Raw genomic sequence first — 67214 nt, 5'->3', positions numbered from 1 at the left:
TTGTGTAAATTTTGATACATTTTGCATGTGATTATTATGCTGAACGAATTGATTTTTCGGGGTCACGTAATTTGACAGTCAACAATATTATGTAATCACTAAGTTGATTTTTAAGGACGTGCGGACACGTACGTACTTACTACTAGTAAATAATTCAAACACTCGGCAAAAATAATTCAGACTTAGCTGTTTGATGACTAGCAAGAATCGTGTTTTGTTGCTGTTTATCTCCTTGTCGTTTTAGGACAAGGTCCCCTGATAGGCTCAGGTTTTTGTTCCGAAATAAGCATTCAACTTTGGATCTCATCGAAATAAATACGTCCCAATAATAACACCCTCCATCATCATGCCCAATAAGTATGCCCTTGTCATTTTAGGATGAGGTCTCATGATAGGCTTAGATTTTTGGTCCGAAATAAGCCTTCAACTTTGGATCTTGTCGAAATAAACATGTCCCAATAATAACACCCTCCATCATCATGCCAACTAAGTGTGCCTCTTTCCTACAGGTTGTATTTTTACTTTACTTGCCTTTTGCATGCAAGTTATGCTCTAAATCTAATCCCCTGGACGGGCGGAGGACCCGGTAGGGCAAGGTAGGGCGGCCGCCCTACCTTGATTTTTGACTCAGTTACGAATTGGGTAAGATTATGACCGGGAACTAAAGGATTCGTGCCCTCGTGGGGTGATGGGAGGTCGGGACCGAGAGAATCGAATGGGAGATAGATACCTACGGTGGAGGAGACGAGGCAGGGGTCTGCGGCGCCCGGCAGCGGGATGGGGAGGGAGGGGCGGCGGCGCTCGCATGAGGAGGAAGATGAGGGACGGAGCGAGCCAGCGAGGGGGGGGCGTGGCGCTTGGCACCTGGATGGGCCAAAATATAGGTGGCCAACGGCCCAGCAAGGCCCGTCAGGTCTAAGGTAGAAAAAAAAAGTTAGATTTGGGCCAAAACTAGTTGAGTTCACGGGCGAAATGTAAAGATGAGTTGGGTTGTGGCAGAATTAAGAAGGTTAATGGCCAAATGTATTAATCCAAAAAAGAAAAATAAATAAACGGTTCGTGCCTGAGGGCCTGAGGTTGAAGCCTAGACACGGCACAGGTGGGGCCTCGGGCCGGCCCGACCCAATTATTTTATACACAATACATTTATTATTTTATATTTTTTATAATATTGTTAATGTAACAATATCTTTGCTGAGAATAGTCTCGTTTGCTATGTCGCATATCTATTTGATCTTTTTTGTGTGTAAGTATCGAGATGTTTCTAGAATAAAACATATAACTACAGATTAACAGTTATAAAAACCTGAGTTGACAATCCATATCTATTTGTTATAGCGTTGTATGAAACATCACATTACCAAATATACGTAGCACAAATATCATCACAAACACGCATTCATATTTTGGTGAGGTATTCACAAAAAATATAACTATATGTTTGCTAGTGATCTGTATTTCTATGAGACTTATTGTAGCCGTCTTGTTATGAGCACTCATAAATATTAAATTAATTTCCAAAATCAATACAAATTCACCTATTCAAATATTAAATGTTAAAAAATACAATGACATACAAATTAGTAAAAAACTAAAAAATACATTGTTACAACCATAAATAAATATTAAATGTTATGTGTATGGATATTAGTTCGCTCTACCTCAAAAAAAATTTGTACTTCGCCAATGTGTATATGCTATTATGCTAGAAAAATAATAGGATACAAGAGACGGTGATATCTTACGCACTCATCTCTGATTTTCTTCGGCATACAGTTTGGATGCACAAGCTCATTGTGTTCTTGTTAGCAGTTTTTTTTCACAAATTCAATCACTATACATGCTGGCAACAAGGTACATGACTCTTGAGTATAATCCGTCGCTCCGAGAAATTTACACGTCCATGCCACCGCGAAACTAACACACCGCAACCCTCCACCCTCCTCGCGTCTCTCTACCCCAACCGAAAGAAAAACAAATCTGCCCGATCCAATCCCCTTCGCCTACCCGAGCCGGCGGCGGCACAGTCTGCTCGCGCCCCCGCCCTCCTCCTCAACGAGCCGCCACCCCTTCCTCACCATCCAGCTGCCGAGCACCCCACCCCCCTCGCTCTGTCTTCGTCTTCCTCCTCGCGCGACCGCCTCCACTGCTGGTATCTATCTCCCCTTCGATACTCTCGCTCCTGGCCGTTTCTCCAACCATCAATCCACCAACGGATTCACCAATTTGTAACTGAGGCAAAACTCATGGTACGGCGGGGCCTTGCGATTCTGGGTTCTCCGCCCGTGTCCAAGACCCTACCTGACGCCGAATTTCTCTTCTGCTAGGCTCCATGGAGGACCAATACGAGATAGTAGAGTTCGAATTGGGACGTCTAAGGGAACGTAGGCACATGGTGTGCAACGGTCCTGAGGGACCTTCTATCTTCACGACCATGATGAAATATATATATATATATGTTCCATACATATATATCTGTGAATAGTATGGTGTTGGATGTGTTTGTTGTAGCAATGACCACGAAATCTAGTCTTGATGCAAGAAAAAGAATGGCGTGGGCAAACTGGTGAAAGATTTGGGGCCTGAGAGCAGAGTTACTCCAATTCTAAGCAGGTGCAAAGAATTTACCTTGTCCTTTAATATGGTTTGCATGTTATGTGTGTGTGCTTCAACTGTTATGATTTTTATGGTTCTTCATGTTCATATGGTACTTCATGTTTATTGTACACATGTTCAGTGCAAAGAATTTACCATGTCCTTTAATATGGTTTGCATATTATGTGTCTGTGCTTATGACTTATATGGTACTTCCTCCGTTCCATAATTCTTGTCGAAATATTACATGTATCTGGACGCTTTTTAGAAATATATACATTCATTTTTTGCAAATTTGAGACAAGAATTATGGAACGGAGGGAGTACTTCATGTTCATTGTAGACATGTTCCGTGCAAAGATTTGGCCATGTCCTTTAATATGTTTTGCATGGTATGTCTATGTGCTTCAACTGTTACGATTTATATGGTACTTCATGTTGTTAATTGTAGGAATGTTGATTTTGAACCATCACACGAATTAAGTCTTTCTGACTTTTTCGAACACATGAGAGGATACCATTGCTCCACTGCTGGGTGATACATCCTGATGATGAAATGCTTGGACCAAATATCCAGAACTAGTCATATGACACACTTCAGAAGTACAGCCAAACCTTGGAAAAGTTGAGGGAAATTTTACCAGATGAGGAATATGCTCATAAACGTGAGACTATTATAAACGTGATACTCTAAATTTTTTTCTTGGAACTACATTGGCTACACTTGAATTATATTAATTTGTTTGCAGGTAGGGTAATTCAAAATTTGCTTGAGGCTCATAATAAACAATTGACAAGCCATGGGTATGCTTCTTTGTGTCAATTTATGGATGAAGACAAACTTGCTGTTTTATACTGGGACAACAGATTCCATGTCCTGCACAAGGTATAAACTGAACATTCCTTACTCTTACTATGAGGATTTTCTCGTTATAAATTGTAATATAATGTTTTAATGATACTGGTTATTGCAGCGACATGGAGACTTACTCTTGCTGGAAACGAGCTCAAGTATTCTAAAGGAATATCCTGAAGCAAGGTGGAGAGTATTTGAGGAGGTACGAGCTCCAAAACACCAATACTTCACTCTGTGTGCGTACCGGTGTCCGATACATATCTGATACACTTCGATACATATCCCTGTATCCCTAGAGTATCGGTAGAACATATGATAATAAATAAATAAAGATTTTAAAGATGGAAACTCGGTGGATACATCTGGGAGTTTCTAAGGATAATTTAGAAACCCTACCTCTAATTTAGTGATATGTTGTATAAGGATGTAAGTAGTTAAGTCTTAAGTAGATCTGCTGTTTGTGTTTGCTAGTTTGCTATGTTCTGCTTGAGTTCATTTGATCATTTCACAATTTCATATTTCATGTTCATATTGATTTTTTTATTCTTTTAAATTACTCAAACGTAACCATGTATCATCATTTTGGAAAAATGACTTATCATCTATATCCATCCGATACAAGTATTGTATCGGTGCCGGCTAGGGTACGACGGCATACCCTTTCTCCCCTCTATGTTCATTACTTCCTGTTTCAATTTATCTATGTTCAGGTGGATACACACACCATCTACTTGATTGATCAGTATTTTCCGGCCAATTCGCAACCAAACTATGAAAGGGTAAGTTGCACCAAAACGTCACTTTCAAGCTTTGAAAATTGACGTGTTGGGAAGAAGCTTTAAAAATTGACGTGTTGGGTTTATTATTTTGACAGGCCATGTCATGGCACCAATCAAAAGCTTGTGAAACAAAGCCTGAAGAACCTGAGGGATCTGGTGCTGAAATATTTTTGTCGAAGGGACAAAAAAGGCGGCTGAAAAAGCGCCTGAAAAAGGAATTAGATAAAATGGAGGAAGACGCCTTAAATAGGCATGATTTAGGTGAAGGCCAACAAGAGGATTCCACGAAAGCACCATCGGCACGTTCAGATGACGGCTATGACCCTCAAGTAGCAATAGTTGGACACAGCCACAAACAAGGTTTCAGTGCAGAGGCAGAAGCCTAGGATCTAACTGGTTTATATTTCGCCATCTAAGCTAATTCATGCGCAGTTGTGTTCATCTCACGGTAACAGTGGGAAATATCAAATTGGATCATATCTTCCAGAATGTTGAAAAAATCTTCGTATATAGCAGCCGTTGCATCCAAAGGACAAGTAGCGGCAGAAAGGGCCTGAATCACCTCGAAAGAGTCTGAATACCTCCCTCTGATCTCTAATCATGAAGGGGTTCTCATATAATGTGTTAAGTGATTAGAGATTCCACCTTTAGTTCGATTGGTTTATTTGAGATCTAATGGCTAGAATTAAAAGTTCTGAGTTTTCACGAGATGAAGATTGTCACTTAATACGATGTTAAGTTGTCATCCACACAGAACTAAAATTGCCTATGTCTTGGAAGTTGCCACATGACACATGGCACGATCGCACCCATGCTCTCCCCGTCCCGATGATTAGGGAAGCGTTCGCTCAAAACTAAGGAGCGATGCTCCTCATGAATTCCGTTACAAAAAGAACTAACGTATACAACTCTAAATGTATTAAATCCATTGTGATATATATCTTTCTAGCATATTTTTTTCAAATCATAGAATATAGTAACTTTTAAAGTTGGTACTAAACTTTAAATCTTATGAAAAGAGACGGACGTAGTACATTTCAAGGCAACTAATTGAGCCTATTATACAGTACTCTTATATTTGGGAACAGAGACAGTATGATTATACTTATGTCGTCCCTCCAAACTAAACTAATTAACTTGTTAAAGCCATTTACACAGCAATTTATAATCCACCTTGCATATATGGTGCAAGATTAGTCCTAAGATTCTCTTTTTTTAAGCAACAAGTGGATTTTGGGAGTCCAGACGGTATTCACGCTAAGGTCCAACCGCATGCCAAACGCCGAGGCCGGTCCACAGGTTACAACACAAGATACAAAAGGACTCGCTCAGACGACCCACTATCTTCCACTTTCATCCCAAATTAACTGATGTGGATTTGCATAGATTCTTATACAAATCCACATCAGTTAATTCAGGACAGAGGGAGTATAACTCTAAGACCTAAGGCTGTAGAAATTCTCGGCCTCTCAACGTTCCACATGCGCGTACTATTGTCGGTGTAGAAATTATCGGCCTCTCAACATTCCACACTCGCACCTGCACCTACTATTGTCTGTCTGAGTGGTTGTTGTCCGGGGTCGGTCTCAGTGTTTATTTGCAACTAAAAAAGACATCTTGACAAATGACATATCTGGTCTTCTACGCATCATGTATTAACACTGGTATAAGGAATATAAGTTCTAAATTCGCTGTCGACATTCCGGGTCTCCTCACGAAAGCTACGACTCAATTAACACTCAACTAATCTTTCCATCGAGAAAATTCTCTATGGATCCCACACCCCACAAACGAACAGCATCATGAGAGAGAGCGAGCGCGTTATAGACTCCTCTAGAGAGAGAGAGAGTTAGACTCCTCTAACTAATGCGTGAACAAACCAATCAGCCAATTAATCAGGTGATCAGGGTCAAAAATTTAACTATAGATATGTGTTCCATTCACAGCCACAAACAATTAAAGGAGAAATTAAAGAAAAAATATATCAAAAGATTAGTTAATTATTAGTAAGGGATTTGTCATCATCCATGCAAGCTTGCATGATCGAGTTGGAACCAAGGATAGAGATCATGCATGCACCATAAACCTCAGGTGATGTTAACCTCCAAGCACATTAGTTGATGATTTACAGCACTAGCTGGGGAACTAGCTATCAGCAGCTGGTTGATCATCCTTTCTTGCTAATTAAGTATTCTTCCTTCACAGGGGTAATGCATGCACGGAAGATGGTTATGTTATATGTTAATGTCCTTGCTTTAGTTAGTGGATCACATAATTAGGGTTAGGCGTGTATGGACCATTTACACTTAGTGCATGGGGGGCATGCCCTGCCCCACTAATGATTCTACTAGGTTTCCATTTTCGACTAGAGATTTCTACTAAGTGGCTTAGGCTTTTTGGCCATCCTATGGGAATGTTGGGAAAAAAAGATAGAAACAAGCATGCAGTTCTCCAGTTTTATCTCTCTCCCATCGTTACTACTCCTTCCGGCCGGAATTAATTACTTGTCGAAATATTACATATATCTAGACGCATTTTACACATAGATACATCCGTATTTGGATAAATTTGAGACAAGTAATACCGATCGGTGGGAGTCCATGATTAGTGCATATCATATCATCACCAATATCCTGAGGTAAAAGGGTATCAAATTAGAAGGCTGGATTTGTCTTCTCTACATCAGTGATTGAGACTCGAGGTTCTATGCATGCATTTCTCAGACTTAGAAGTGTTTTACCTTTTCGTTTCCATCTGTATCTCCCGAGTTAAGAAAAAGACTGCTACTCGTTCTAGTAAACAGTTTTTTTCTCGTTTTTTAGGCCTTCTTAGATTTGCAAGACTCGTAAAATTCGGAAACAGGAAACATGCATAGAGGAATTGAATGACATAGCATTGTGTAATTTCTACAAGAATTTGAAACACCCGAATAAGTTAGCTGCAACACATGATAAAAGCGCAAGTTTTCTACAATGACTAGGTGTGTGTCATGGTTGTCATAGACTCGAAGGAAAATTTCAAAGGGTTCAGCTCGATCAGTGAAATTTTCCTTCTGAACTGAGTGCAAAGTGGACCGTAGAAAACATTCTGAACTACTTCAATTGTACAAATCAAATAAGCTTCCGAGGAAAAGAGTAAATTACAGAAATACACCCCTTCAAGAGATGTGATTATATAAAACTACAACTCCAAGGGGTTTTAACAAACAAAAAAATGACTCCAACACTGATGAGTAACAAAACAAACTTACACTTATTAGCCATTTACTCTCTGACCCCACATATCATTGGAACACCGCCTATATATAATTTCTAGACAAAACTTTTCATAGAAAATAAAAAATGCTTTCTGGCCTCAGTTTAATTTTAAAATATTAACCCATTTTGCCCAATCATTTTATAAACAATCCCAAATTCATGATTCGGCTAAATTTGTACCGCAAAATTCACAGTTTCCATAAATAGTTGTCATGTTTTAGGAAAATCGTAAATTCCTTCCTTAGTTTAATGTTAATATTCAGCACATTTTGCCCCAAAATTCAAGTTTAGGCCAAATTTGAATCAAAAGCGAGGCAACCTCCACCGGTGCTCGTTGGAACAAGTTAGTGCAGTTGGTAGAATGTAATCTAGGCCCGCACCCCTTGCTGGGGCGTTGTAGTTTGTTCATGTACATAAGAAAACCTCTGCTTTATTAATATACTAGGCAAAGCTTTTACCTCATTTGGAAATATATTCAAAGTTCCCAGACATTCTTGAATTTTTCATAAGAAACCCTAAATGTCTTCCACAGTTGACTATTAAAATTTTAAACCTTTCTTCCAAGTTGTTTGAGAGAAGCAATTCAAAGTTCATGATTCGGACAAATGTGAACCTTATAAATCAAAGTTTCTAGAAAATTAATAACTTTTCACACAAAACCCTAGTTTCGTTGCTTTCCTTACTTGATCATTACATTTAACAGAGAGAAGTGAGATGGAATTGACATGGCTCAGGTGGCTTATTCCAATGGCTCGGTGGAACTAGCTAGAGAGATTAGAAGCTAACATGTGTGAGTTTGTGCTTTTTTTTGTTACTCGCTGGTCTTGAACTTAGAGATGTGCAATTCTGCTAGGAAAAAAATAATCTAAGTTCCATCTTTTGAGGGTGTCTTTGTGCAACTTAACCTCAAGAAAAATCTCTAAGGTCGTTCATTTGAACCCAATCCCCGCCAATCCAGAGGAAATGGCATGGATTATAGTTCATTTTCCTCTCAATCTGTCCTAATTTTCACCAATTCAGAAGGAATGTCCTTGAATCGAAGAAGACCGAAGGATTGAAATCGTAAGAATGACAATATAAATTTCTTGAACCAAGGAAACTCTCAGAGCTAGCTAACATTTGGTCCTAACTTTGATTGAAATTACTAGAGCTATAAGCCCAGAACGACCAAACTATCTAGTCCATCGAACTTGAAAGTTGCTCGGTGGCATGCATTTTGAATACGAGACAGAAAATAAAACGACGGTCAAAGAGGCAGAGACGACAAAACAGGGTATATCTGGATGATTGGTCCTTCGTTCGTTGGTTCCCTCCCGTGATAGTGTCAGGAGCCTCCTGACACGATCTCTCTCCAGCCTCTCATAAGCACACACGTAACATTAATCAGCAACAATGACTTAGATTTGACATGATCCCTCTACGAATAAAATTTGATCTCGACAAAGGCAAAACGGATGGATGAACGCTTCATGTTAACTTTGACAAAACGAAACTTTTGTAGTCAGTAGGTGGTCGTACTCGAGCTCACTAGGGATCAAACACAAACTACAAGCATATTATTCCTTTGGTGATTGATGGGTGCCGTACCCTTTATAACCAGACATCTACAGGTGACTTTATCAATCTTCAATCTCCACGACTAGCGTCTTCTTCGGTAGATGCAGTTTATGTACGTGCATAAATGTGTGGTGTGAGTGAGTGTGCGTCTACAAGTTGTATTTGGTGTTGTCTTAAAAGAAGAAGAAGAAGAAGAAAAGCGACAGCCATATCGCTTTTCTATACAGTAACTAAAACATGTAGTCGACAGGAAATTTTTTTCTCCTAAAGTGCGAGAATATATACTTTTAAATTTGTCTGTTCCGTCCTAGGAAGTTTACACGGTTTGTTGTTCATGCTCATGCATGCCAGTCCATAGAGAATTTGCACTCCACGATCCAACCGGCATGATCTATAAATCAGATGGCGGAAAAAGCTTGCATCACCAATAAGGTATACGTTCCTAAATTCTTGTCGTTGTTTTAGTACAAATTTTAACTAAAACAACGACAAGAATTTAGGAACGGAGGGAGTACTATTTAGAAGCTGACTGTTTTTTAGTTACAGAACCGTCGACGTGTTTAATCATCGGATTATGTCGTATCTTAATCCAATGATAGTAAGTAAGAGAGGAAAGAGCGATAATGATTTCCGATCTTGATCTAATGAATCGGATACGTCAACTGAAATTTAAGGCTTCTTTCTTAAAAATCAGTCGACTGAGAAATGGTTAAATAACCTAATATTACTGTTCGAAGAAAAAACATACAGAGTATGTGACATCATTACGCCGTAAGCAAGGCAAATCATCATGCAGAGAGCAGAGCAGAGAAGAGAAGGGAAGAGCAGAGCATTGGTTTGGCATGTAAAGGATCACGTCTCTCCTCCCCTGTCACGGTCAAACAGGGAAGGGTGAAAGAAACAAGCACCACAACCCAGCGGAATCCCCCCCACTAGCTTTACGGGCTTAGATAGATCGTCGAGTGCTCCCCTCTCCCCACCACCACCATCTTCCTCCCTCGATCGATCCCCTTCCCTTGCCCTGTCTCCTCCTCCTCATCCCTCCATATATACGGCCGCGATCCGCCGTGGGTTCAAGCTCAAAGCCTCGTGGTTTCCTCGGACCAGCAGATGTCCCTGCGACACAAATAGCCACGGTTAATTGGAGATGTTTTGCGTGTCGAGGCAGATGGTGGCGACAAGCATGGGGGGTTCCGTGGGGGTGGCGCCAGCCGTGTGAGTGGACGTAAAGGATAAGGGCCTGCAGGTGTGAGATCTTCCATCCATCCATCCCCTGCCTCTGCGGCTGTGCCCTAGTGAGCGATCGACTGCATGTGGGGCGACGTGGTGTCGCTGGTCCGGCAGGGCCTGCGGTGGCGGCGGCGGAGGGGGAGGAGGTCGGCGGCGCGGGTGGTGGACGAGAGCGCGCTCGCCGTCGTCGTCGCCGCCGAGGACGGCAACGGCGGCGCGCCCGCGGCGGCTCCGACCGTGGGAGGCGCGCTGGCCAGGGCGCTGCTGGCGCTGGCGTGCGCTGTCCGCTTCGACGGGGACGGCCTGTCCACGGAGGACGCCTGGGCGGCCAGCGCGTGGCGGCCGCGCGCCGACGAGGTCAGCCACCTCATGGTCCGCGAGAGCATGCGCTACGCCATCTACGCATAGGATTCTACGTGATCTGTGTGTCTGGAACTCGGTATTTGGATTTGGTGTACGTACTTACAGTATTATATATGTATGTATACGATCCTTCATGTTAGTTTAAATGTATAGAGTACCTTATCTTCGATGTACGTATCATGGTCCCTGCTACTGTACTACTCCTACTTTGGTGTCGACAACAAAAAGAAAAAAAAAAGAGTCATTGCTACTGCTGCTACAAGTGTCATGTCAAGTGTCATGGTTATTAGGTTCGTGCTTTCTTCCTCCTTTCAGACAATTGAGCCCGTGCTTGTGTATAGCATTCTTGGTTAATCTAAGAGATGACTACAATTTAATGCCAAGTTCTAATTGTTCTCTTCTTCTTGTTGTTGTTTTCCTCTTTGCCTTTTTTTTGGTTTCGTTTTCTTTAGATTCTTTTTTGCTTCCACAACTCTGTTTGTATCTTGTTCCTTTTTGTTTCTGTGCAGTGAGGTCTGAATGTTTAAACTCCGTCATGTTCTGCCAGATCACTTACATCATGATCAACTTTTCCTGAAGATGTAACTGAACATCACTGCAACCGTGTTGCAAATTCAGATATCTGCAGTTCAGCAATTTGACCTTGGCTAAATTCTGTTAACTGGAAACCTGTCTTTCCTACAACTACAACACATGCTAGCTCCTAGCTGACTGCCCACCAAATGACTTTTGTGTAATCTAGTTAGAGACTGATCAGATAAGTTCATAACAACATCAACAAAAATAAAGTTACTCAGATATCTCCTGCAGATGGCTACTGATTTGAGCAAAATAATGCAGACCTTGGCAGGTCACCTCGAACTGACAATATTAACAAGCATTTCAACACAAAGATGCAAATGGTCCGTACAACTATAAGGCCGCACTCGACATCGCAATTACCGTACAGAGATCTGACCTTAGGAGGAATGGATGGATGGATGGATGGATGTGGATTTCTCTGAGATGAGACCAATTCAGGCGTCAGGGCTGAGACTTTGAGAGTCCCAATCCGAAAGGACCGATCATGATGGCCAGTGAGGATCATGGCATTGTGCAATTCAGGGCCCCTCCTCCAGATATCCAAATATTGCCCCCACTCCACAAGAACTTGCCAGCAGTCTCCTGTCTTGGATATGCAATGTCGTGCCATATCCACGCGACAAGGACTGCAAGGATCAGCACATTTCGTCGGATTTCCACCAATATCAATGAAAACATGACACTGAGATGAACATCGAGCATGTCTGAATCTGGTTAGTGCAAGTCACTGACCTGGTTTTGAGTTTCTAGAGGCATATGTGGAGTTGTTCTCAAAATATACTACAGGAGTAGGAGATGTGATGAAAATTATCAGTCGTAAAAAATACTCTCTCCGATCAATATCAAGTAATAATGTAATATGGACCGGAGGGAGTACATGTTTAAACTCAGCTGTTTTAACTCAAACTGCTTGTTTGTGTTACCCAAGTTGCTTTATTTACTTATCTACTGCACAATCTTGCGTTTGATTTACAGCATGGCCTTTTCAAACAATCAAACAAAATATAAATCATTAGGATGTACACTGCGTACTGAACACACTAATTCAAAGGGGTCTTATTATTTGTATAATTAGATCCACTGATCTGTTACCCGACCACTACCAGAATTTGCACACCACGATTAATCTATAATCCTATATGATCTAAAAAATAATAATATATAATCTATATTTGAGCAGAAGCCAAAATAGTGCTAGCTTAAATTGTGCAGCTGAAAGATCAGAAACCACAGAACTACAGAAGATGCTGGAATTTTGCAGCTGGCTACAGACAGAAAGTAAAAGCATGGTGCGGTTCAGGATTTGGTATTTTGGTGGCCAGCTAAACCCCGGTTCTTCCCCACTGCTGCATGCATATCGCTAACTGATTGCCCTGGTTTTGCTTTGGTACCTTGGTGATAAGTCATACGGAGGAAGTGCCAGTCAGCTCAGTGTAGGTAGGGGCACCATCCATCACGGATGCAATGCCACTGCAGATTACCTAGTCTTGTTAGGTTGGTGATATGTGACCTCTGATTTGACGAGATCTCAATAAAGATGGATGAGCCTAGCTTGCCTCCTGGCAAGCTTCAGAGAATGATTAGTGGAGATAGTCAACCCTGATACCTTCCATTTGTCTCTGTCATCATGTAGACTAGAAGCTTGAAAGTAGTCAGCAAACGCCAATCAGCATCGGAGTGCAAGTTGTTGTTTTTGTTTTGCGGATAAGTGCAAGTTATTTCTTGGAAGTTAAGACAAAGGGGTGGGCCAATTAAAGGTGGACGGCCAACAAGGGCAGTAGGTGATCATGTCCTGAGACACCATGCGTGCAAGTTGCCACTGTTTGAGGGGTATTGGGTCTTAGCTACAGAAAAGTTTGAGCTTTCATTGTCATGTATGACGCAGTACATTTGCCACTTCTAGTGGAGGAGACCGGTGGAGATGACCTCTCGGTCGACAACGCCTTGTTTGGTAAACAGGGTCAGTAGAAATTTGTGTTTATTTGGTAAACATGATCGGCATTACCCACATAGTGCTATGGGTATCATTGTGTTTCTTCCCTCCGTGTTGCTGATTATCTTTTTCAAGTATGTCATACGAGCTACTCATAACAAGTTGAACCCAGATTTTGTAGTTCAGGAAATATCACCTGATTACATACATTAGTGTTTCTACTTTTGCTTCAAGCTCCAGCCAAGGAATTCGTTGAAGTATCTTCATTTCTTCCATACGCGTTTGCAAAACGGTCTGATAGCAGTTCCCATTCTGACTGATCATTCATCTGCAATTTAAGTTGACAACTTATTTCAGAAATAGTTCCTCCGTTCCTTTTCTAAGATGTTCTAACTTTGTCCTAAATCAAAAAAATTAAAGTTTATAGTAGCAAAAATCTACCAAGATCTAAAACTTTAAACTAGTTTTATTAAATCCATCATGATATATATCTTCACATCATACTTATTTGATATTGTAAATATTAGTATATTTCTCTCTAAATTTGATCAAGCTTTAAGAAGTTTGACTTAGGATAAAGATAGAACATCTCATATTTAGGAACGGGGGAGTAGTAAACAAGCACCAGAATGTACTCTGTTACACAAGCTGGGAACCTGCTCTGAACGCAGGGTGAATCAGCAATTGCATCACAAACATTTTGAAATGATATCTCGGAGCAAGATTCAGTAAACAATACGAGTGCAGGGGAAAGAAGAAAGAAAGCACTACCCACCATGGTGCAGCCTCATTGGCGGCTGATCTGAGCGAATCCAGGACACGTTTTTCTCCTGTCAACACTTCGACGAGCCCTTTTGCGATCATGGAGAGACAGACAGACAGGCAGGCAGACGATTTTATTAATTTGGTTCAGAGTAAAGTACACACCGTCACAAAATCGGCAGTGTGTAAAATGGCCACGGGAAGCTGGTGCCAACCGTTGGTGTAGTGTCGGCAGTCGTGCTCCCCGACGACCAGGTCGGTGGGCCACTGCTCGCTGAACCTCTCGGCGGCGTCCGCGGCGTCGCCGCCGCTGAGCCCGACGAACCAGCTCCTCCTGTCCGGGATCCTCCGCGGCGTTCTTCTCAGAACCACTCCTGTGCATCGTTGCAGAGATGGATGAAATCGGCGTCCGCACATAACTGAATTTCTAACTCTCCTTCCATTTGTTCGTGACCCAGGAATAGGGAAGGGTCGGCGGCACTCAGTTCATTACCGGGTATTTTGCTCCGCGACAGCACCGAGAACGCGGCAAGAACATCCTCGGGATCTCGAGGCTGGAAATCGAAGACCAACGACGCCTGCAATTCGAACACAACGGCGAGCGCCATGAAGAGCGTGAAAAGCAATGAGCGGGATGGATTACGGAATTGGGCTTGGCCTCACCTGGGTCCGGGCCGGGTCGGGCCGGAGGAGCACCATGAAGTGCTGAAGCTCCCAGAGGCCCAGCGAGTAGCCCGCAGACATCAGAGCCTGGGCCGGGCCCTGGGGCGCCCGCAGCGGTACGGCAGCGACGTACACGGCGTACCTCCCCGCCGGCCGCACCACGGCCTTGGGCGTCGCCGCCGTAGAGGGGGACGCCATTGGGCGGGGGCGGCAGCCGTGGCCACACAAAGCAACTGACGGTTATAGACGCGCTAACACCGCCCGGCCGTCAGATATTGATCGGACGGCCGTCCGGGTGAGATTCTTATTACTCCTTTCTCACGTGGATCTTTGGCTACCACAGAGCAAGGTCCCAACAATTAACAAAACCTGGAGTTGAACTGAAGCATTATATTCCTGTTCCACATCTCTGCGTTTCAGATGGAAACCACATCTGTGCAGATTGCATAACAGGATCATAATGCCTCAGATTCCTGGAGCAGAATGAAAACAGTGAAAAATGCCTGGATGGAGGCAGAAACAAGGGCACTACTGCACCACACATATGTACCAGAATGTTTGACTAGGGACCAGCACACACAGGTGCCACAAGACAAGGGTATCAAGCTGAACATCCACCCTCCCCGGAATACAGCCAGAGCAAAAAGAGAAAAATGAATCGCTACATCGAGGTGGTAAAAAGAATAGCTACTGGTAGCTCGATGCGAATTCTGGGAGCTCCTCTAACTCGTCATGTGCAATAGTACCCTCAGATCAGCAACGAAGCAAACAGCACTAGCACTGCTACAAGGATCGGGACATCGGTCCGCATTCTAGTGGCAGCGTTGGGGGGTGCTGGAGCTGTGCTGTTGTTGACAGGAGGCAGGGGTGGCTCTGCCACGTCAGAGTCCGTCAAGACCGGCATTGGTGACATTGCTGGTGGCAGTGCAGATGGATCACTGATGGTCCCAACGAGGCCGCCTCGCTGGGGAGGCTGCATGAACAATGGAGTCTTCTTTCCCATGTTCTTGCAGGAGTTCACTGCAGAAATTAAATTCAAGTTGCAGTTTTAGCAAATAATACATTGAAAACTGGTTAAGAAAGGATGCGGCACTGCATGAAAATGTTGACAAGAACATACATTTGTATCTGTGAGCTGTCCCAGGGAAATCAGTGATGACCCCATCCACTCCACCTCCATCTCCATCTTTCTGCACATACGCATTAATCTGTGCTGTGGCGTCTGAGAAGAAGTCATATGGTTGAGAAACAAACTCATTCATAAGCAGATAAACGTAAACCGGAAGGCCAGCAGACTGCAGGGACTTGACAACAGGATTTGTCTGGTTTATCAAAAATTTATTGGCCGCTGGATAAATGGACATGGCACTAACAGAAACAGCATCAGCAAACTTCTTAATATCGGCAAGGGAGGAAGGTGCAGCATCTTTGACATCTTCATCGATCATGTAGACAAGGTTATACTTGGTTTGCTGCCTGAACTTCATTAGAACTGAGCTGTTTGTTGACTGGATCATGACTTTCTGGGCGGTCTGTTTGCTGTAACCAGAGTCATCAAGAGCTTTGATCACTGCATCTACCACACCAAACCCAAGTTTCTCTGCCATGAATGAAGCACGCTGCAAAAGTCCAAGAGGGAAGTAAACCGAGACTGAAATAAGCACCGCACTAACTTGCTACAACTCTAGAATAAAGGTCTATCTCTTTTAATTGATAATGTTCGTACTTTGTTTTCTGCTAGTCAACTCAATAAAAGAATATGGAACAGTACATTCAAGCCTCATCCAGAAGCCAACGCTCTGAGTTAGCACACTACCACTAAAATATAGGTTTGCACTATATGCTTCCTATTTCCCATATTTAAATACATACCTCCACAGTAATCATAATTCCTGACAAATCCTTGTCTTTTGCAAAAGCCAAGAAGTCTGACAATTTCATGAAGTTTCCTGCATTCCTGTTTCTGGGATTTCTGTATGTGTTATACTTGCTCATTGGGTTTGATATCGTAGCTGTAAAAATGAAAATGTCAGCGTTGTAATACATACTTGACGACTGCAAGGAACTTCATAGATGCGCCATGAATTGTTCACCAGATGATTGGTTGTACTACAATCAAATGACATGGTGTAATTGTACATACATAATTTAATGCCTACAAAAGTGTTCTTATCTGCATAGGAATACAGAAATCAGACTTACTTAAAAAAAAGGTTCAGGTTGACTTACGCTTCAGGTTCTTTGCGATGTCCTCCCAAGTGAGGTTGAAGGTATATACTCCAGCATCAGCCTTAATATCTTTTATGATAACAGCTTCAGAAGCAAATTGTGAAGTTACAACATTAGTAACGTCCTTCAGGTCAATGGAACTCATGCATATTGGTATGCCATCTTTTGTCACTTGAACAGCACAGTCAATGACATCTGCGCCGTCAGCAACTGCTTTTTGATAAGCTAGGTCAGTGCAGTCAGGGTAGTCACCACTAGCTCCATTGTGGGAGATAACAAGAGGTGCCCCTGTAATGTAAATATGAACGCTGGAGGTCAATGTTAGTTCTAAATTGAGGAGTTCAAATGGAAGATGGAAGGAAGCAGGTGTACCATGATCTCGGTTGCTGCCGTTCAGGTTATGAAAACAATCTGCAGGGACAAAATATGAACCAATTGGTTAAGACCTGAGAAGTCATGATCCAAATTATATTTTCCAACTGGTTCAAACATATGAATGCTAAAACTTGAAAGTGGGTTGTTTTCATGATTTGAACAGATTTAATACTAGGTGAAAGATCATCCTGACCAAGTGGCCAGCTTGGGCACGTGAGTTTCCTGAAGGGACATTTACAGCATCGTTAAGAAATGATTGAAGGTGGACTCACCAATGGCCGTTGAAGGAGTACTGGGGAAGTCAGTCACAACACCATCAACAGAGAAGGCACCGTTGTCAATGAAGCTAAGATATTCTGCTAATGGATCATAGCTATAGTTATAGCTGAACGTAAAGTCGTTGGCAAAATCAGCAGCATAAATTTCTAGGCCTGCCGTATGAGCATCATCAACGACTGAAGTATGTGGCTTAAGATAATTATCTGCAGTTACAGGCAAGATATAGTGTTTGGGGACAAGTATTCCAGATGCAAAAGTCTTGATGAATGTTAGATTTTTCAGCATTGAGCCATATGTCTGATTTGTAGATGGCTCAGCAGTGCCTTCATCAAGGAAGCGGAACACAAGCTTTGTCTTCTTGCTAACTCTTCCAAGTAAGCTTTTGAGGATAGTCACTTCAGGAGATGAGATGTAGTCAACAGTGTATTGCTTTGACAAAGACAAGATATAGCTTCTCATGCTCAGATTAAACTGGCTGTAGAAACTGTCATGCTGAGTTTTGCACAAACCAGACAAACCGTCAGAGGAGAATCAATTAAATGGTAGTACACTTAATGAAATCAAAGTTTTGCCGCACCTGAAGATTTAGCCAAACAGCAGGAGCCTTAAATTGTGCAATTACAGCTTCGACAGGAACTATTAGGAGGCCTCCACCATCATATCTCTCTGAACGAGATGACACCGATTGCCTCACTGCAATAAGTATTAAATTGGGGTCAACGAGAAAAAGCAACTGAGTTAATCAATTCATAGAAAGATGCAATCAAAATGCTCAAAACATTGTTAGACCACAAAGCACAAACGGAAGCACAATTGCACTTACGAAATACTTTTCCCAGGTCAGTGTCTTTATAGTCCACAGAGAACCACCCCGTGACAGATACACCGTTCACATTGTAGGTCTTCTTCCCCTTGGGGAAAGCATTGGATATGCTTGTGCAGCTCTCCATTTGTATGTCCGGAAGGCAGATGCCAGAGCCATCCTTGGTCAACCGAACATCACACCACACGGCTGAATCCTGAGAGATAGTTGCAAACAGATAAGCGTTCTCACTCGAATCAGGAAATAGGCCTGAGAAACCGCCCTTCGCGATGATTGCCGGAGGATCTCCTGAAATAATGAGATGACTGCTGAGCTCGAGGACGGCCAGGAATAGTGGATGGCAAGTATGTATTGCCATAGCAAAAACTCCGTAACCAAAACTACCAGGCTAATAGTATGCAATCGTAATTGATATACGGAGTATTATTTTTTCGAGGACAAGTAATTGATATACCAACAAGGAAAATACTCACTGAAGTTGATACCCACCGAACACCGAATTTGACAAAGAATCCCCTGCTCCATCAAGCAGTCGATGAACAGTAAACGCCTACAGCTAGTGATTAAGCTAATCTATCACTATGAGAAGTAAATGAGCACAGACTATGCCATCAAAATTAGTCACAAAGATGTTGCTATCGCATCCTAACAAAATGTCATTCAGCTGAAAAGGCTACCACCTACCCTCCCCGATGTTTAGAAGGGAGAAAAGGGGCATCATGGCCGGGCCCAAGCTTCCAATCAGAAATCTCAAGACTTCCGCGGGACCATTTTTGTTGAAGAAACAATCGATTGAGCAAGACTGGGCACTTGCCTCATCCTAATCCTGAAGATCCAACCCATAGAGCGAAACAGAACCAAAATCGCAAGCAAGATGTGATCTTTCGAACTAAAAATGTAGATATCAACCCAGATCAGAATCAGATCGCAGACGCACATACTACCAGAACTAACAAGAAACGCAAGGAAGTGCAGCGAGCATCAGCATACCACTCAGCGTCTTCCAGGTCGAGCCTTTCTGCGCAGCGGCCGAGCCCAGCGAGACCAGCACCAGCAGCAGTGAGCCAAGAACGGAGCAGGCATGGCCGCTCCTCCCCATTGCAGACCACCACCAGAAGCAGCTCCAAGAACACTGCTAGCTCCAGGCTCCCTCCAAGAACACGCCCCGGCGGGGGGAGACGGAGAAGAAGCGAATAAAACGAGCCAAGAAATTCTCGGGAGGAGGAAGGTGGCAATGCGCGTACGGCGGCCGCGTTGGGATTTTAACACCGGTAGAGACAAAAGAAATGGAGACGCGGGGGGCGATGCTGCTGCTGAGCTGTGTGCCTGTGTGCTGAGGCCAACAGGAGAAGGTGGCATCAGATGGGGAGAAGGAGGAGGTCAAAAAAGCGTGATCCCCTTCCTACTAATTCTACCCCAAAACAACATTTCTCCGTCTCCATAAATCTTCGCCATTCTCCCTTCTACGGGAACGAGCCCAGTGATGAGGTCAAGTGTTCACATTTTCTTCCATTCGGTTTAATGATTATACGGAACTTTGGACAATACATGGTCTTTGTGAGCAACTTTGACCATTAATATATTTTCATAAATACAATATTCGCTGAATGCATGGTAACCGTATCTATTTAATTTGCTTATTTACTCATTTCTCTCTGTCTCAATCCTGCTAATTAATTAAACTTTTAAATGAGTACAATCACAAATTTCCTTGCTTTTCCTATTTTGAAATAGACCAGCGTTGTTCCATTATCTTTCTTAACTAGATGGTGCCCCGCACGTTGTTGCGGAAATTTTTAGTTAGCATACGTGAGTGAAATTCAGTAGCAACGAAAGAGTATTCAAAACTAAAACTATATATGAAATTGTATGATAGATTCTTTGCTTAGCGAGGATAGCTTGATAAAAAAAATAGCATGCATGTGCAAAAAATATGAGTTTCCCACTAAATTGGTGTGAACATATTAATGACATGATGATGTGGCATGCTTGAATGTTGAGAGAAATCAAGTAGTGGGTTTCTCCTATTTAGATATCCCCTCCATTTCACAAAGGTTGGCGTATTTTGTTTCGTTAACACAATGCTTTGACCAATGATAACTCTATTAATATGTGTTTTTACATACATGAAATTTATATCGATAGATTCATCTTTAAAAGTTCTTTCTAATAATCATGATTTTGTATCATATATGTTACATATTAATAAAGTAATTTTTGATCAAAATCTTGTCTTAACGAAACAAAATACGCCAATCTTTGTGAAAAAGAGAGATTATAGAAGATTATACTTCCACGCCATAATTTTGCTTAGTTTGCACATTATAGATTGGACTATACTCCCTCTATCACATATTAAGTGACTCAAATTTGTCTAAAAATGGACGTATTTATGTACTAAAATACGTCTAAATACATGTAATATTTTGGCACTTAATTAATATGTGACAGAGGGGGTATTACAAACAGGGGTGGCTCCCTGAAAAAAGGGCGTGCCCGGAATAGCAACACTTGGTGGGAAATAAATTGTCGTCGAATACAAAATTATAAACTTTTTTCGTTCGGGCTTAAAAGCAATGCATAAGACCATTTTTCGGTGTGTTGCTCTCTATTTGTCGTGTAGGAGATCACCAGTATGGCTGTGTGCATCGATCAATGCGAAGGCCTAGGGGCTTCCCTCCTTTCCGAAAAAAAATATAATGTAAATTATGTACTACAAAAATTATACCATTAGAAAATAAAACATTTGAAGTTTCTAAAATACTCCTTTCATTTCAAAATAAATACTCCTATTTATTTGACAATGTATTGATACAGAATTTTTTTTTTCAAATTTGCTATTGAGAAGTCACATGTCTTTAGTTAGAGATGTGTTAACTGATTTTTAAGGATTTTTTATTAAGAATCAGGCGATTGAAGACTAGCCAAACTTCCCTTTTTTTTAATACGCAGCCACGCAGGAGTAACTTTTAGTCCGTAGCACTCGAATGAATCCGTAAAAGATTGCCTATCGACATGTTAGTTTGTGATGGATGATGCGGGCCGACCGCGAACGGTAAGCACGTCTTATTCGGAGTCCACTGTGATTGATTGGAGGCATGCAAGCTCTGGACTCTGGACTGGACACCGATCGCAACATCGCCGAATGGAAGCTCGGTAGGAGTAGCATGCATGGCCGCTCGTCTTTTGCGGCAGCCCGTGCTGTCCGTTAATTGCGCTTGTGCAAGGAGGCGGCGGTAAACGGGGATTGGTTGGTTGGTTTTTTTATTGCCACATTTGCCATGTGCTACAGTGGTAGGATTGGTTGGTTGGTTGGGAGCCTTTCTTTTTTCCCTAACTCCGATATCCTTTAATTTTGTAGGCGGCCGGCCGTTGGCCCGCACGCAGGCCTTGACTCCTTGAACGGCGTACTCACGCTGCCATGCTCTGCTCTTCTCTTCCCCCACACACCTCGTTCCCGGAGAAAAACAGAGGGATCGGCTGTGAACATTTGAAGCACCCAGTTGCGACGATTTTGAAAATCATGTAGTACTACCATCATTATTATTGTCACGAAGAGAAAAATTAAAAGTAAACGTCCTCAAAAAAATTAAATTAAAAGTAAGCAACTGTAGCATTTCCAAAAACGACACGCGGGTATAAAGGGTCGCCAGGTCCTGCCTTGGGCTAGAAATGCTGCTGCTCTCGCAATGCGCTGCCAGCCCCTCATGATACTCGGTCCAATTTTGCTGCGTGCTGGAAAGAGATAGAGATAGAGGCAAGTTTTCCATACAGAGGAAATAATAAGAACAAGACAGGGGGAAATGCGTACAGCTCATGCCAGGCGAGCCAGACACCGGCACGGAACAAAAACCTCATCCCACATGACGCCCATGTTCTGAAGGGCCCCACCTCCGCGTAGTCTATTCCATCAGGCCGGATGCCTCGCCGTGGGCCCCACAGCACAGGCCCAATCTAGTACTCCTCCGAGGCGTGACTGGGGCCAGCCGGCTCGCCCTTCTATTACCAGTGGCGCCGCGTATAAGCACCGTCTGGTCTGGCTTTGGACCGTGCCCAATTCCGGTGCGTGTGTTGCGTGGACTGGGTGCTGTGCGCCTGCGAGGCAGAACCGTGTTCCGGTGAGAGAGAGTCACCGTGGGGACGGGTCCATGCATGGGAGCTGGAATTTGCTGGGCGCAAAGTCGTGACGGCGATAGGGGCCTGTGCTGGCCTGCACTTCGCTACAGTACGGGCGTTTGTCGCGCGTACCACGACGTCGATGGTTCCTTCCTTCGTTCCGCAGTGTTTGGTTTGGTGGTACCGGAACTAGTCAGATTTGATATTGCATTATTAAAAAAAAATTGAACCGATTTATTAAATTTGATTGTACCGGAACTAGCCAACGAGCTACGGGACTCCAAGGGCCGGTACAAAAATGAGCGTCTATTTTTCAGTCGACTTAAAATTAGCAGTGGTTATTTTTCATCGTATGTACTTATGTGATTGGGTCAGACGGTTGTTCTCATCGATAATCATAACCATCCGATTAAAATTTTCTCATCATTCGTATTTGTATGAATCTTGCATGAATCTTGGTGATTCAATCAGATTGTTGTTATCATCGATTTAAAAATAGTTATTTCTCAGTCAACATGAAAATAGCAAAACCGATGGATCCATGCAACAAAAGAGAAGGGAGGGTTCAAATCAAAGCACTGACGAAAATTGCCCTTCTATTTCGGTCTTCCGAGTCATCAATTTGATCAACTAAAATGTACTCTTCCCATCCCAAAAATAGGGTTTATAAGTTTTGTTGATTGTCAGTTTTTCTGAAGTTTGACCCTTATAGCAAAACATATCAACCAATACAATGTCCAACCAAGATAGCATGAAAATATACTTCACAATGGACCTTTTTTTTTAGAATCTACTTCACAATGGACCTAATGATGTTCATTTGACACCATAGATGTTGATATTTTTTGTTATAAGTTTGGTCAAACCATAAAATGTTTGACAGCCAACGAGTTATATGCCATGCATTTTGGAACAGAGGGAGTATTATATTGCATAAAAGTATATTGTTAGAATCTTCATCGGATGAACTTTGTAATGAATATAGCTCATATTTTTTATGAACTTTGTTCCGTAAAAAAGCTAATGTAATATTTTTTTCTCATCTATTTCATAATATAGCTCATTTTTCTCTTGACTCCCGCACCCGGTCAATAATTTTTTACACCCATTTACTCTAAAACTAATATGAATCGTTAGCCACTGTAAACGAGAGTTGTATTTGTCCAAATGCATAAATCTAGACGAGCTCTGTTAAGGAACAAAGGAAGTACTTGTTTGGTCATATAACTCATATCGGTTAGTTAATTTGGTGACTTAATTAGGGACACGAGCAGGTCTTATAAACCTGAACGAAGAGGATATATAATTTGGCGTATAATCATTTCTGGGTGGGTGAAGAGATGCATATCGTCACTCGGCTACGGTACATATTTTTGGGTGAATTGGCGGATTTGCCGTGATGTTGCCTCACTTGCCTGAAGTTTGACTCGATAATTGGGTTCCAGAGAACCGCATGCATGGGCAACGCCGATCGTCTTTAACGCCGTTGCAAGTTGCAACTCCTTCCTCTGTTAATTAAAGGTGCGGGCGGCGGTTGTGCCCCGCCGTCGTCAGAGGCCGGGAACGCCAGACAACCATGTCTCGATCCTAGCCGGGGCACCACACGCAGAAAGAGGGCCGATCCATCGACGAGGTAGGGCGCATTGGGGGCTACGTACGACACACACGCTATAGCAAACAACCGCACGGGATGGGACCGGCCATCAATTGAACCAGATAGGTTGTTGTTATGCAGATCATAACCGTTCTTAATTACAGTTCCCTTCAATCCGGATGTGACCCTTAATCAGTTTGCAGTGGCCGGACACATGCATGCTCAGAGGTAAAGCGCAGGATGGAGGTACTTTGAGCACGTGACTAGTGAGGCACCGCCTCCTGTGCCTCCACGATATGTGCGCGGTGCCGCGGTGAATAGAAGTCAACTGTGAAAAATAGTCACTCGATTATAAAAGCATGTGCTATTTTCATGTAAATTACGGATTCAATCAGTCTACGACGAATATGTCCCAGAAGCCCGGAAGGTTAATCGGGTGTTTTTTTTAGAGCGGTTATAAACTCAGCTCAGATCTTTTTAGAAAAAAAAAGGTAAACTCAGCCCATTTGACTTCGGTTTGCCCGGAAACGCCCATGAGAATGAAGCCCACGTATGCTGACCAGACATTCAGGTGTACTTCACCTATTGGGAATTGGTCCCATAAAAAAACCCATTGGGAATTTGCTTGGCACAAGCAGTAGTGTTCTGTGCGAAAAACAAAAAGCACTAGTACTAGTATTATTTCCTGGTCACAAAAAGGAAAAGAAAAGACGGTGCTCTTCCGTCTTCTCCATCGGCGAGGAGGAGGAGGATGCAGTGAGTCCGTCGAAGCTTCAGGTTCTAAGATTAGCCATTTGCTTTTCTATTCTAGGCATCTGCGGGCAGCCAAAAAAGGAGCCACCTTTTTAGCTTCTCCCTATTCCTATGGCTCCCTGCAATCCAACCACACGCCCGCTTCCCCTTAGTTCTTGGGGTTCGCTTCGGACCTGGGAGCAATGCATGCGGAGTGAATAGCTTGGGCGCTGGAGCAAGGAAGACAGGAAGAAAGAAGATCAAATAATCTTTTGAAAGAGATATTCCTCAGAAAGGTTGGCGATGATCTGTTGTGGGGGATTTTCCTTGCAAGTGCAATTATCCTTTTCTGTGTTGATGCATCTATTGCAAAACTGACGCCCAATTGATCAGGGGTTGGTGGTAATTATTAGTCACAGCAATTCAAGATTGTTATTCGATTATTTTTATTCTAGGTCTCCAATAACCGCCGAATTGGTGCAAGAAGTAATTTGGCACAGGAGATCTGAAATTGGAAGACAATGTCTAACTTCGTCGGTGTTCTTGTCTCCGATCCATGGCTCCAGAGCCAGTTCACCCAAGTGCAGCTCCGAACGCTCAAAACAAAAGTAAGCACTTGTGATAGCACTTTTCACGAATTTCCAAAGTAGGTTGGTTTCCACAATTGTTTCATGGCAATGCTGCCTCTTGTGTTTCACTGTAATAGTTTGTGTCTGCAAAGAAGTCGGATGCCGATATTGTAGCTATAAAGGATTTGCCGCCGGTGATGGAGAAGCTTAGGGGCATCCATGAGGTTCTATCTGAGGAAGAGATAAGCAATTTTTTGAGCGAGTCTTACCCCGATACGAGCCAAACAATTGAATTTGAGACGTTCCTCAGGGTACAGTGGATCATCTTGGCTTATCTTCCGTTGATTCTACATTTTAGTTTCTGTATGTAAAGAATTTCGTTGAATGGTACAATCTTGCAATTATCCAGGAGTACTTAAGTCTCCAAGCAAAGGGGGCCAGCAAATCAGGAGGCAAAAAGAAACTGAAGGGATCGGTGTCATTTTTGAAGGCCTCCACCACTACTCTCTTGCACGTTATTAATGAGTCTGAAAAAACTTCTTACGTAAATCATATAAATAATTTTCTGGGAGAGGATATTTTCCTGAAGAATTTCTTGCCATTGGATCCAGAATCAAACGATATATTTAATCTTGTTCGGGATGGTGTACTACTTTGGTAAGATGTTCTTCTGAATGCTCAGCATCTTCCTTTAGTAGTTCCTTTTGATTTGTTAATTGTTATGCCAATCTGCTAAGATAGCTATTCCTTTGCCGTATACTGAATCAGCAAGTTAATCAATGTTGCTGTTCCGGGCACAATAGATGAGAGAGCAATCAATACAAAGAAGGATCCTAATCCATGGGAGAGGAATGAGAACCACACCCTCTGTCTCAACTCTGCAAAGGCCATTGGTTGTACCATTGTTAACATTGGGACACAGGATCTGATTGAAGCTAGAGTATGTTTCTATGTTATTGTTGTATTAACAAAGTTTGTTAATGCATTTCATGCATTATTTTTTTGTTACTATGGAATAATTCAACTTGATATGACTCTTCCTTGTATTCCTATCTAAGTTTGAAGTTTGAACTAGTAAAACAGTATTTTTTTTTCGAAAAAAAGTAAAACAGTATATCATATAAGATTGTATTTCAAGGAAGGGTAAATATGTTGTAATGTTGTTTTACTAGGTTATGCATATCTTGAAATGCAACGTAGGCAACTATAAATTTGAATGAATGTTTGCGGAGCATTTCATGTCGAGGCTCTTAATTTTTTTAGTATTAACCAATTCTTGGACAAAGAAAACTGTTATCACTTATCAGTATGGTAGCCAATCTATCTCTTATTATTACTGAATCATCATTTTACTTGTACGACTGATCTTTTCTTTTTTGCAGCCTCATCTAGTTCTTGGTTTATTATCCCAAATCATAAAGGTGTGTGATATAACAACCATTAGTATGTTAATTATACTCGATAAAATCTTCAGCAATACATTATAACTAGAGCTGTGGTGAATACTACATTATCTGCTAACATGTATGGTGAGTTTTTTCCTATTTGTTTTGTTGGACTTTCTGCAGATACAACTTTTAGCTGATTTAAATCTGAAGAAAACACCTCAGTTGTTGGAGTTGGTGGCTGATAATAGCAAGGTTTGAACCATCAAGAACTTGTATGTGCGTGCATGTGCATTAACAATAATTATAATGCATGATGTTATACAGGAAGCTGAAGAGCTGGTCACCTTAGCACCCGATAAGATGTTGCTCAAATGGATGAACTTCCATATAAAGAAGGCAGGGTACAAGAAAACTGTAACAAATTTCTCAACTGATGTTAAGGTATGTATATCATAGTATTCTTGGATACTAATATCAGGATGAGTCAGACCTGAACAATGCACAACCTGTAGGGCATTTGTTTTTCATATCGATGGTGAATATTATGACTTATGACATATTTATGCAAGACTGTTAAATCATTCATTCTATATCTCCACGTCATTTTAAAAAGTGCTAACACAGAATGGTGACATCTGTTGTATAGGAGTATTTGATTTCTTTCTCTCATATCTTCTGATGTACAGGATGGTGAAGCGTATGCATACCTTCTCAGTGCCCTTGCTCCAGAGCATAGCTCGACGACCATGATAGAAACTTCAGATCCTAAAGAAAGGGCAAAGAAAGTACTTGAAACCGCAGAAAAGCTTGATTGTACAAGATATGTGACATCTAAAGATATTGTTGAGGGTTCTGCAAATCTCAACTTGGCATTTGTTGCACAAATATTTCAGCAGAGGTAAGTGGAGTGACTGATCTCTCTTCTTGTCGTCCTCTAAATTGTTTTGCCCCTTAAGTTTCATGCAAGAGTACACCTAAAATATCATCAATATATTAGGATTTGTTCCATTCTTAGGTATGTCTGAAGATCAAACAAATCACACAGCCTCATAATTGCAGAAATTAGAAGTTCTAAAGCATTCCCCCTGGGTTAGCTCATAGCATGAACTGATTTGCAAATTTTGTGCAGAAACGGTCTATCATCCACCAATGTGGCTCCGGTTCAAGATACTCCCGATGATGTTGAAGCAACCAGAGAAGAGAGAGCATTTCGCTTGTGGATCAACAGTCTTGGAATTGCAACTTATGTGAACAATTTGTTTGAGGATGTTAGGACTGGGTTAGTTCCATTTTCAACAGCTGCTTAGCCTTGAAATATTTTTCTCTCTTACAGAAGTTCATTTACAGATGGGTCATGTTGGAGGTGCTTGACAAAATTTCACCAGGGTCAGTTATCTGGAAGCAAGCATCAAAACCTCCAATTATCATGCCGTTTAGAAAGGTGGAGAACTGCAACCAGGTTGTCAAAATAGGGAAGGATTTAAAATTCTCTCTTGTAAATGTAGCAGGAAATGACATTGTTCAAGGAAACAAGAAGCTAATTCTAGGTAAATCCCCACATATGTTTTAGGTTTGATCTTATTTCGGTTGCTAATTATATTTTTTATAATATTTTGTTTTAAAATTTTCTTTCCAGCTTACATGTGGCAACTCATTCGGACAAGCATCCTATTTGTTTTTATAATTTTTCCAGCTTTCCTGTGGCAACTCATGAGAACCAGCATCCTACAATTGCTAAAAAATTTGAGATCCCACTCTAAAGACAAAGAGATTACAGATGCTGACATTGTCATCTGGGCGAATAATAAGATCAAGGAATCAGGCAAAACTTCCCGTATCGAAAGCTTCAAGGTTTATCAATGTTCTCATTTTTGTTAAATTTTAGTCATGGTGTCATGGGCATGGCCTTGAGCTCTTGATTGATTATCTAGGATAAGAGCATATCAGATGGGCTGTTCTTCCTCGAGCTTCTCAGTGCTGTGCAGCCTAGGGTTGTTGATTGGGATATGGTCAAGAAGGGGGAGGATGGTGTGCACCTTGGCTCTGTCTGTACACCATTCTTGAATCATTTTGAGGTTTTCTTTCTACTTCCTGATGGTTTATGATTCTGTTCCCATTGTTTCTGTGGTTGCAGATGATGAGAAGAAGATGAACGCTACATACATCATAAGTGTCGCTAGGAAGCTTGGGTGCACCGTATTCTTGTTGCCGGAGGACATAATGGAGGTAGCTTATTGAATTCATCCATTTGATTAAATTTAAGCTTGACCTTCATTTGGTTAGACAAAGGACAGGCAGTAACTTCTGCATCTCATTTTTCCTTGGCAGGTAAATCCGAAGATGATCCTCACTCTTACTGCAAGCATCATGTACTGGAGTCTGCAGAAGCATGGACCTTACGATGGCCCTGGGCCAGCAGGACCTGAAGCGTCACAAGAAGCTCTTCCAGAGGAAGAGGAGGAAGGGGAGGAAGGGGAGGAGGTAGAAGAAGAGGAGGAGGCGGAGGAAGAAATCATTGAAGATGGTGTCTCCAATCTGACCACTTGAGGACAATGTCACATTGTTTACCAAGGATGGTTTCACTACAGGGATAGCATTACTACAGGATAGCAAACAGCAGATATCTGCAAAGAAGAAAGTTTTGGTCTTTAACTGACCATTCTTTGCACGCCGGTGAGCAACGATTCAACTTGTCTGTTTTGCTTAGATAAAATTCTGCGCCGTTGCGCGGCCTAAAGCTTGTGTAAGTTGCTCCAGTTCCTGAACTGGAAGAGTGTATAAAATCCTATCCTTTCTTATGTGTCCTCCCATTTGTTTCGGCATGGCTAGCTAGTAAAGACCTTTCCGACAGACTTTGCCGTCATGAGCGTCTCACCCAAGGCGGTCAAGCTGTCTGCAAAGGTAATGGCCGGCAAGCAAATGACCTCCTGGACAATGGTCTACAGGAAAGGTCAGGATTTCCCTCCATCAAACACGCCTTTAAGGAAGACGCTGGTCTACAAGAGTTGAGAGTTCATACCCCTGACCTCTGCGTAACCATTATGCATCCAACCAACAAAAGTACAGGACGCAAGATAATGTCTTGAAAATGAAGAAAACAAACTAGGGTGATCAAGGCCCAATACAAATGCTTGACCGCCGCTCATGGTGGGAGAACATTTCCAAGACTTGACCATCCATTCCATCTAAGAGCCTACAGCCATAAGTAACTCCCTACTCCTACAGAGGCTAGTAGACGTGAAATTCTCTCTAGCTGCTTGGAAGGAGGAGGCAGTATATGAATCTCCACCGTTGTTTTCTGAGGGTAGAATAGACATTTATATTTATAAGGATTAACGGTTAATGATTTTTCTTTGGTTCGTGAATAGCATTCCTGGGCTTCAGCCCATTTGCTCTACCGTGTGTTCCCATCTAGCTGTGTCTGTGTACAGGATTGTTGCCCTGGCCGCCGGCCGCAGCCACGATCCCACGATCGTTGCGCCCGCCGCCTTGCCGGCCGGACTTAGCCGCTCGAGATTAGCCCGGGAAAACGAACAGTACTCCAAAGAAATTAGTTCGAACACAGAATTTGATAAACCTTAATCTTTTTTATCTACTCAACGGCTCAACCAGACGGAGTTTTTGATGGTTTTTGATTTCTCATAAAACTCACGGTTCCAGAAGTAAAACTTTGGAACAAATCTAAGCCTAGACCCCGCCGGCGGCTGAACTGTGTGGGAGCTAGGGAGAAGACGATGGGAAACAAATCCGCACAGCTTTTTTTTTTTTTGAGAAATGCCGGGTGGGCCGTGCGGGCGGATGATGGGCTCACAAAACTACAGGTTCCCAAATTACATCTATACTGCTCTACCCGGCCCGTTAGTGGATATATACGGCTCCTTTGAGTCCAAACAGTATACTTTCGTTTGGGCTGTTGGATCTTGAGCAACGGAGGGCCAGCTTTCATCACGGGGTAGCAGAGAACAGCTCGGTGCGGCAGTGTCGAAGCATGCTAATGCCGGCGCAATTGCTGCAGTGTGTAGGGATGATTCCGGCTTGCTCCTGGGCTCTTCTGTCCTGGTCTTCCTGAGTATCACTGATCGTCTGACCCAGGAACTCTAGAAGCCCTCGCCTGTCGTGAAGCGCTGGCGCTGGCTGCAGATCTACGGCTGGCGAGCATCCGGGTTGCGTCTGACTGCCTCGAAGTCATTAAGGCCATGAAGGAAGATTTTAAGGGCCGTTTTGCCCCAGTTCCTCTAGCTTTGTTTCTGTTAGTTTTGTCCATGAGCGGAGAACTTCCAATGCAGATGCTCATGGCCTAGCGAGGGCTGCTTCCTCGCTTGCTGCAGGTCGCAACGTTTGGCTGCTAATTTCGCCAAACCTTTTTTTTATCCCTACTCGTATTCAAGTTTAAATAAAGTGTCGGCTTCCCTAAAAAAAAACTAAAGGAACAATCCACTCCGTGGTGGGTTGAGAGTATGCAACTGTCTCGTTGACCAATGACCACTCAAGCCATGCTCTGATCGTTTCTTCCCATGCCAAATTGCCACTTATCTCTTTGTTTATAAACCCAAGACCACCCATTTCGGCAAGCACGGCGTCGAGAGCAGCGAGCACGTGGAGAAGAGAGAGAGTCAGCTGAGAGATAGGGAGCACGTGGAGAAGCTAATTAAGAGCCGGATACGGCGGAGATTGAAATCGAGAGAGATCGGAGCGAATATTGGCAGGAGCCAGGAGCGATACCCACTGGCCGGCGCGTGCAAGTGGAAAAAAAGAAAAATGCAGTCGTTGTGGTTCCATTCCGTAGTTGGAAAAAGCACGTTGAGATGATCCTCTCCATCTCTCTTCCCAGATCCACGCTGCCGCCGCGTCCATCTCTTCCCCTGCAGGTTCCTGCCCACGTTCTCGAGAGGCAGAGACATGAGCATAGCTTTAAGTTGCAACGAGCTAGCTGGTTATTGCGCAGTCAACAAGCCAGGCGAGAAATCCAAATGTCCCTCTGAGTCTGAGCCCTCTCCTTACCCGCGCCCGCGATCACCCACCGGAAAAGGCGCCGAACAGGTACGCTGCATCTTCCGGGCATCGATGAAAGGCGGGTCTCTGGACAGGCTTCTTGCTAGCGCGCCGTTCTTAGGATGTCCTCTGCTTCTTCTCGTTGTGCTGGTTGCTGTTTTCTCGGTGCTGGATGTGTCCCCCGTCCTCACGAACTTCGGCATAACAAGGTTGGAGGAGCAACCGAAAATTTCCGCACAGGACAAGGTACGCATACGCTATATTCCCTATGGCGGGTTCAATATGTTGAAGCTGGGTATTCATTTTTGAGATTTTTCTTTCTAAAAAGGTTTAGTTCTAGTCCTATGACTATTACGGAAGTTTAGAATTTGTGCTCACCTTCAATACACAACTTAATTTTGGCCCCTCAAATACCAAAACCATAGTCGTGGTTTCTTTGCCCCCCCCCCCCCCCCCCCCCATTGAAAGTTGTTTTGGTGATGACGTGGTTCCGCACAGGTGGGCAACCTTATCAGCACAAATGAATAAAGTTCTTTTTGCAATAAATAAAACTTTAACTTTTTAACAAACTAAAATATGTATACAATAAATATGATTATGATTGGCAAGGATAGTCTTTCAAATTAGAAAACTTGAACGAACAAAAAGGAAAAAAAAAACTGAAGATTTTAGGAAAATCATGAATAATCGATAAAAGATACTGAAAATCTCAGAAATTTAAATAAGAAATTAACCCTTTTAAATTTACCGAGCTCACTGTTCTTTCGTCTACTCCTTCTGATTCTAAATTCTTGTGCTGATTGAATGTCAGCTGTGCGAACAAACTACCACGCCATCGAGCAATGCCTCTTCTCTTGACGCTGATGCATGCGCCGATAGCCGACCACCGATTCCATCACCGGTTAGAATTTCGTTTTCTTTTGAGCGAGCGAAAGTCCCATGCACGGTTCGGTTGGTTGGGTCTAGCTACCTTATCAAGATGTTTTGTTTTTCTACCTTGCTAACAGATTGCTGTTGGTAGTACTTGATAGATTGTAACTACGGAAAGGGGAAGTGGGTAGCAGACAACAAGCGGCCACTCTACTCCGGCAAGGAGTGCAGTCGATGGCTGTCGCTGGTGTGGGCATGCCGCCGGATGGACCGGACCGACTTCTCCTACGAGAGTTACCGCTGGCAGCCAAATGGCTGCGAGATCCCCGACTTTTCTGGCCAAAACTTTCTGAAAAGGTAGTACTATTGTGCGCTTCTCCTCGTTGACTCGCTGTGCTGAAATATCGGTTCAGTTGTTCTAACATGTTGGGAGGCGTACGTTACGTACAGGATGAGGCACAAGACTCTGGCTTTCGTGGGCGATTCGCTCGGCAGACAACAATTCCAGTCCATGATGTGCATAGCGACAGGTGGTAAGCACAGCCCAGAGGTCGAAGATGTTAGCCGGAAATACGGCCTTGTCAAAGCCCCGAACGCTTTCAGCCCAGCTGGTGGTTCCGCTTACCGATTCCCATCGACCAACACCACGATCCTTTTCTACTGGTCCGCGACCCTATCTGAGCTGCAGCCATTGCAAAACACCACGAGCTCGGCGAGGACGAAGAAGAAGACGACGACTAGCTACGCGTTGCATCTCGACCGGCCGGCAGAGTTCCTGAAGCAGCATCTCCACAGTTTCGACGCCCTGGTGCTCAACACCGGCCACCACTGGAGCAGGCAGAAATTCATCCGAAATCACTGGGAGCTCTACGACGGCGGGAAGCCCGTAATAAGGAAAGGCAAAGCCGCGGCGAACTTCTTCACCGACGCGAGGAACGCTAAGCTGCACAACATTGCCAGATGGCTGGATGCGGAGCTGCTACGTCGTCCTGGGATGAAGGTGTTCCTGAGGACGATGTCGCCGGACCATTTCGTGGACGGCGGCTGGGACACCGGAGGAAGGTGCGAGGACACCGCCCCGTTGTCCGGTGGGAGCGAGGTCTCGGGGGATCGCTCGGGTGATCTGGCTGCGGAGCACGCCGTGAATGGGACTCGGGTTAAGCTGCTGGATGTCACTGCTATCTCGCGGCTGCGGAGCGAGGGCCATATCTCGAACCATAGTGTCGGAGCTCAGAGGGAGAAGTACGATTGCTTGCACTGGTGCCTTCCTGGTGTACCGGATTTGTGGAATGAGCTGCTCTTTGCACAGATTTAATTAGTTACATGTATACGACAGTTCAGTGAGGAGAAATGTCTCTCTGTAATGTCCCATTCTTTTGAGGTTGGATTCAGGTGCAAGAATATATAGATCTGTTAACACAAAGAAATTTGTATCTTGGAGTACTTTTTTTTTCTGTGGTACTTTAACAAGAATAAATTGATATCGTACAGTGCCCGTACGTTGCCACGGCCTCTGTTTCAGTCATGGCATTCGTGCGTGACATGAGCTTGGGATTTCAATTCTCTTGCGTCGCCAAACAACCTGGAGACGTACCAACCCACATTCTTTTGGATTATGAGCTCCCAGCCCTGGAACATTATAAAAAAACATATACAGAGCTAAGTGCCAACCCATAGTCCATATCCATTTACGGATTACAGCAGTGGTGTCTGGGATATGTCGTCGGTCCGGCGGGCGAGTAAAATCAAACGCTTGCGAGGCTAATCATCCGCATGGATATTGCAATATTGCAATCCCCTGAGCGATCAATATCGTTACAGTAATTTTTTTTGACCGGGTCAAAACAGTAGGAGAGGCTCCTGCTATATTAATTAATACAGCTTCCGTCCTATATTAAGTGTGTCAAATTTGTCCAAATATGAATGTATATATACCTAAAAAATGTCTAGATAGATCTAATATTTCGACACTTAATACGAGACTGAGGAAGTAAATAAAAAGGATGTTACAGAGCTATTTACATAATTACAAGCGACACAAAAACCCAACGGACAATAATTTTATTGACACGGCTACACTATTGCTAGACACCTAAATCTGATTAGAGACATTGTAGTGCTGTCAGGCTGTAGATATTTTTTCCAGCAGGCTACTTCTGATTAGAGATTCAATTTCTTAGTTATACTGAAATCTTGAGAATATAGAGGTGTTGCATCTGTAGTAGTTCTAAATCTCTGAACTTTCACAAAGACATCGATCATGGTTATTCTCAAACCTTAAGAGTTGCCGAGGGGACCTTGCAATACTGCACACATTGAGACTATAAGTACATACCTGATATTTATGATGTTCGTGATTTGCACATGCACGTTCAGGTACATCAAGAGAGAAGCTGTGCCTATGAGGCTTAACTATGAAAATCAGTTTCAGTACTTACTCATCTACTCATTTAGAATTGAGGCAGCTGAAACCAACTACTGCTAGTGTTTAACCTTATATGTCAATGAAGTTAGCACCATGATTTAGATCATTCATCTTGGTAGATGCACTTAATATACACCACAAAGAAAGAAGGTCTTTCATGAAATTTGACTGCTGAACTTGTGATCAACGGCCGCGCGCATGCTGCTGTGCATCCTCGCTGGCTTGAAACTGCGAGCAGTTAACCCCACGGTCCCCACCTCCTCACCGTACTCGTGGCCTGCTGCCTGCAGCCTCCGAGCCGGCCCAAAGCCGCGAGAACGCAGCTCCGTTTCTTCCTCTCCGGGCTGAAGCCGCAAGAACGCAGGAGGCCAGCAGCCCGCCGCCTCGCCGGCCCGAAGCTTCATGCAGGCCGTCCTGCCTCCTCGCCGGTCACCCAGCCGAGGTGCCCTCTCCGCGCTGGCCTGAAGCCACATCTTTCTTCGCGTCGTACCTCTGCTCTATGGCTACCTCGGCCAGTGAAAAGGGGGAGGTGCGACGAGCAGCGGTGGCGCGCTGGAGGAGCGGCCGGCTGTTGGGGACCCCGCAATGGCGGCGAGAAGAGGAAGGCCGCCGGAGAGAAGAACCAGCGCGCGGCACGGCGGACAGTTGGGAGGGAGCGGCGGTCGGCGATCTGGAGAAAAAGGGAGATTAGTAGTGCACGGGGGATAGGAGGAGCTGAGATCTGGAGGAAGGAGACGTCGCCCGAGAAAAAAAAGAAACAGAAAACGAAGGACGCGTGTAGAGGTTTCTCACGAACACCTGCGGACAAAGCAAACGTATTTGCGCATTCCTTCCTTTATTATTAGGATAGATAATAGGATGTCAGGAAATAAAATTGAGAGGTGGCCTTTGGGTGCAACCGTGTAGGGGGCGAAGGGGCGAGGCTGGAGCACGGTGACGTCAAGCTTTCAGGCCTAATGTTGTGATTAACCCAGCAAAGGTGATCCTGGTGGACTGGCTATTGGGCCTCGGCCACATCTTTACTATTTGTCCATATCTGTCACAAGGGCCAAGGCACGAAGGAAAAAACATCTCCTTGGAAAGTAGTACTCTCTCTTATCCTAAATATTTGACTCAAATTTGTCCAAATATGAATGTATTTATTCTTAAAAAACGTCTAGATAAATTTAATATTTGGACAAAAATTTAGGATCGGAAGGAGTATTTATTTCTCAATCAACATGGAAATGATGGTTTCTCAGTCAACGAATCATGCCCATTCGATTACGATTTTTCATTATTTGTACTTTTATGAATTTGCACGAATCTCAATGTTGGATCGAACGATTGTTAGATAGCAAAAATGAAAACTTTAAATACCCAGCATGGAAAAGCTAACAAAAACTGATATTCATCGCCTAGATACACCCCTTGAAGACACGCGTGAGTCAGCGTGGCTAAACGTCGCTCCAGCATATCAATGGTTGGCTTCTCGGAAAGAAGAACAATAAAAAAAACAAAACAAAACAGCTCGATCGGGAGAGTTTTGTTTTTTTTGACGAAACATAGCAGCGCTACTTTCATTTCTTAAGAAGAGGAAAAGTAAACAAAGTATAAAGTACAGGCCAAAACTGAAAGGAGGACAACGGAGAAGCTAGAGACTACAGAGACTATAAATACTAAAACAGCTAAACTGTAACTAGCATCAAACAGCTTCTGGTGGTCTAGTTGCATGATACCACTGCCTCTCAATCATGTGAAAAAAATAGCTCTTTTGCAGCCCGCAAACTTCCACGCCTGGAGCTCTTCAGCGGCGATATAGCACAGCTGAGTGGCGTACCTTTGCTTATTTTCAAAACCCTGAGATTCCGCTCTAGCCAAATATGCCACCAACCCAGCATGATAATCACCCCTAGTCTGATTTTACCGGCAGTAGATATGCAAACAAGATCCTCATTAATCCACCAATCAATTATACCGTCTTGGAAAGAGCTAGGCCGGGCATTGATCGTCAAATTGTAGCGATGAAAGAGGGCAATCCAAAATTGCAAGGAGAAGGAGCAGTGGCCAAAGATGTGTGCGGCTGTTTTAGGCGAAGTTCTGCAAAGCGGGTTGTGCGGAATACCTTTCATTAGCAGCCTGTCAGCCGTGAGACATCTTTTCTGCGCAACGATCCAAGCAAAGATACGAATTTTATTGGGAATTCCAATCCTCCAAATGAGTCTGGCAGCGGGAGAGGACACTCTTCCGTGGAACTGAATTCGGTAAGTGGAAGCTGCAGAATAAGAGCCGGAGCTCTCAAATTTCCACATTAACTGATCAGGAGAGTCATTACGCTGAACATTCTGCAAGATGTTCCACACCTGAATGAACTGAAGAAGGACCTCATGAGTGGGTTGCTGCTTGATGGAGCGAATCCAATTTGAGTCACCGACAGCCTGTTGCACATATCTGTTTCTAGAAGTGGAAGCTTATGAAGGGCCGGGAAACGGTCAGCCAACGACCATCCTTCAAGCCACGGATCATACCAAAAGGAGCAACGACCACCATCTCCGAGATTAAAATGTGTGGCCGCTTTGAACAGAGCCAAAGTAAGTTTATCTTTGCATAGGTGCTTGTATAGCTTGGTATCAATCCCTCCCCATGATGTGAACAGCCATCTTATTCTCAAAGCTCTTCCCTGCCTTCCTAAATCTGAAATGCCAAGCCCACCAAGATCTTTCGGAGCACATACTTTCTGCCACGCCACAAGACATTTAGCACCGGGAGTTTGATCAGAACCGGACCAAAGGAATGAGCGATGCAACTTATCGATTTGCTTAATAACCCATGCCGGCTGCTTGATAGTGATCATCTGAAAGGAGGGAAGGGCCGACAAAACAGATTGAATGAGGATCACTCTACCAGCCTTGGATATAAATTGACCTTGCCATCCGGTGAGCTTGCTAGCAATTTTGTAAATCACTTCGCTTGAGCCTCGACACTGAGAGCGGCATCCCAATGTAGGTGCACGGAAAGGAACCCTTGTCACAGCCTAAGGTGGCGACGGCCATGTCAATGTCCACATCTATGCATTTTATGCTAAAGAGCCTGCTCTTGTTGAAGTTCACCACAAGCCCCGTAGCATACCCAAAGAGCTTGATAATTTCAGCGGTTGCACGCTGCTCATAAGCACTGGGGTTGAGCAAAATCATTGCATCATCCGCATATAAAGAGCTTATGTGAAATATAAAGAGTTTTTATTTCACGAACATATATAACACAACACCATACATTCAATACCTGACAACATTCACGTGCACTAGCCAACCCATGGAAACGATCTAGACACACACAGTACCGATCAACTCAACATGCATACCCCGTATATCGCAACCTGCAAGAACACATGGCTGCGTTCTACAGGATCACGCGTACTACGCTGCCTACCCATACCATGATCGACAGACATACATTCGACCTAGCTTCCTTCTTTTATTGATCAAACTAGACTTTTATTTATGAGTACCGAGTACGTGACACCGTCGTATAGATCCTTGGTGTGGTGCTCGATCTAGTGATGCACCTGATCTGCCTCGGGGCGGTACATAGCTTCCGGGATCTCGTCGACGCTCCCGCAGCACTGGCAGCCGCCGTAGTACCCGCGGCGGCAGCACCTGCAGTACCCGCCGCCGCGGCCCGGGTACCCACCGCCGTGGCCCGGGTACCCACCTCCGCCGCGGCCAGGGTACGGGTACCCTCCTCCTCCACGGCCTGGGTAACCACGGCCCGGATATCCGCCGCCGCCGCGGTAGTAGTCCTGCACGTCCACCTTGCTCTCCTCCTCCTTCTTCTTGCCCTCTGCATCAACATGCACCACAAACCATGAACGCGCATTAGCTTATGCAGCTACTCACGGCTAACAATAAGATTGTCTGATCGATCGGTTCAAGTAATTAAGCTAATTAAGACTGGGGGTGCATGTACTCACGAGTTTCTTCGGCGGCGGAGACGAGTAAAGCAGCAGCAAGCAGGAGCGCGAGCACCAGGAGGAAACCTTTGGGCGCCATGCTCGATCGACCGATGGATCCCTCTTCTAATTCTCAGCCCTGTGCTTAGCTTGTGCTACAAGAGCTAGCTAGTGTGTGATGAGATGAGATAGCCATGCATGCCGAGCAATCGTATTTATAGGCGGAGGCCCTCTGACAATCGAGATGGAGGAGGACTACTGCTACGGTGCTACCAATCGATCAGCAAGTTGACACGGTGATCCATCAGTCGAAAGGGTCGTGTGCATGCACGTTGATGCACGTAGGCCCCAATATAATCGAACGTTGTTGGCGGTTGGGAGATGGATGGCAATATATATTGCATTAACGTCTTCCTGCACGCAAGTAGCAAGAGCTCGATCTGCTTCTATATCTTATCTGCAGCGTAGAAACTGTGACAGCGGGGGAGACATGCATATGCGTATGTCAAATTTGACTCGCCAGCATTGGTCCATATGCATTAATCATCAGCACTGGTAGATAGTAGACACATGTATTCTGCATGCATATACTGCAATTGTATATCCGAGTCCGAGGGCAGCCCCAAGGATCTTTCACTAAGTGATTCAGAAAGACGTGTTTCCGACCGAAGACCTTTGGTTAACGGATTTTTCAAAGCCTCCTAATAAAAGATTAAGTCGCATCCGCAAAATCGGCCGAACTTATTTAAAAGAACATCGACTTGTCAACCTTGTCGAAGCATAGGACGACGTTCGCAAGAAGGTTGTTGTACACGTACGATTTTACTCATTGTACCATCTACCATTGGTATCCCTGTATACTAGCTAAGTGTTGTTTGAAAAAAAAACAAGAATGATTAATGGTTCCTCCTCCACCGAGAAGTGGGGACTTGTTTTTTTATGGCTAGGGAAGGTGGGGAAGCGGATCAGTGTACCAGGTAGGGGGAAAACGCCCTCCATCAGCCTCCATGTTTCGCTTCTGAGTTGGCATCACGGTCAACAACCGCACGGGGCCTGATTGGTAGGACCTACTGATTAGAACCGGGCGAAATAGTTAAATAGGATAAATTACCATGTCACAATGTAACAAGTCAACTAGGGTAAATTGCGGCACACCATTTTAAATTGGGTAATACTATCAAAATAACACAAATATGGAAATAAAAAGTGGAATTCACTAATATTGATTTATGTGACAAAGCGTTAGCAAATTTATTTTAAAAGTACTTTTTGCCAAAGCTAAATGAGTAAGTTTAATATCACATAAATCAATGTTAAATGAGTAACGACTTTTGCCAAAGTTTTATCTTTATGAAACCAAATACATTTTTTTAATGGATGGAGAATCTATTTTTGCTACTCATTCTCACGGTGTGTCACGTCCTTCGCTTGTCAATACAGTTCAAGTGCCTACAATAAATTTCTTTCAAACAATAAATGACTGCACTAAATTCGATGAAGAAGTCAAACTTAAACTTCTTAACTGTCATCAAAGTCAACTTAACTGTCAACTTCACAATTATATCGAATAGAGTGCGTGCTCTACCGTGCGGTAAGCATGGTTTTTTTTAGCTTACGAAAATTTTCAAACCGAAAAGTGCATGCCCTAAACTATATATAAACTAGATGATGTCCCGCATATTGTCGCGGAAATTTTTAGTTAACATACATGAGCCCACATTATTGAAGGAAATTCTTAGTTAACATATATGAGTAAAAAGTAGCAACAAAAGAGTATCCATTGAAAACATATAATGTAATTGTATGATAGATTATACATTCTTCACTTAATGGAAATAATTTGATGGAAAGTAACATGCATGTATGTGCAAAAAATATGACTTTGCCACTAAATAGATGTGTGAACAAATTAATGGTGTGATGATGTGGCATGCTTGCATGTTGAGAAAAATCAAGTGGTGGGTTTTCCATACTTAGATATAGAAGATACCGGTTATACTCCCTCCATTCCACAATACAACGTGTATAAATTTTTCTCATTTGTTCCACAATACACCTCATTTTTCTTTTGGTACCCACACCCGGTCAATAACTACTCACATCCATTTATTATTAACCCAATATGACTAGTCAGGTACTAAAAACAAGAGCTGCCTTGGTCTAAGTACACAAATCTATACATCATACAGTCCCTTGCATGCCCATCCGTCTTGCTTTAGGGTGTGTTTGGAACGGTGGTAAAGTAATTTTGTTTTCTCAACCATTTTTCCTACTTTCGCCATTTGATTAACTATTAATTATTGTTTCTCTGTGGCATTTTTTCTGCATCGACAGATTATTAAACATTTTTAGTTCAGCACAACATAGTATAATAGTATAGCAACCTCAAACTGAGTTCTAGAAGATTTCTTTGTTGGTCTTGCAACATTTTATTTATTTTCATTGTTGGCATGCATGGCATCTGAAACACGAGTACGTGTCACATAGACATCGTCGCACGAACTTCAAAACGAGGTCAACTGATCTCAAGGAAAGTGCATCAAGTGCAGATGCTACAATGCTCTGCCGTGATTGCTGCGGTCCACGCAAGAGACTGGCTTAGCCCCCAATCAATTGAATATAGAATTAGACGCACACATGACAAAACAAGGGCTCTTTGATTCAAAGAATTTTCATAGAAATTTTAAAGTTTGAATCCTTAGGATCTTTTTCTATATGAGCTGTTTGATTTGTAGGATTGAAACCCATGAGAAATTTTCCTAAAAATTCCATTGCACTAAATTTCATAGGAATTTTTCCATCCACTCCAACCTCCTTTTCAAATTCCTTTGTTTTTCCTGTGTTCAATCAAACAAACATTGGTCTAACACAAACCCTATAGGATACCAATGGGCAGGGCAATGCAATCCTCTGATTTTTCTATTCCTATGTTTTTCTTATCTTTTGAATAAAAAGGCCCTAAACTTTTGCAAGAGAGACGTTTCTACTTGGTCTGTCCAACCCAAACAAGCACTTTTTTCTATTAGCTCGAGTTTTTTTTTTGTTGAATTGATCAGGGACATCGATTCAATAAACATGTCTGGCCACCCCGTCCCAAAATCCTCTGTCCGGCCACCGTTTGGGTCATGTCCTGTGCGCTGGAACGTGCATGGAAGCTGGCAGACCGCGAGCGGTCCGTCCATCTCTCTGCCCATGAACGACCACAAAAGTACAAATTAAATCCCCTGTACAGTTTAAATCTCTCAAGTCTAGACCTTTTCACTTTGCTAGCTTAATCAGTGGTCTTCATATTAACTTACATATAACAGAGCCCCAGATGCAGTTTTGGCGAAAAAGATTTGCAGCTAGAATCGTACCGGTTTTCTTTTCCGTGAAACTTTAAATTTATAACACTGGTGATCTCAGAAGCAAGGGATTAGATGTAAGGGTGGGTTAGGGGGTGTGTTTATTTCTCGGTCGTCTGGCTTTTTAAACAAAATGTTTTAAATTTTAGTTCCGCTTTATTTTCTCTTCACGTGCTATCATTGGAACAACCAAACACGTCAACTGGTGTCCAACTAAAAGACAGACATCCGACTTCTTAAAACTATATGAAATGCACGTAGTAGAGAATTATATTAGGCCTTTCCACTGTCCTCTTTTGTTCCACAAAGTTAACATAAGGGGGCATTACATCAGCTGATCAGCAACCGCTGATCAACCCTTGGACAACAGAAGAGAAGCCGGGATATATATTTTTAACACATAGAAACTTGAAAGCACGCAGACTGCTAGCGATCTGTGCTCTCCAAGCTAGATCACTCTGTGAACGCGTATGCACATGTACGTAGATACATACATATGCTTCCTTTTATTGACGAGGCTATATTTACGGGCAGCATCTACTAATTTAGACTTTAAGAGCGCGTACAGGCAGCATGCATGCAAGCACGGAGCTAGAGTACGTAGTGCATGCATCTGGCCGGCCGGTGCCCGCCCTGGAGCTCAGTTGCGGATCTTATCCGGGATCTCGTTGGGACCACAGCAGTGGCAGCTGCTTCCATGGTGAGGACAGCACTGGTGACACCCGCCGCCGCCTCCATGGCCACCGCCGCCTCCATGGCCCCAGTCGCCGCCGCCGTGGTGGAAGTCCTGTGGCTGTACGCCACCTTTGGGCGCCGTCGCCTCCTTGGCCTCTGCGCGCGCATCAACAGAAACGAGCACGTGCATGCAAAATTAGAAGCAGTGTGATGCAAGCATGTTTTATACCATAGGAATAGTTTCTTAATTAATTAGCGCAATATAATTAATGATGAACTGTTAATTGATTCCTAGCTAGCTAGCTTACGGGTTTGTTCAGCCGTAGCGACGAGCAAAGCAGCGGCAAGCATGAGAGCCAACACAAGGTGACCCTTGGACGCCATGCTTTACTACTCGAATCGGTCTTCTTGAGTGTGTAGTATAAGCAGCTGGCTGTTGTAGTACTGTACCTTGTCAGTGTGGCGATGGATGAGATTGATCGCCTGCACACCATGCGTATTTATAGGCGGGAGAGACCAGCTGTACGTCAAGCCCAGCCCCTGCAGTACGTGGAAGCTAGAGTACCTTGGATAAGATTGGAGATCCCCCGCAAAAAAAAAAAAATGGAGATCCGGATCCTCATGCATGTATGAGCTGTGAGCAAGTTGAGGCGCGATCTCGTCGGCAAATCGATCCAGCACGTACGCTTGCATGCCCCTCCGATCGGCGGGTGGGACAAGCTAGAGAGTTACTAGCAGTTGGGAGACGGACGGATATGGCATGCATTGACGTCTCCGATCGATGCCATGCAGCTGCATGCCAGGACAACTAGAAAGCTCGGCGTTATCTGCATGCAGATGCACAGATGGCGTCAGGCCTCTGACTTAAAGCCGGACTATTTATGCGGAGGTGTACACGTTGCGGGAACCGGTGAGGCCGGAAACACGACAAAAGTTTGACCGGCCTGCGTCATGCATGCATGCACATGCACGCGTCAGGTAGATGCTAGTGTCAGCTAGGCACGGATGCATGCATACGGCGTACGTGCGTATATATCCAAAACCGATCGTATACTCTGGATATACATTGATCTTCTTATGAATTTAAATTTAGAAAAAGTGGAATGTATCTTTGTTCACTTAGGACATCTCCAACAAGGTGACTCAGCTGTTACTTAGATGGTGACATTCACTTAGGACATCTCCAACGAGGTGACTCAGCTGTTACTTAGATGGTGACATGACAGATTTTGATGATGTGGAAACAAAAAGAAGAGAGAAGATGAAGTAGCGGTTTCTTCCTAGAGAAACTGCTATTACATGCATACCAAGAACTAAGTAACAACTAAGTCATTATTGGAGTAAGAGTTGTTACTTGCATCCTATCTTTGTGAAACCAACTATAATAAATTATAAATATTTTTAGAGTACTAGTTACAAGATGAAAAAACCATCTGTTGGAGGGGTTGATACTTTGTGTAACATTGTTTATCTCTCTCCTTTTAGTAACAATCTAAGTAACAGCTTGTTGGAGATGCCCTTAGCATTTGTCCGTGCAATTTAGTTCGTATACTCTAACAGCTCGTTTGACACCCATCATTTGGGCATAGAATTGTAAAATTCATTTTAAATTTCAAAAACAACTTGTTTGGTTGGCACGAAGTTAGCCACAGGAATTCAATCTAAAATTCCGTGGAATCACACTAGAACTAGCCTCAATCCTCTCTAAAAGTCATCATTTCTTTAGAATTGTCTCTCACTCTTTAATTACATGTGGTAGACAAACATGATTTTTCAACCTGAAATTCAAATTCAACCAAATGAAATCATATCAAAAATTGGATTTCATTTCATTTTGATCAAATGAAATGAATTCTTGGTTGCCAAACGAGCTGTAATAGAAACGCTTGTCTGAGTCATCGAACTAAAAAGGAGACGATGCAATAAAATCTTTGAACCAGCCACACGCATATCATGTATCCATGTGCTCGTATCCTCCGTACCCGATATTTTTCAAGACTACGACACACGTAACGTAGTAACACTTCTTACGGAGAAATTGCTGGGAAATGTACTGGTTCAGCTCATTGCAATAAAAGAGGTCAGAGATCTCCTTATACTCCCTGTGATCTGTAACAAGTGTTGGTTTAGTACAGTATAACTTTAATACAACTTTGTACTAAAATCCGTGACACTTATTATCGTCGATCTGTAATAAGTGTCCTTGATTTGATATAATTTTAGTACAACTTAATTTGTACTACATCAGCAACACTTATTTTATGTATCAGAGGAAGTATTTCTTTTTTCAGACAGCATACACACACACGTGGTTGAAAATTCGTATCAAATAGCTAGGGTCGACATAAAGAAGACCAATTGCAGAGAATGATTTTATTCTCGTTTGCTTTACTTTATGAAATCTATAGGAACAGAAGTTATGGTTCCCCCCAAGTGTAGATTACATTATACTAAAAAAGTTAAAAGATCTTTCCATAACCAACAAGGTATATGGTTCAAGCGGTTTATTGTTTTGTACGTTGAGTCGATTTAAAATATGCGGATACATGGATTTTTTTTGTCCTGCACTAGTATATCGGCTGTCTCTGTATTTTATTCACAAATTGCTCAGCTCAGGCTCGTGAGAGCAAATAGCACATCAATTAATCGTTTTATAGCATGCTCTTGCATTCTTGTATTTTTGCTTGCTACTACGTGACAACACATTCATTATTATTCCAACTCGATGAAGAAAGGAAGAGCACGTACTACGTGCATTCATCCGCGCATGCAGACAGAGAGATCACTTGCGTACACTGGAGATTTATTTTATTCAGTGCCGGCCTGGAAGAGCGATAGATCGATCCTCGAAGCTTCCAGAACGTCGATCCTAGCTAGGTAGAGCTAGCCATGCATGCAAGCTAGGCAGCTACCCGATCGAGGAGATTGTAGCAATGAATCAGTTGTGCACCTCCTCCACGGGGGCCTTCTCGTTGGCCCCGCAGCAGCGCATGCAGTTGCCGTGGTACCCGCGGCGGCAGCAGCCCCACCGGCCGCAGTGGACTGGGCCGTACCCGCCGCCGCCGTGGCCCGGGTATCCGCCGCCGCCCCCGCCGCGCCAGCCGTCCTGGATGCCGGCGCTGTTGGTGCTCACCTTCTCCTCCTTGTCATCTGGATAAGTAACGCACAATGTTTACACGCTGCGTTAACAATTCACTGTTACGGAGTACGAGCTATCGAAATATGCTCAAAAGACAAGAACGAATCGAGAAGAGAGACAATTGAGCTGATGAGCTCACGAGTTTGCTCGGCGGGCGCCGCCGTGGTGAGGAGGACGGCCGACGCGAGGAGGACGGCGAGCACGAAGAGAGCTTTTGTCGACGCCATTTCCAATCGATCTAAAGCTAGTTGGTGGCTTGGTGCGGTGATCGAAAACTTAACCGTGTGTGTGTTGAGAAGAGCAAAGTGGGAGGTGTCTTATTTGTAGGCAAAGCAAGGGGTACAGGAAAGCATGGGAGCCGGAAGAGATGAGGAGTGGGCGACCATGTGTGTGCATGCATGCATGCATGCAGAGATCGATCAGATCTCTATGCACCCTCAGGACGACGTACGTACAAATCCTTCAACGGTTCGTGCAGATTCACATGCACGTTGCTGTGCACACATACACTTTTGTTCCCAGTGCGAGAATTTGTACCTGCATTCCTCGTGCCCGGACACATGGAAGTTACTAGTATAAAATATGGAGTTTTGGAATACAAGAGTTCTTTGAATGTGACTCTGTAAATTTGTGAAACATCAGCTTATTATATATGGAATTCTCTGATCGTTTCTACAGAATATAACTTGAGTTTTGCGGCCGGACTGCTCATTTTTCAAGCAGACGCCTGAAATTGACAATGGTAACAAAAGAGTCCAACTGATGAATAATCTGGTAAATGAGAAAGAAAAAATTGGATACATTGTATTGTTATCTTCCCACATCTCATCTCTGACATATGTTCGGATGGTTACAGCCAGTGCTTTATTATGCAAAAAGAAATAAAAGGCTAGCAGAACATTTATATACACATAGAAAGAGCTTTGATGAAACAAGAGGTACGTGATCGCAATTCACCACAATGCTAGCACATAACTTAATTTGGTAGACCGCTACCTGAAAACATGATAGATCAAGATACACCTTGAAAAGGTTTAAAACTGCTTCGACGGTAAGTAGTTCAGTGCACACGCTCAGCTTGCTTGCTCCTACACTAAGTAGGAGAAACGTTACGTACTTGACCTCACTTCTATTCATTCGCACTTGCCTCTGCTTCACGTACTGTACATCATCAGTGCATGACCACATGGAGGAGCACACACAGAGCACTGCAACACTGGTCCTACGAAACGCACACCACTTCGCTTTGGCATCTCTGAATTGAATCCTGAGTTTCTGACTTGCTTGAACACGATGGGCGACTTGTAGAGCAGGTACATGCATGGAGCATGGAACATGGTGACACAGACACGTCCACTTGACTCCGGTAAAGCCATTTGAATTAAGTTGGTGCCCTGCTTCTGACTCCAAACATACTCGGGAGGATGGCATTGATTGGCTCGATCACGGGTTCACGAGGTATTGATTGCAGAGCTGCTACTGTATCACGTGTCAGGATCAGGACTCTGGATCAGGATATGGTCGCCTACAATGCAGTGCAGACTGCCAGCATGTACGAAGTACAACGTGCAGCAAGAAAAGGTTGGAGAAGATATGCAAATCCTTTACGGAGAGCTCTGAACTCGCATGTGCCTGCGGCGGCAACACTGCGATTCATAATTTTTATATACAGGGGCTGGCAGAGTCTTTCTCATGAACAATTCCAAATGGTACGTAAATGCACGCCTACATGCCGAATACCAACCAACCAATCAGTAGGAAGAAAAGCTGAGCGTTTGATCTCAAAGAAGGAGCGGGTGTTCAATCGCGGGGCTGCAACCTTGATATGTACTTGTCGTACAGCTCCGCCGCCCCCTCCAGATCCCCGAGCTCCGCGTAGCAGTCGGCTATTGCGCCGTAAGCCTCGGTACACCCAGAATCCTCGCCGGTTTCCTTCGATAGCCCCAGGACTTTGTAGTAGTAGCTCATGGCTTCCCTGTATCGGCCCAACCTTTGTAACGATGCACCTGAGAGAAAACAATATATCAAGTGAGATGATACTCCAGTCACATGATGTTTGCTTTGTCAACTTTCAGTGAAAGCACTTGAAGCATGCATGCATTTTGCAGTCAACTTTCAGCGACTAAGGTCCTGTTTGTTTGGGCTTCTGCTTCAGCTTTTGATGCTTCTAGCAATCTCAAAAGCACTTCTTCCGTTTTTTTATCACTGAACAAAAACAATATGATGCATGATAGTCACTATCGAGAAGAAATGAACCTAATCCTCGTGCAGCTTTCTTCTCCTCAAAGCGATCCCCTATGCTCTCTGCAAGCTCCAGAGCTGTTCTGAACTCCGTTACTGCCTTATCAAGGTCTTGATTCCGCATATGATTCTTCCCGTTTTTCAAATTTGCCACCAATTGCTGCTTCCTGGGATCAATAATAACCTCAGTTTCTGTTGCTCTCCCAACTGGCGCATAAGTAAGTCCAGGAGCAAACGACTCAATCTGCGCCTGTCTTCTAAGTGCAGTATTAATCTGGCGAAGTTGATTATTCAATCGCTTCAATTCATCCTTTCTCTGTCGTGCTAATAATCCTATAAATGTAAAATAAGCAGAGATAAACAAAATTAGCACACTAACATCTCTCCTCATCAACTATACTTATAGATAGCAGCCATGCCCTGTGAGCATGTTGGTTTGAGTGTCTTACCACCGACAGCAGCCCCTATTAGAGCTACAGCAATAAAAATCGGCATATTGGCAAAAGAATTAGTTGGTTGACAGGTTGCTGCTGATGCCTCAAGAGGCGAGATGAGTATTGACATGGTTGAAAGAACAGCAGCTTTCAGCAGATCAGCACATGCAATTTTCTGCAGGTACGAATTCTACATACAGATAATAAAGCACAGTCAATAGCAGAACTACGACACAATGTAAGGGAAAACAAAACAACCGATAAGCGATGAATGTGCATTCTGAACAAGCATATGATTCTCTCTTCAAGTGCTCCCTCTAAGTTTTGTACTCCCTCCGTCCGGAAATCAGTGACTTGGATTTGTACAGATATACAAATCCAAGTCACGGAATCTATACAAATCCAAGTGACTGATTTCCGGACGGAGGGAGTATGAAAGTACTGATGTTTGTGTTTGTTGTGCTCCTAAAGCCAGAACATGGCACAAGACGTTCAGCAGTCAGCACCTCACAGGTGGGAAGAAGCTTTGTTTGTTTCAGATGATGCTAGCGTTCTGCACTAATCAGTGAGGAAAGGATGGATAAGGATAACTACCCAGAAGAAACAAAATTACTGATGCCTGGAAATTAAAGTTTCTACATGTACATTCCACATCGATGACTCGAAAATTTGATCAAAGTCCAACTAAATTGGGGCAAATCATCAAATCCCCTTGTATTCACTTTACCTCACCACGCAAACGCATTGCTCTATTTGGGTGGGCATCAGCTCACTCCAGTCTACACCCCCATCATAAATTCGAACGAGTTGTACAGTTTGGGTCGCTCGATAAATTCGGTTCTCCCTAGCAACCCAATTCCAAAACGATCGTACCTGGTGGTGGTCAGGAAGGATTCTCCCAAGCTCACGCAGCTGCGACGCTTCCCCGCTCCTGACATCCAGACTCGCGAAATCGCCGCCGTGCGCCCGAGAACAAGGCAGGGGACCGACGCAGAGCGGAACCGCCTCCACGCATACTCCCACACGAACACGCCAGCCTACGAATCAATCGGCACGACGCCATATCAGAGTGGCATGTAGTGTGGAACCGAGGGCATTAGGATTTAGGAGGAGTCCAAGAGGCTCACCGCAGAAACGGACGGGCAGAAGAAGGGAGGGGCGCGGGGACGGGTGGCCGGCGCGGCGGTGCATAGCCGCCGCGCACCGGTAGGAGGCTGCCGCCTGCATATCCGCCACCGGTGCGGCGCGTGCCGTCGAGCGGTTGGTCGGTCGGCCGCAGAGGTGGAAGAAGTCGCGAGTGCTGACGGTGACGTCACGTGCCACGGGCCGTGCGCGGGGCAAATGGGAGGCCGAATTGGAACGGGTTGCGAGTTTTGAGTGAGCCCGTGGGCCGTAGCACACTGTTTCACAAATTAAATCGAACTTCGCTAAAAAAAAAATCGAACGTTAAGGAAACTTAACTATTCTAAAAAAAACAACTTAACTTGAACCATTTACGCATTTGGAATGGAGAACACTTTTTTTAGTAGTAATGGAGAACACTTTTTTTCGAGGAGTAATGGAGAACACTTTTGTGGTTAATTAAACTTGAAAATCGAAAACCTGATGTTTCAAAATGAATTTTAAAAAGATTTCCTGCGGCCTCGTCGTCTCAAACAACTCATACATCATCAGCAGCAGCAGCCGCCATGGCAACCTCATCACCCCTGCTGATGGGTTTTGGCAGCGCTTGCGGGCACAGGAAACAAGGGACTTCTCTGGCGAGTTGGCCCAACAGTGTGTACGAGATTACCGGGAACATATGCTATGCACTTATGCAGTGTATGACACGCATGCTCTTTACAAGCATACAGAAGATGTAGTGCAATAATAGCAGAAAAGAATAGCACCGTGCAACTTTGAAGCCAAAGTGCTAGGCTGATAGCATTCTTAAAAAACTCGACAGGTTGAATCGGATGATCAGGACGTACCACAGTTAAGACAAATCAACGCCACTTTACACGTAAATTAACTGAAGTTCAGTAAAAAAAATACAATTTGTTACTCCCTCCGATCCTAAATTATTGTCAAAATATTACATGTATCTAGACGTTTTTTAAGAATACATACATCCATATTTGAGCAATTTTGAGTCAAGAATTTAGGATCAGAGTGAGTACATGATGCAGGAATTGCTCCGGCATCCTGCCATGACACCCGAAACCGTGAAAAGAAAAACGCCCCTAGCAACTTCAAATATTACATACATACACACAGGGCCTGGAAGGTGTTGTGCTCATGCCTCCTCGTCTGCTCTAACTCAGACATTACAGCCTTACACAAACTATTACCTGGATTGCCTTCCTAAAAAATGTGAGGCGAGAGCAATTAGCTAAGTGAGGCCAACTTCTTCTCCAGACGTTTTGCCGATCGCAGGGCCTCCAGAGCCTCTGCCTGCTTCCCTTCTCGCTTGAAGGTCAGAGCCTTGAGTTTATCAGCCTTGATCTGTTCCTCAAGCTGAATCCTCTCATTCTGAGGCTTGCTTGCAGCCGCGATGGTTGGCCTCGCTTCTGTTTTCGCTGTAGGTTGGGCATTCGAAGATTGTGGGGAAAGGTCAGCTGCGCTCCAGCCAATTGATTTTAGGGCAGACATCATTTGAGGATCAAGAAGATCCTCCACAAGTGCATCGTTTGCTTCAGCTGACTTGGCGCCAGAGTTCGCGCCCTGGCTATCTGACCCTTCTAGTTGGCTCTCTAGTGATTTGGCCAATTCGAACTCGGCATCTGCTTCCGCAGTCTTTCCTTCTCTCCTCAACTTGAGAGCATTTCGTTTGTGAGTGAGTGATTCACGTTGGATTTTGAGACGGTCTCGGCTAGACATTGCTTTCTGAGGCTGGACTGGCATGTTTTCTTGCACTGGAGGGGCATAGGCCAATGCATCGGTGTGGCTGCTGGAGCTAGAAGGTTGCTGGACCAAATTGCTCGGTTGCACAACGGAAGTAGCTGAGTCATAAGCACCACTACTTTGTTGAACGCCTTCAAGACGCTTCTCTATCAGTTTTGCCAGTTTCAGTTCTTCTCTAGCTTCTGCCAGCTTCCCTTCTCTCTTAAAAGCAACTGCTTTTCTCTTATGGAGTAAGATCTCATCTCTGAGAGTGTTGTCTCCATGTGCCTCCGGAAGTTCTTTATGTTCAACAACATCAGATGGCGAATGTGATCCCACTGTCGTTTCCAATGGATCAGTAATAACTGGCCTGGGGAATACTGTGAATGCTCCATCACTGCTTGCCTTTGATGCATGACTTGGTTTAGAAATGACTGTTTCAGCTTGTGGTTTGCTTACAGAACTAGCTAGAGTATCCAATGATCCACTAACTTCAGTATGCACCGGCAACGAAACACTGTCCTTCAATTGATTGCTTAGTGAAGGTTTAGTAGCATCGACACTAGGTACATTCCGAACATCCAATTTATTTTCCAGTTGACTAGGACTTGCACCTTGTTGACTAGGAGCCAAGTTAGCCAATTCTTCTATCTCTGCCAGTTGCTGCTCCAAGACCTTAGCCTTCTCCAGTTCCTCTTCAGCTTCTGTGTTCTTCCCTTCCCTCCTTAATGCAAGAGCCTTCCTTTTTATAGCAAGCAATTCCTTCTGAATCTGACCCTTGCTCTTCTTTGGCTTCTGAGCAACGACCCTTGCACGATCCAATGGTTTATCTGTTGTGTTCACAGAATCCGTATCATCATCTTCCCATCCCATATTTTTCAACACAGATAGCAATGCTGGATCCTGCATGTCATTGTCTGTCACCTCAGGTTCATATCCTTCATCAGCAAGATCTAGAATTGGGGTTTCAGCTTTATATGGCGGCGCTGAACTAAAGCTCCTATTGTCCTTGGCAACAGGTCGCTTAGAAGAATTTTCAAGTTCTTCAAGTTGCTTCTCGAGAATGCCACCTTTCCTTAACTCTTCCTCGGCCTCATCCACCTTCCCTTCCCTTCTCAAGGCTAGGGCCTTCTTTTTCAGCGCTAATAGTTCCCTCTGAATTGCCAGCTTACTTTTTGGTGCTGACACAGCACAGGCGTTAATCTCTATGGCAGTCACATCTTCAGTGTGTGCATTTTTCTGTCCTTCTGGAGAGAGGACCTTTGAGTCAGGTTGTTCAGTTTCCAAATCCTTCTCAAGTAGCTTTGCCTTTTTAAGCAATGACATGGCCTCTGCAACATTACCAGCCTTCTTGTGAGCAACAGCCTCCCTTTTTAAAGCAAGCACTTGATCCTTTAGTGCCTCTTGATTCACAGAATAAAGAGGTCCGTGACTGTCCATTTGTTTGTCATCCTCTTCACTCCAGCCAAATGATTTTAGGGCAGCAGCCATATCTGGGTCATTGATGTCATCATCTGTAACATCAAAGTTGCTATCAAAGGCAAGATCATCAGAGCCACCAAGAATTTGTTCAAAACTGAAAGCAGGGAAACTCGAATCGTCCAATAGTATGTCATCCTGGTTATCATCATCCATGTTCTGAATAATTGCAGCCAAATCATCATCAGACTCTTCCGCTTCACCCAGAATCTCCTGTTCTTCTAGTTGCCTTTCCAAAATTTTAGCCTTCTTTAGTTCTTCTTTTGCTTCAGCAAGTCTACCTTCTCGCTTCAGTACTAGGGCTTGTCTCTTCAGAGCATTAACCTGAGATTTGTCGATGCCGCCAGTTTTCTTGCCCTCTGATGACTTCGGTGCTACCTCTCTAAGAAGCTGTGATAGCTCTCCTTCAACGCTCATAGCAGTTGGCCTTGTTTCATCATGAAGATCTGCATCTGACCAGCCTAGATCTTTGAGTTCAGAGGCAAGATCGCTCTTTTCTTTCCTACCCCTTTTTCCAGATAGAGCCCTTTTTGTTTCAGTGCCGTCAGAATCATCTATCTTATGGGTATTAACAACAGCATTTACATTAGGAGCTTTGGCAGCCATTCTCTTGCTCTTTCTCAATTCTAATTCAAGTGCTGCGGCTTGCCTCTCGAGCTCTTTACCATGTTTGAAAGCCCGCAGTGCTTCCTCGGGTTTTCCTTCTGACTTCAGTGTTTTGTACCTTTTCTTCTCCTCTACTGATTGTTGACGCAGTTCTTCTGGAGTGAAAATGGACGCAGTGTTGTTGAGTTCATAATTTTGTGTTTCAGTGGACAGGCTGCCATCTCCATTTCCATCCATACTGGCTTTTCTGGAACTGGAACTAGAACTGGCTGTGCTGGCAGTGCTGGTTCTCCTAGGAAGCTCAGAACCCAAAGATTCCCGGCGAGAAAACTGGGCGTTCGCTCCATCACCTTCAAGAAGTTCACTAAGTATTTCATCCTCTGGTTTAGAAGCTGCTTTTGTGTTAGCTGTGAAAACAAGATACAGGGAATTTATCCGTAAGTATTTCTAGTAAAACAAATAAACAAAGATAGTTCTATAATTTTGTATTTCTTCGAGTTCACAACTGCATAGTACTACTTGGGAGTAAAAATTAACCATGTTTGCAGCTTGGTGAGACTAACAGGTAGTTTGGCATTTAAGAGTAAACCATCCATCATAGATGAGTCTTAAGCATGGACAACCCACTTATCTTATTTTTCATATTTCCACTGATATCTGTAACTTTATGAGTGAAATGCACAAAATAATAAACAGAACACTGCAGATGAAAATGAGAACTACGAAACAACCAAACAGGTAACAACTTCACATATGTAACATCTACAGAGTATTTTTCATAATGAAGATCAAAATAATATGGCCTCAGTTGGTTAGGCAAGTTAGCACTTGAAATTACAAGCTACAGCAAACAGGCAGACAAGAAGGTTAACTTTGTGGAAGAAATTGAGTTCCATGTCACTAGAAAAATACTGTCAAAGTATTTAGTTGTTTAGCAGTAAGAATCAAGCACCATTGTTAAAATAATGAATCTATTATCCGCTGTGTTTCAGACCGTGTGGCAAAGGACTGGACAAGTGCCCAAATGTGCTTTGTGAAAGAAGATTGTCAAATTCAAAAGCAACTGTGCCCCATGCTGACAATCAGATTTTTAATCAAGCAGGACTCACCACTTTAAGATGTGCTATGAAGTATCAATTAGAATCAGAACTTTGCAATGAAACACAATAGTGGCAGAAAGATTTTGAAAAGAAAATGACCTTTGGCAGCTCTACTTTTGTGTCCGTATCTCAACTCATAACGTGCTGCTTCCTCGAGCTTTTTGCATGGATCACAAATTCGAACAGGTGAGTCACCCTGCCCACGTAAAACCATCCTCTGCTGGGTGCAGCTGCTGCAGAAGAGGCCTCCACATCTTTGGCAGTGATGCTACATGTTAAACGTATAAAAGTTAACACATCTCCTGCTCCAACCACCTCCATTAGATTACAAGAGAAGTGGAAGTTTTCCCCAATGGCAGATTCGGAAACACCATAAAAAATGGTAAATACAAGCATTTAATTGACTGAAATGAAAATATGAAGCATTGTTACACCCAGTAAATTTAAATCTCGGGAGAGACCCGCTCCAGCCACACTGCCAGATATCCATATAACAACCAATCTGAGACTGGTGGTTGCGAGGGGATGAATATAAGTCTAGAGGGGATAACGTTGTCTACGATAATCGTAGACAGAGAGAATTCAGATCTGATTCGTAACAGCCAGTCAGATAATAGATGGTAATATTGATTAAGCAATTGATATGATTGATTTGCATGCTGGCTCAGTCCTGGTGACTTCTGCAAGTTGAGGAGCAGGTTAGTGATATAAACAGCCAAGGTTCTAGAACTTGGTAACAGGTACTCAGTAGGTCACGTTGTAGTGAGTATATGGTAATCTTATTTGTAACCAGTTTCCTATTTAAAGTTTGGATCTATAAAATGTATATTCATATAGCATAAAACAAGCATCCAATGCATCTCATTCGATTAGGCTTGAAAACAGATCTATAAAATGTATATTCATATAGCATAAAACAAGCATCCAATGCATCTCATTCGATTAGGCTTGAAAACAGAGGAAAATTTCAACTTCGGTTGCTATGGGACTAATGCAATTTTCACTCAACACATAAACTCCAGGCCTAGTTTGCCTTCTTTGCATATCCCAAGAGGATGACCGCGCCATCCTCAACAGCGTCGTGCCTACATAACTAAGAGTAGTGAAACTTGGCACACGCTGTGGTCTGTCTATTGGAGCATGGTCCGAACTGAGTACTAATGGACTGGGATTCATGCGTAAACTACTCATTTAACCACCTTTGTAAGCACATGTGACCCAAGTAACCCAAGAGAGCACCTGGTAAAACAAGCTAATTGCCCAGGTATCCATCCAAGTGAGTAGCGTGAGTAAGTGATCCAAAAGAGAAAGGGATTTCCATGAAATGCGAATTGAACTTGAGGTGGAGATAACACAGAGCAGGACAAAGAGAAACTTCAGCACCATCAGTAAATTTCCGCACCCAACTATACCGTCATAACAGATTATAGCTGCGGAGTAGATTATGCTTAGAAGAGATTACCTTCCGAGTGAACAAAGAGAACTGAGCAGAACAACCCTGGCAATTGGATGCATCCAGCACCCAGGTCGCCCCACGCATGGACGGCTTCGGTGGTAACCCGATCTTTTCCAACATAGCTGCAAGTAGAACAAAGAACTTTGCAGGATTAATTATCTCAATACACAGGGACCTCATGTGACGTTCAATCAGAGTATACTTGTGTTGACCGCTCCGATTCTCCAATAAATCGCCACAAGCTACAGGTTTACGATGCTATAACAACCACCAATCACTGATTAGCAGTGGCGGACTTAGCACTTAACGTGGGGTGGGGGTCCACTCAGATCGATCTTCCGGGGAGAACCCGAATCATGAACTAACTGAACGGAGGGGGAGAAGAATTCGGATCGCTCACTACCACGGCAAAGGCATAATCCACGAGAACAAAACGGACTTAAGAACGATTCATCGAATCAAGCTAGGGTTCCTCACCAGCAGATCAATCCACCGCAGTCCAGGACCAGTACGGTTTGCCTGTACAGTGCCGCGGCCACGCGCACAACAATCGTGACGGAGAAAGGGAAGGAACAGCAGATTTGGAGCGGCACGATTTGGGGAGAAAGGGGAATAATGGCTGAGGCCTGAGGCGAGGAGGAAGAAGAAGAAGAACGCTGGAAAACGGCGTATAGACTAAAACGCCACTTCGCTTACATGTGGACCCCGCCTCTGTAATGCTACCGGGGCTTTTCCGCCCGAGTCCGGACCGAACCAACCAAACCCTGTGCCCCTCCTCTGCTCGCGCCACCGGCCACAGGGGACAGGACGCCGCCCACGGGCGGCGCCGCTCCTCCGGCGACCACCAGGTAACCCATTCCTCACCCTAGTCCCCCTTTTTCCACACGACCATCAGGAAGAACCCAGCGTTCGCCGAGCGAGTCAAACCCAGGGTGAATTCGGGAAGGGAAAGGAGATCGACGGTAACCTGATCGCCGGAGTTGCCGCGCCCGTGGTCTCCGGAGTCACCGCCGACCGCGGCTGTCTCCCAGTTGGTGCCGTCCGGTGTTCGCCGGGGTCGCGGAGCCGGCCGTTCTTCTCGCTGGAGTCCTCCCGAGCCGGTCGCCGGAGTCTGCCCTTCTCAAAGAAAGTTGTCAACTAAAGGGACGAGTGGTGCAGGGGAGGTGACGCGCTGCCGACCTGGATGGGTGGAGGTATGCTGACCTGATTTGGGGAAATCGGTAGGGAAGAGCATTTGTTTTTCGTAACAAGACAATCAATCGGTAGGGAGTAGATAATTCCCACTACCGTAGTTTTTTTTCTGACCATCTGAACATATGCACTAACAGCATCTTCAGCGGTCCCCTAAACAAGTCACCTACTCATTTTTTAGGGACCGGAGCCAAAAAAAACGTTTTTAGCAGGATCCCTAGTCAAGCCCCTAAACCAGGAAGGCCCCTGCATTTTCCTCTTGCCCCTCATTCCTGCAGGCTCCCGAGGGAGGCCCTTATTCTTGTCCACGTCAGTTTTCTTCCGCGCGCTTCTCCATCCCGTTGTCCGATTCTCCTCTGCCGCCATTGTTTCACCTTGTCGGCTGACCGGCGCCGCTCAGGCTGGCCCGCCACCGCCTTCGGCTGCCCCCTCGCTGGCCCTAGCAGTCGCTGGCCTCAGCCCCGCTATGCTCCCTGCATCCCGCCGCCGCCCCGCACCTCTACACATCCTGCCGCCGCTGCCCTCCCCGCACCCCTCCGCCGCCCCGTACCTCTGCGCCGCCTATGTGCCTGCGCGTGGCCCCGTCGCAGGAACGCACCCCTGCGCCACCTCCCCACCATAGCCCTGTGCTGCCTTGCCCCGGGCCGCCACCGCCCCGTGCCGCCTCCGCGCGGCCCTTCCCCGCGTCTCCAGTGACCGGCGGTGCTCCACCCCGCGCCGCACCGCACCCCCTAGCCGCAGCACACCGGCGCCCCCCCCCCCCCCCCCCCCCGTTTGTGCCCCCGCTGCCCTTGGCCGCCGACGAGCGCGAGGTCAAAGACGAGCGCGCGGGGTCGGTGCCTCACCTTGACCAACGGCGGGCCAGCGGCTTGAGCTTCTCTGCTGGTGGCGGCGGCGTAGCAGCAGCAAGTTTGTAGGTGGCGACGGCGCATCGGCAAGTCTGGATCGGGCTGCGGGGAAAAGAGGAGGCCAAAGGAAGAAGATGAGGAGAAAAAAAGGTGACCCACTAACATATGGGTCCCGCAAGTCAGTGTACAAGGAAAACTAAATATGGGCTGCAATTTAGGAGCTAGTGCTGAGCTCAAGTAAAAATAGGGGCTAAAAAAATTTAGGGACAGCCCCTAAACAACAAGTAGGGGCCATGTTTTAAGGGCCACTACTAAAGATCATTACTAGAAATTCCCTTATGGCCGACAGTGATACTTAATAGCCGACAAACCGTCGGCTAATACAATAATAACCGACGGTGGTTTGCATTCCCTACGGTTTTTGTCAACCTGTTGGGTATATACACGAATGGCCGACGGTGTACTTTAATATCCGACGGGGAAAAACTAACTCTCGGTTATTTAGAGTTATGGCCTACAGTTCACACTGATATCCGACGGCTGCAATTTCACCGTCGGGTTTTGACTTATTTTGACTTATATAGCTGACGGTGCAATGTTATACTCGATGGTTGAAAAGTAACTCTCGATTATGAGTTGAAGTGGCCGACGGTCAATTATTAACCGTCGACTATATGTAAAAAAATATCTGAAGGTGAAACTTTATACCCGACGGCTAAAACATAACTCTCAAATCGGAGTTGAAATGGCCGACGGTTTATTATTAACCGTCGGTTATAGGTGAACATACTCGATGGTGAGACGTTATAGCCGACGGCTTAAATGTAACTCTTAGATATGAGTTGAAATGTCCGATGGTCCATTATTAACCGTCGATTATAGGTAAAAATACCCAACGGGGAATAGTAATAGCCGACAGTTAAGGTTGACCCTCGGGGATATGTTTCTATGCTCAGAACATGGGGGTGTCTATGATTTATTTTATACTCCCTCCGTTTCATAATTCTTGTCGAAATATTACATGTATGTAGACACTTTTAGGAATAGATACATCTATTTTTGGTCAAATTTGAGACAAGAATTATGAAACGGATGGAGTAGACATTATATATATGAAAATAAAACTCAAGTTGCAGTCCGTTGCGCTTTCACAATCTTGTGCTAGTAATAGTCGACTGTTGAGGTTGACGAAGTTCATATATAATGACCTAATACCATGTCAACTAAGTTCATATCTTGACCTGATGGAATGGATTAATGGAACTAACCGTACCGAGAGACTATTAAATAAAAAATCGTCTATGGAATGTGAAAGAGGAAATGTATTGTTAAGATTAAATGGATGTTTTTTATTACAAGGTGCTTGCAACGTGAAAATATGATTCGCCGTGTGTCGATTGATCGAGAATATGAACTCAACCCATAAGAAGCTTACATTGGAGATGTTAATGTCTTTGTTGATGTGGAGGTATATGGCACAAGATCTGACCAGCAACCTTAAACAGAATTAAGGCTAAATACACATAAAAGGGGTTGTCGAATGGAGGTATATGGCACAAGATCTAATCCACTTGACGCTGAAAGCAACCTTAAACAAAATCAAGGCTAAAAATTAATGCTCCCTCCATCTCATATTAAGTGACTCAAATTTGTCTAAAAATGAACGTATCTATATACTAAAATACGTTTAGATACATGTAATATTTTGGAACTTAATATGAGACTGAGGTAATAAGAGATTAGAGAAACATAGGAATCGAAATAGAATGTTTCTTTAGAACATAGGAACAGAGTGGTTAACGTGTAGAAAAAAACGGGTTCTGTAAATAAAAACAAAATTAAGATATCAAAGTAGGAGAGAAACGTAAGACTAGAAATAGAATATTCTTGTAGAACGTAGAACAGTTTGGCCCAGAAAATACAAACATGGGTGGTTTAAGAAGAAAAACAATGTGCGCCAACATTTTTAACCCCCAATCCACGGGACTTGGATCCCTTGACTTAAAGTCAGTGACTTTAAGGTCACTGACAGGTGGGGCCGGGTCCACATGTCAGTGACTGTGAAGTCACTGACTTTAAGTCAGAGGATCCCTCTCCGAATCCACGGTAGTGGAGTCGTGGTCGAGCTGCGTGATTTTTTTTTCGGGCTACCTGGTTCTAATTTCTTGGCGCGTCCCAGCCAAAATATGAAAATAATCCCGCGCGCGCCGCAGCTCTCGCCCTCATCCTAAAAACTGCCGCAGTCTCTTGATTACGAAACTACCTACCACCCCATCTAGCGTCTACTCTGAAATCGGTCTAAGGCTTCCTCTCCGGCGGGTGCCTAGGCACCTGCATCCCTCTACTTCCCCTCCGACCGCCGGCGCCTGCAACCCTCTGCTTCATCCGCTTCCCCTCGGACGGCCAGGAGTTCGTCTGCTTCCTCTGCGACGGACAATCCAAATTCACACAGCAACGAGCACGATGGGGCACCAAGTTATCCCTCTCTTCTGTCTTCTCCCCACTCGCCTCTCTGCTCGTCTCTCTCGTACTGACCAGATCGAATTATATGTTCGTGTGCTCATTGTACATTGTTCTTGGTTGCAATTCATTTTGTGGAAAAATAGATTGATAGTTCGATGAATATTACTAAGGGCATGATCCATCATCCACCAGCCTGGGTACAGTAGCTCTTTGGTAATTAGCCTTATACAGTATAATTAACTAGAAGATGGACGCCCTTGCAGTAGCTCTTTGGTAATTTTGATGCAGCGTGTCTCTGGAGGCCTCTCCAACAACAAGCTGACTGGGGCATAGATGATGGGGAGACTGGGTTTAACTAATATACCAATCTAATATTCTGTGAAGATCTGGTGGTGAGGTTTACCAGGTAGAAAATAGTGTTGTTAGGTGTGTGTTGCCTTTTGCTTCAGAAGCAACAGAGTTTAGGTCGTGGGCTGCCAGTTGTTTTGTTGGTACGATTGCAGTTTGTAAATTTAGTCTGGCTTGTTCTAGCATTGATTTGCTAAGTTTTCACTCTACAGAACTAGTAAATCTTTTGTAATTGCTTTAGAATTAACTAGGCGATGTACAGTGCATGCAAACATATGTATTATCAACTGTCTTTCTGCATAAGTAATATTTTTCTTCTTCTTTTGAAACCATGTTACTACGCAGGTGTTATCTAGAAACAATTGGTCCTGATGAGGATAAGAAACCGGTGTTGTCTTGGGACGACTACAAGTGCCCCCCTCGTGTAGGAGTAAGAACAGCAGCATTTCATAGTTGTTGGAATTTTTTTTTGGGTAAGTACATCTACGTATATGTATGGATTTGTAGGAGCTTTACGAATTATGAAACATAAATAAAATTATTGTTTCAGCTTAGAAGCCAAACTTGTATATAGATACACACAGTCAAAAATCTCGCAACTTTGAAACTGAAATATCTGAAAACTAACAGCTTATGTAGGTTCTGTAGCTGTAACTTGGTAGGGGTCTTCACCATTTCAGATTCAAACTGAAAAAAAATCAGGTACAGGTTCCCTCTTGAATTCATTTCCAAATGCAAATATGTTGTCGGATTCCCTCTTGAATTCATTTCAAATGTAGATCAGGGAAATAGAAGGCACACAGTTCGTGACATGCACTGCAATTATGCGTGCATAAATAAAAGCATCATTTGAGCTTAGAAGCCAAACTTCTATACAGATATACACTGTTAAAAAGCTCGCATCTATTTATGTTAGCACCATGAAATTTCTGTCAATAAACAGAACAGGGAAGGAAAAACTGAAGTAGCACGTCAAAATAAGTAAATGGTTTTTGACATCCACTACCATAGCATTTGGACTATATAACATTTGTATGTGTAACTTTGAATCTGAAAGATTTCCCTTTTCTCTGTCATGTTGCTTGAGTTTATCTGCTTCTGCCTTTACCATTTTGCTTGCTTGTGAAATTGAAAACTAAAATCTGCTGTAGCTGTAACTTTCAAACTGAAACACTTCCCTTTTCTCTGTTATGTTGCTCAAGTATAACTGCTTCTGCCCGTTACCATTTTGCATGTCCGTGAAACTGAAAACTAGAAGTTTTTGTATCTGTAACTCTGACAGTGAAATACTTCACCTTTCTCTGTCATGTTGCTCAACTTTAACTGCTTCTACTTATCTGCAGCTCATTTTTATTACAACTATAGTAAACTATTCTTTGTCTTTCTCACAACTAGTATTAGCCTTAATTTCTCAGGGTTTGAGAACTAATAACAGAATCAGCCACAGTTGTGACAAAGATGTTGATGAGAAAAATGTGGATGATGACGAGTACAATGGCTATGAGGGAGATGAGTACGATGGCTATAAGGGAGACGAGTACGATTGTAATCAGCAACATGATCACCACAATGATGATTGAGTACTCAGGCAAAGTGAAGTTCTGAAATTTGTGTTCAATTTCTCTTCTACAAAAAGTTTGGACCATTTTATCATAGTTACATTTTGTATCCTGGCACTTTCTAAATGGATCTTTATTATGCAACTCATTAGGCATGTATGATGCATTGGGTGAAATATATATAACTTCTTTTGTTACGTGTTGTGTGCAATTGTAACATGGTTGTTTTGAAATGCCAAAATTTCCACATTATCCAACATGCCAGGGGTTACCGATGTCCAAAGGTGCGAAACCTCTCGGGTATATGATTGGCCTACTGAAACTTTGGACCGTTGGCTTATCTTACGGTCCGAAGGTGACTCTCTACTACAAGTACCCCCAACGGGGTGTGTGTACCCTCGGCCATTGTAGTAACTAACGGGAAATATACAGTCGACTATTAAAGATGTTAACGGTAAGAAATAACCGCTGCCCAATACATATCCGACGGGGTGTCTGTACTCTCAGCAATTATACTAATTGACGGGGGAATATACCGTTGGCAAATATATAACCGACGGGGCACTAACCGAGCGGCCAACCCTCGGGTAATTATCATAGGCAAATACAATACCTGACTGTACCGTCGGCTATCACAGTAATGGCTGACGCCGCATGGCCGACGGTTAACCATCGGTTAAAATGTTAGCCGACGGTGATTTCAGTGGATGCTCTAACACACGCAATCACACACTATATTCTCAGAGTCACCCAATGGGTGATAAGTGTGAGAGAGGCTAAACAACAAAAGGGAATAAATCCTGGTGAGACACACAAAATTCGTCCCACCAACTCATGCGGCTTTGCATGCAAACAGGACACTCGTATTATTCCGTACTTTTTTTTAGGGCCAGTTCTTTTCGGCTTCTTGGACTGGCTTCTCCGAGAAGCTGCTCTCCCCCAGCTTCCTAGAGAAGCCGTCATCTAAATTTGATTAGGCTATCAAACTAGTTTAGTCTAAACTACTTTGGAATCGAAGCAAAATCTGAGGTGCGGCTTCTCCAAGAAGCTAGGTGAGAGCAGCTTCTATGAGAAGCCGGTCTTAGAAACCGAAAAAAATGCAGCCTTAAGCTATCCTTTAGGGCATTTTATTTCGTGTACGATAAAATGTCAGATCTAACAGATTCAATCAGAAAACTAGTGTAAACAAACGAGCTATTTAAGGAGAGGGCGGCAGGAACACAAGAATGTGCCACCCATTTAGCAGTCCGGGCAAAACACAACTTCAATCCTTGAAGGAGACCCGCGGCTTCATCTCCCCAAAAATCTGGGTACACACGGACTTGTTCTCCATCTTCGGAATGTTACGTGAAGTGAAAATTATTAAGGAGAGTCATTGTTTAAACATTATGAATATTCACATGTAGAGACTCGCAAGAAAAATAAAATAAGACATGGTTAAAGGAGCACACTTAGAGCATCTCCACTCGCGTCCTCAATACGGCGTTCACCGTGGCCGTTTTGTACATTGTGTCCCAGCCGTGCCCCCCATATCAAATCAACAAAAAATTAAAAACGGCTAGAATTTGACCAAATAGGCGAAATTTCAACAGTTCAGGCAAAGTTTATACAAAATACGAAAAAAAAAACTTGAAACCATATCTACTCGTCGTTGTCGCCGTCCAGCCAAGCGTCATCCCAGTCCTCGCCTTCCTCCTCATCTTCGTCAAGGTTGATAGTGAGGCCGAGGCGGTGCTCGCGCTCGGTCTCCTCCTTCTTGTGCTCCGCTAGAAGGAGGCGTGGCAATGGTGAGCGCTGGAGCGCGGCTATATAGGCGGGAAGGCGAGGACGGGAAGGCGCAAGAATGCAGCTAGGTGGGCGTGGGAAATGCGGCATGCCGGGCATTGGGAAGGGCGCGGGAGCATGCCGCGTGGTAATCAACAGGACGAACAGGGCCTTTGACCCGCGGCAGTGCCATTAATCGTCTCGGGAGATGAGGAGAGCCGGTGAAGACGATAACTCGTCGCTGAAAGGGTGGGCCCGCGTCTTTGATGCTAGGATGCCAGATGCTTTGTTGGGCCGTGCCGGCGCAAAATCTAATTTGTGGAGGCCACTTGGGTGAATTTTTTTTTGTGCGCCAATGCCCCCAAGCTTGTTTGAGGGCCTTTAGAGGCCTTCAGTGGAGATGCACTTATGGAGCATGAAAATGGGACAGACAGCATGCCACAAGCTGAGTTCTTTCTACATCAATGACTGGAATTTTCCTTTTGTGATGTTGCAAGACCTGATGAAAGTTGGGCTCAAACCTGGAAATGGAAATTTGAAATCCTGCTCATCCAAACAAGCCTCGAAAGAGGAGGTTACAATGATAGTACTTCATTCCAAGGGACCGTTTGAGAATGTTGTGGCGAAGAAACATGAGGCCTTCCATTTTGTATTTTTTTTAGTCCGACTACGGCAATTTCTCAGATGATCCTGACTGTCTATCGGAATGAGTTTTTGCTGTCTATCGACATAAAAAACACATGAAGAAAACATAAATGCAGTTGTGTGACTCTCACAGTCGATCAGACGCCTCGCGTCGTCAACTGAGAAATCAGGCGAGAGTAAGCCCTAGCTTTATTTTGTGTGAGAAAACATCGGTTGAGTAAATTTACCCACTAAACTGAAGTTCAGACACATTAGAATGAGACAGGGAGGAACTACTGACAAATATGGACAATGCAGATCTTCTCGAAATCCATGTTGTTTGTGAGTGCTCAAAGTTCAGACACATTAGAATGAGACAGGGAGGAACTATTGTATCAGAATGAGTTGTGTTGTTGTAAAAAAAAATCTTAACTATAGTTTGGCTACGTTTGACATTGTGGTGGATTATGACAATCCAGTTTTTCCAACCAGCTGCTGTTATTTTTATGTTAGGCTAACCAACTTTTTCATATTTTCGTGTGTAATTTTGTACAACGGATTATAAGAAAGTTTAACACAGTTCAACAATGTCAAACTAAGACTTAAAAAATTTGAAAGACTTATACAGTACTTTTTTTTAACAACAACTGTCATATAACCCACAAAATTAACCAAACTAGACAAGCTCTGGATCATGCAGTCATGCTTTGCTAGCCAACCTTTCCTAGGATCACAGTCACAGCTCGCATGCATGCAAAACAGCATGCAGTCCCCACGATTTGAATTTTCAAACATCAAAACAGAAACCAAAACTTTCATGCAGCCGGATCAGATGGCCCCCTCCCAGCGCGCTCTACCGAATCTCCCCTTCCTCCAAGTCATCTTCATCGCCGGGAACGGAGCCCGGCTGCTGCTGCTGCTCGCCGTCGCCGCCGTCATCGTCATCGTCGGCCTTCAGGAAGAGCCCAACCTTCTGCAAGAGGCCTGGACGAACACCATACAGCAGCGTCTGTTGTTGCGCGATATCGCTCACGATGTGCTCGATATGAGTAATGCCCAGCTCCTCCATATCCAGCGGGTGTACCCTGTCGCTGGTCATGGCCGACCTCTCCGTCTCCGCCAGCTCCTGACGCGCCTTCTCCCTCGCCCGGGACATTTCCTCGTGCCACCGCTTTTCCTGCGCTTCGGCGATCAGCTCGCTCATTGATCTCGCCGCAGGCTCGGCCGCGCTCTGGGGATTGACCGGGAGCTTCTCTTGTTCTTCATTCGGCTGCACCACGTCCAATTGTTTGGCAGCATCACCATTCGCCTTGGGAAGAAGAAGTAGCGGAGCTGGTGAATTGCTCATCTTCTCTGCTTCGGCATTCTGCGAGGCCTCCTTTGCCGGCTCCGAAGGCAGGGCTTCAGAGTCGTCATTCGCATTGGGAAGAGGAAGTACTCCCGGAGCTGATGGACTGTTCACCTTCTCTGGTTCTGCTGCATTCTGCGCCATCTTCTGTGCTGGAGCTGTTGGGCTGCTCACCTTCTCTGCAGGTTCTGCTGCATCCTCCACCGCCTCCTTTGCCGGCTCCGATGGTTGGCTGCCAGATTCAACATTCACCTCGGGGGGAACTGCCGGAGCCGCCGGACAGCTGTCCGAGCCCGAACAGGATTCGCTAGAATCGCTGCCGTCAGAGTCTGAATCAGAATCGCTGGTGGAGGAGCTGGTGCTCGTGCTGCGGCTGATGATTGGAGTTGGACCAGGATTCTTCAGGATCACCACCGGGGAGGCGTCGCCGCAGATGTCCACGTACTCCTCCTCTTCCTCCTCCGGCACCACCTTTTCCGCGAGCGCGAGGTATTTCTGCTGCAGCGGCGACAGCAGCTTGTCGACCCCTGTAGCGGCAAAGATGTCGCCGCATTGATCGAGAATTTCGAGCTGGTGGGGCGCGATCGCCGTGCGAGGAGAATGGGACACGCCGCCGCAGACGTCGGCGCGTTCGAGGCCGTTTTTCCCCTCATCGCTGACGATCTTGCCGTCATCTTGCGCCATCGACGGAGGATCACTCTTCGTTTTGACGAAGAATTTGTCCAGCTGCTTCTTTAGCTCGAACAGGGCCGCGTCGCCCATGGAGTTGGCGTCCACGACGACCTCGCCGCGGCGGCCATGGCTTTGCTTCTGCAGAAGCGTGAGCGTGGCCGTGT

General features: G+C 44.2%; 9 protein-coding genes and 2 long non-coding RNA genes across 25 annotated transcripts; 4 read left to right on the top strand and 7 right to left on the bottom strand.

Annotated features, from left to right (window-relative positions):
- Positions 1-9723: 9723 nt before the first annotated feature.
- LOC112271993 lies at positions 9724-14919 on the bottom strand. Of its 7 annotated transcripts, none has more exons than XR_002965609.1 (8): positions 14578-14919; positions 14408-14492; positions 14130-14288; positions 13928-14003; positions 13349-13480; positions 11952-11999; positions 11596-11845; positions 9724-10160 (listed from the first exon to the last, which is right to left on the bottom strand). XR_002965609.1 is itself a non-coding variant. In XM_024462373.1 (5 exons), coding segments are annotated over exons 1-5 (519 nt in total). In that variant the 5' UTR covers positions 14776-14919; the 3' UTR covers positions 13181-13479. The 7 variants fall into 7 exon arrangements, 1 of the variants encoding a protein (XP_024318141.1); XR_002965612.1 differs by having other exon boundaries at positions 13361-13480; XR_002965608.1 differs by lacking the exon at positions 11952-11999.
- Positions 10028-11020, top strand: LOC100822047. The gene has a single exon (XM_003575205.4). The coding sequence runs from the start codon at positions 10356-10358 to the stop codon at positions 10680-10682; it is 327 nt and encodes a 108-aa protein (XP_003575253.1). The 5' UTR covers positions 10028-10355; the 3' UTR covers positions 10683-11020.
- Positions 14920-15070: 151 nt separating the features above from the next.
- LOC100821732 (glycerophosphodiester phosphodiesterase GDPDL3) lies at positions 15071-19665 on the bottom strand. Its single transcript, XM_024462372.1, has 9 exons — positions 19274-19665; positions 18284-18571; positions 18038-18153; positions 17454-17952; positions 17179-17217; positions 16807-17094; positions 16450-16589; positions 15698-16196; positions 15071-15597 (listed from the first exon to the last, which is right to left on the bottom strand). Exons 1-9 carry the CDS (start codon positions 19380-19382, stop codon positions 15326-15328), a joined length of 2250 nt encoding a protein of 749 aa, XP_024318140.1. The 5' UTR covers positions 19383-19665; the 3' UTR covers positions 15071-15325.
- A 4962-nt stretch (positions 19666-24627) lies between these two features.
- Positions 24628-29499, top strand: LOC100821426 (fimbrin-5). 4 transcript variants are annotated; one of them, XR_731802.3, is made up of 15 exons: positions 24628-25021; positions 25181-25333; positions 25432-25605; positions 25704-25951; positions 26063-26234; positions 26677-26715; positions 26863-26934; positions 27007-27123; positions 27369-27580; positions 27812-27961; positions 28030-28229; positions 28319-28533; positions 28614-28727; positions 28817-28908; positions 29011-29150. XR_731802.3 is itself a non-coding variant. In XM_010237312.3 (15 exons), exons 2-15 carry the CDS (start codon positions 25247-25249, stop codon positions 29227-29229), a joined length of 2094 nt encoding a protein of 697 aa, XP_010235614.1. In that variant the 5' UTR covers positions 24629-25021; positions 25181-25246; the 3' UTR covers positions 29230-29499. The 4 variants fall into 4 exon arrangements, 3 of the variants coding, with proteins under 3 accessions (XP_010235614.1, XP_003575251.1, XP_024318137.1); XM_010237312.3 differs by having other exon boundaries at positions 24629-25021; positions 28614-28710; positions 29011-29499; XM_003575203.4 differs by having other exon boundaries at positions 24631-25021; positions 28376-28533; positions 28614-28710; positions 29011-29499.
- A 1777-nt stretch (positions 29500-31276) lies between these two features.
- LOC100846519 (protein trichome birefringence-like 14) lies at positions 31277-33977 on the top strand. 3 transcript variants are annotated; one of them, XM_024462370.1, is made up of 4 exons: positions 31277-31920; positions 32486-32575; positions 32696-32901; positions 32995-33977. In XM_024462370.1, the coding sequence occupies exons 1-4, from the start codon at positions 31582-31584 to the stop codon at positions 33857-33859; spliced, it is 1500 nt and encodes a 499-aa protein (XP_024318138.1). In that variant the 5' UTR covers positions 31277-31581; the 3' UTR covers positions 33860-33977. The 3 variants fall into 3 exon arrangements, with proteins under 3 accessions (XP_024318138.1, XP_024318139.1, XP_014755456.2); XM_024462371.1 differs by lacking the exon at positions 32486-32575; XM_014899970.2 differs by lacking the exon at positions 32486-32575 and having other exon boundaries at positions 31278-31920; positions 32706-32901.
- A 4188-nt stretch (positions 33978-38165) lies between these two features.
- On the bottom strand, positions 38166-39081 carry LOC104581338 (glycine-rich cell wall structural protein). Its single transcript, XM_010237310.3, has 2 exons — positions 38919-39081; positions 38166-38788 (listed from the first exon to the last, which is right to left on the bottom strand). The coding sequence occupies exons 1-2, from the start codon at positions 38995-38997 to the stop codon at positions 38502-38504; spliced, it is 366 nt and encodes a 121-aa protein (XP_010235612.1). The 5' UTR covers positions 38998-39081; the 3' UTR covers positions 38166-38501.
- Positions 39082-42488: 3407 nt separating this feature from the next.
- On the bottom strand, positions 42489-43408 carry LOC100821128. Its single transcript, XR_731801.3, has 2 exons — positions 43225-43408; positions 42489-43072 (listed from the first exon to the last, which is right to left on the bottom strand). It is a non-coding gene; the product is annotated as an uncharacterized LOC100821128 (long non-coding RNA).
- Positions 43409-45547: 2139 nt separating this feature from the next.
- On the bottom strand, positions 45548-46342 carry LOC100846942 (glycine-rich cell wall structural protein). Its single transcript, XM_010237311.1, has 2 exons — positions 46195-46342; positions 45548-46066 (listed from the first exon to the last, which is right to left on the bottom strand). The coding sequence occupies exons 1-2, from the start codon at positions 46280-46282 to the stop codon at positions 45855-45857; spliced, it is 300 nt and encodes a 99-aa protein (XP_010235613.1). The 5' UTR covers positions 46283-46342; the 3' UTR covers positions 45548-45854.
- Positions 46343-47634: 1292 nt separating this feature from the next.
- Positions 47635-50047, bottom strand: LOC100846216 (protein FLUORESCENT IN BLUE LIGHT, chloroplastic). Its single transcript, XM_014900923.2, has 5 exons — positions 49858-50047; positions 49604-49767; positions 48746-48920; positions 48312-48629; positions 47635-48061 (listed from the first exon to the last, which is right to left on the bottom strand). Exons 1-5 carry the CDS (start codon positions 49955-49957, stop codon positions 47856-47858), a joined length of 963 nt encoding a protein of 320 aa, XP_014756409.1. The 5' UTR covers positions 49958-50047; the 3' UTR covers positions 47635-47855.
- Positions 50048-50705: 658 nt separating this feature from the next.
- Positions 50706-58406, bottom strand: LOC100846633. Of its 3 annotated transcripts, none has more exons than XM_010237309.3 (4): positions 58270-58406; positions 56240-56355; positions 54877-55045; positions 50706-54084 (listed from the first exon to the last, which is right to left on the bottom strand). In XM_010237309.3, the coding sequence occupies exons 2-4, from the start codon at positions 56351-56353 to the stop codon at positions 51098-51100; spliced, it is 3270 nt and encodes a 1089-aa protein (XP_010235611.1). In that variant the 5' UTR covers positions 56354-56355; positions 58270-58406; the 3' UTR covers positions 50706-51097. The 3 variants fall into 3 exon arrangements, with proteins under 3 accessions (XP_010235611.1, XP_003575248.1, XP_010235610.1); XM_003575200.4 differs by lacking the exon at positions 58270-58406 and adding an exon at positions 57201-57361; XM_010237308.3 differs by lacking the exon at positions 58270-58406 and adding an exon at positions 56711-56920.
- Positions 56950-62839, top strand: LOC104583792. Of its 2 annotated transcripts, none has more exons than XR_001406945.2 (4): positions 56950-57081; positions 61429-61556; positions 61714-61785; positions 62499-62839. It is a non-coding gene; the product is annotated as an uncharacterized LOC104583792 (long non-coding RNA). The 2 variants fall into 2 exon arrangements; XR_731800.3 differs by lacking the exon at positions 56950-57081 and adding an exon at positions 57292-57426.
- The last annotated feature ends 4375 nt before the right edge of the window (positions 62840-67214 follow it).

Source organism: Brachypodium distachyon, chromosome 3 (genome assembly GCF_000005505.3).
Source record: "Brachypodium distachyon strain Bd21 chromosome 3, Brachypodium_distachyon_v3.0, whole genome shotgun sequence".
NCBI classification, from domain to species: Eukaryota; Viridiplantae; Streptophyta; class Magnoliopsida; order Poales; family Poaceae; genus Brachypodium; species Brachypodium distachyon.
This window is presented reverse-complemented; position numbering and strand designations above follow the sequence as displayed.

What these genes read in the sequence shown, in the direction of transcription:
- LOC100822047 (XM_003575205.4), top strand. Translation starts at nt 10,356, where the DNA reads ATGTGGGGCGACGTGGTGTCGCTGGTCCGGCAGGGCCTGCGGTGGCGG.
- LOC112271993 (XM_024462373.1), bottom strand. Translation starts at nt 14,775, where the DNA reads ATGGCGTCCCCCTCTACGGCGGCGACGCCCAAGGCCGTGGTGCGGCCG. An exon ending in CCGACCCGGCCCGGACCCAG is followed by an intron (nt 14,493 to 14,577) that starts GTGAGGCCAAGC and finishes TTCGAATTGCAG; the next exon opens with GCGTCGTTGGTCTTCGATTT. An exon ending in CTGCCGACACTACACCAACG is followed by an intron (nt 14,004 to 14,129) that starts GTTGGCACCAGC and finishes TGATCGCAAAAG; the next exon opens with GGCTCGTCGAAGTGTTGACA.
- LOC100821732 (XM_024462372.1), bottom strand. Translation starts at nt 19,382, where the DNA reads ATGGGGAGGAGCGGCCATGCCTGCTCCGTTCTTGGCTCACTGCTGCTG. An exon ending in GACCTGGAAGACGCTGAGTG is followed by an intron (nt 18,572 to 19,273) that starts GTATGCTGATGC and finishes TCATTATTTCAG; the next exon opens with GAGATCCTCCGGCAATCATC. An exon ending in CTGTTTGGCTAAATCTTCAG is followed by an intron (nt 17,953 to 18,037) that starts GTGCGGCAAAAC and finishes TGCAAAACTCAG; the next exon opens with CATGACAGTTTCTACAGCCA.
- LOC100821426 (XM_010237312.3), top strand. Translation starts at nt 25,247, where the DNA reads ATGTCTAACTTCGTCGGTGTTCTTGTCTCCGATCCATGGCTCCAGAGC. An exon ending in AATTTGAGACGTTCCTCAGG is followed by an intron (nt 25,606 to 25,703) that starts GTACAGTGGATC and finishes GCAATTATCCAG; the next exon opens with GAGTACTTAAGTCTCCAAGC. An exon ending in GCACAAATATTTCAGCAGAG is followed by an intron (nt 27,581 to 27,811) that starts GTAAGTGGAGTG and finishes AATTTTGTGCAG; the next exon opens with AAACGGTCTATCATCCACCA.
- LOC100846519 (XM_024462370.1), top strand. Translation starts at nt 31,582, where the DNA reads ATGAGCATAGCTTTAAGTTGCAACGAGCTAGCTGGTTATTGCGCAGTC. An exon ending in AAATTTCCGCACAGGACAAG is followed by an intron (nt 31,921 to 32,485) that starts GTACGCATACGC and finishes ATTGAATGTCAG; the next exon opens with CTGTGCGAACAAACTACCAC. An exon ending in GGCCAAAACTTTCTGAAAAG is followed by an intron (nt 32,902 to 32,994) that starts GTAGTACTATTG and finishes CGTTACGTACAG; the next exon opens with GATGAGGCACAAGACTCTGG.
- LOC104581338 (XM_010237310.3), bottom strand. Translation starts at nt 38,997, where the DNA reads ATGGCGCCCAAAGGTTTCCTCCTGGTGCTCGCGCTCCTGCTTGCTGCT. An exon ending in CTCCGCCGCCGAAGAAACTC is followed by an intron (nt 38,789 to 38,918) that starts GTGAGTACATGC and finishes ATGTTGATGCAG; the next exon opens with AGGGCAAGAAGAAGGAGGAG.
- LOC100846942 (XM_010237311.1), bottom strand. Translation starts at nt 46,282, where the DNA reads ATGGCGTCGACAAAAGCTCTCTTCGTGCTCGCCGTCCTCCTCGCGTCG. An exon ending in GGCGCCCGCCGAGCAAACTC is followed by an intron (nt 46,067 to 46,194) that starts GTGAGCTCATCA and finishes TTACTTATCCAG; the next exon opens with ATGACAAGGAGGAGAAGGTG.
- LOC100846216 (XM_014900923.2), bottom strand. Translation starts at nt 49,957, where the DNA reads ATGCAGGCGGCAGCCTCCTACCGGTGCGCGGCGGCTATGCACCGCCGC. An exon ending in TCCTTCCTGACCACCACCAG is followed by an intron (nt 48,921 to 49,603) that starts GTACGATCGTTT and finishes ATCTGTATGTAG; the next exon opens with AATTCGTACCTGCAGAAAAT. An exon ending in AATAGGGGCTGCTGTCGGTG is followed by an intron (nt 48,630 to 48,745) that starts GTAAGACACTCA and finishes TTACATTTATAG; the next exon opens with GATTATTAGCACGACAGAGA.
- LOC100846633 (XM_010237309.3), bottom strand. Translation starts at nt 56,353, where the DNA reads ATGTTGGAAAAGATCGGGTTACCACCGAAGCCGTCCATGCGTGGGGCG. An exon ending in TCTCTTTGTTCACTCGGAAG is followed by an intron (nt 55,046 to 56,239) that starts GTAATCTCTTCT and finishes TTTAACATGTAG; the next exon opens with CATCACTGCCAAAGATGTGG. An exon ending in CAAAAGTAGAGCTGCCAAAG is followed by an intron (nt 54,085 to 54,876) that starts GTCATTTTCTTT and finishes TTGTTTTCACAG; the next exon opens with CTAACACAAAAGCAGCTTCT.